We start from the raw sequence: 72,089 nt of genomic DNA, 5'->3' as shown, positions 1-72,089 counted from the left end.
TTTTTATACTCCCCTCCCCGCTTGAAAAGCGGCAGGGTATACAGTGATTAGTATTTCTGTTCGTCCGTCTGTACGTCTGTCCGTCCGTCTGTTACGCTTTGGGGTACCCATCTCTTGTCTGCAACTCCTCTCATACCACTGAAGGAATTTTAATTAAACTTTCACAGAATCTTTATTACATATTGCCATTGTGTCCTCCTATTTTATTTTTTGATCTGACATATATTTTGGATTTTCCAGAGCAAAACATGGACACTGCCATTTTAATCATATGGGAGGCGGAGGGTATCATTTAGTGAGCTCATTGCTCACAATACCTCTAGTTGAAATAAAATTCAAGACATTTTATGTTGAAACGCCGAGAATCAAACCTAGTTAAGTTTATTAGAAAATTAAACAATTAAAAGCAGAAGAAATATTTTATCATTATTTCTTGATTTTTTTTTTTAAGAATGTGAAAACAAAACTCAGTAAAAGGAGTAACACCTAGATTCCTGGAAAAAATAACCATCAAAATATTTTTTAAAAATATCATTAGTTAACCTTTTTTGAATTATTTATATATTACGGGGATTATTTTCAGTCATGATATATCGGTATATAATCTAATGTAATTTAAAAGAATCAATTAACACACTTTTCTTGAAAACAATTAGTCATCTTGTCATTATATGTGATGTGAAATGTTAAAAATTATATATTTTAAAAAAAGTAAATCTGTAATTCACGATTGTAAGTTACCATAACGTATTAATTTTGGTTCATTACTGGATACAGGGAAACCTTTACTTTAAACATTTAAGGTACCAGAATCGTGAATAAAACAACACAAATAGCATTCGATTGCTTAAAAATGTATGCATATATTTCATACCAATTATTTGAATGAAAGAACAAGAAAGGTCTTTGAATAAAGAAAATGTAACAGTATTGAAGTTATATAACAATATACTTCACAGTTACAAACACAACCTTTGTATTCAGGACGTACGGAGTCTTTCTCACTTTTTCGGATATTTGACTGCCGTGGTCTACACAAATCTACTGGAATCCCAATAGAGGACATACAAAATGTAGTCAGGGGACATATAAAGCATGGTTACATCGTACGTATACAAGAAATTAAAATAAAAATAAGAGATTGTCTCAGAAAAAATCTGGCTTCTATGTTTATTTTACATATCAAACTAAGATCTGCATTATTGATGATCGACTTCAACACAAAAGAAATCAACGTCCCTTACTTATGCACCGATATACCTTTATCACCTGCATACGGACTTTATATCTCTCAGTTACAAAGAATCTGACATATCTGTTTCATACTTGGATATTTTTACTTGACAAGACGTTAATGGTTATTTAACAACCAAGCTATATGATAAACATGATGAGATTAATTTTTCTATCGTCAACTTCCCTTACTTATGCACCAATCTTGCATACGATACGCAAGAGCATGCTCTACGTATAAATACTTTCTAAAATGATATAAATTAATGATAAACAATTTGATGCAAAAAGAATATCAACAGTCTTGTTTAAAGTCATCATTTGGTAAGTTCTACGAGCGATGTAAAGATCATGTCGGAAAATACAATTTATCATTGAGCCGGGTGCTGACTTACTTTTTCATACTGTTTTAGTCCATTATTTTTACACTAAATTGACTGCAAATTTTCGTATTATTTCCCATTTATGACAATTAAGGAGCACGTAGCGGGTATAACTGGTCATCAGGGGATGCTCACTCCTCCATGGAACCTGATCCTACCTCTGATGTTTCGGAGATCCATGTTTTCTCTGCTCCTATTTTGTATTGTTTTATTGACTTTGATTTTGAATACTGTTCGTTATCTACAAAACTTTCTTTATTCGATACAGAAAGAGCATGGCACCTCATCCCATATTTATTGTTTTGAGGGTCCGTGTTTGCTCTGCTCCTATTGCACCTGTATTGTTTCATGGACATTTAATCTTGAGTGCTGTTCGTTGTCATCATATGCTTCCATTACAGTATAAAAAACATCTTTGATGTTTACCATATTATTGTAAAAGCTTAAAAGCTTCTCCTGATATTGCATAGAAACAAAAATGTTACAAATAAAAATAAATACAGACGGAGAAAAAGACGAGTGGAAAGACCAAAAGCAGGCTCGTTTGTCATCACCTTCTGTGTTTTCTGTCAATATCAATTACCATGAGTCATAACCACTCATAGACCTTAACTCAAGTTCATAATTGTATAACATAGAATGTATATAATAATATTATTCAAGCTTCTCTTTGATGATTGAAAAATTATTTACATTACTAAAAACTACAACCAAAACAATTAAATGTTTTAATTTGATTTATTAAATTTGTATGTATTTTAAAGTACTTCCTACATATATTTTAGCATTACTGCATAAAAATATTTTACTACAACAGGATCAGAATTTCAAAAAAAAAAAAAGCTTGAAGCTTTTTTTCGATGAGAGGTTACGTTTCCTTGGCATATCACAGGTTGGTAAGAAACAGGTCTCTTTGGCAAATGCTGTCCTTGAAGAAAATAACATCCTACCCTTAACTCCGAGCCTTTACATATTAGTGCACCTACATAAGGATATGGAAATAACGAACAGTATTCAATCTCAACGTCCATTAAACAAATATACAAAACAAGAGCAGAGCAAACACGGACCTCCGAAACATCAGAGGTGGGATCAGGTGCCATGGAGGAGTGAGCATCCCCTGCCGACTGGTCACACCCGCCGTGTGCTCATTGTCATAATCAGGATATAACAGAAAAAATCCGTGGTCAATTCAGTGTATAAATAATGGACTAACATTGGTATGAAAAACGTCAGTCAGCATTGCATTCAATGATAAATTGTATTTGCTGACAAGGTCATTGTATCGACCATAAAATTTACGAAATGATGACTTTAAACGAGACTGTTGATATTCTTGTTTCATCAACTTGCTTGTCAATAATTTACCTCGTTTAAGAAATTGTTCATACGTAGAGCATGCTCTTGCGTATCTAATCAACTGAGATAAAAATACTCCGTATGCAGGTGATGAAGGTATATTGCTGCATAAGTAAGGGAAGTTGACGATAGAAAAGTTAAAGTCATCACGTTTATCATATAGCTTGGTTGTTAGATTACCATTTGTGTCTTTTTCAAGTAAAATATCCAAGTATGAAGCAGATGTGTTGGACTCTGTGGTATCTTTTATCTCAAGCTCACCAGGATATATCGTGTCGACGTAGGAATGGAAATTATCATTATTAATTGACAATACGTCGTCGATATATCTAAATGTCGAGTTGAAGGCCACAGCAAGTGTTTTTTTCTTTTCACGCAAAAGATTTTGCATAAATTCTGCTTCATATGAATATAAAAATAAGTCTGCTAATAACGGAGCGCAATTTGTACCCATGGGAATTCCAATAGATTGTTGGAATACCTGGTCTCCAAAAACCACATAGATATTGTCAATCAGAAACTCAAGCATCTTCTTGATGTCAACTTCAGAGTACTTATGTGTACAATCAGAATCTGTTTTAACAAAATAATTTTTCAAATGACCAATGACGAGGTAAGTAAACTTACGAGATCCATTTTTGTTGAAGAAGCAGCTGTCAATGATATCAAAAAGCCTGGATTTTAATTTGTCGTGCGGAATTGTTGTGTATAAAGTTGAAAAGTCGTAAGTTTTTATGCTGTTGATTTTTGTAAAGTCTTGTGATTTCAAATTGTCCAAAAGTTCTTTAGAATTTTTAAGTATCCACATCTGATTTACACCACTTCTTGAATATATAGTTGTACAGTACTCTCGAAGTTTTTCCTTCACTACTGTCAATATTTTAGTGAGAAGTAACGAAAGAGGCTTGGTTGAACATTTACTGGAACCTGCAATGTATCTTTGTTTGTAAGGATTCTTATGAAGTTTCGGAATCCAATATATATAAGGTAGTTCAAATTCATTTTGGCTCTGTGGAATATTAAAAGTATTCAAAACTGACAAGTGATTTTGAAGGATTTCTTCCTTAGAAAGAGTAGTATATGTATAAGTAGGATTACCACTCGTAGAATTAAATCCAAGTTCTTCTAAAATGCAATTAATATAATGAGCCTTACAAACGAAGACAATGTTGTTACTTGCTTTGTCGGCAGGAACCAGTACGTACTGATCGTGTAATCTATCTAATTCTTTTTTCACTTCTGGTTTATTGAACACAGAAGGATAGATGGTTTTCATTTTGCCCCTCAATCTTTTAATACGTGACTTTAACATGGATCTGATACATTTAATCCATTCTGACAAGGTGTCAATGTCTTCTTTTTCATATCTAGCCCATCGTCTGGCGTAATTTTCCACAGAATCCATAATATTTATGAAATTCTGACGCCAGTTGAAGGATCGGGGTTCCCTATATTTAGGACCTTTTAAAATAAGTGATCTAAGGTCCTCATTACGAACTATATTTACGTCACCTGTAATAACGTGTCCAGCAGGACTATAGTTATAGGGCGAAGAAGAACATGAACACGGAAGGGGATTATTTTTCAGATAGTCGATATCCAGGCCATGTAAAGTATTTTTGTAATTGAAAAGTTTGGAAGCAATGGTCGATGTATATTTGTAGGAAATACAAGGCGTAGTCTTTAACTTGAAATATGGTGGAATATAAGACTGGACCCTTTTGTGATTAAGAATATTACTAATATTTACCGCGTCAATTCCTTTATGTAACACCATGCCTATGACCACTAAAGAAGTTTTCTTATCTTTTATCAATTCTGTACTTCCGTAGATGATGTAGGTTTAAACCGTCAACTGTAAAAGGTAAGTGCTTCTCGCACAAGACCAATAGCCGATGGAACCATGTTATGTTCTCAGATTAGTCAAGGTTCAGCATGGTTTTTTTGGCTCTGACGGAACAAACGTTTGCATGACGTAAACGTCAATAAACATGCATTGCAAAAGGATTGAAATAACCGTATCAAAAATTACCTTTTGTTAGGGATACTCGTATGCCACGCTGAATCCGAGCTTCTCTAGCCGACTGCGAGGGTTGGACCAGCTACTGACTGTCTCATAACTGTTGTGTGGCCCTGTGTTGGTGTCGAATCTTATTTTCGAGAATTTGTCCTTTTCATACTGTACATGGGGATTCGAATAAATTGACAAACGTTTTCTTAATGATTTTCTCTCATTCGAGATACATTCCTAACCGCATGATCTGCATTTTATTGTCCTTTTAAATTCAACATCAAAAAAATTTCTCTCACAAGTATAAAGAAATGAAGAGTACAAATTCAAGAGATAAACAAAAAGTATTTGATGCATTTTATGAACATCTATTCTCTGTTAATTATACACTACTTTCAAAGGCAGAAAAAATCATATCAAAATTTAAGAAGTTTGAGTTATTCATAAAACACACTTAACGAGAACCCTAAAACTGAAATACTGTATGAGTCGAAAATCATTAAATAGACTTTAGAAACCTTAAAGAAATTCACTTTTACATGCGTCAGGATATCTAATTTTGTGTTATATGCGGATGTGTTGCCATGTAAGTAAAAATGTAAATGTTTGCTAGAAAAAAGGGAAGGGCACATTGTTTATTTAAAATAAAACGGAGAAATCAAATGTTGCAATGAAGTAATTTATGCATTTGAATTTCTTAATCTTTTATCATCTGATTTCAAAAATACCCTCAAAAATTAAAAGGCAACTCATTCCGTTTAAATAAAATAGAATTCCTGAAAATATTGAAACATGTCTTGTACAAAAATTGTTATCAACATATAACATATAAAGTTTGTATCATATTTTGAAAGAAAGGGAGTTTATAGCCCCAACTTCAAAAGAGAAAGTTGGGAAATTTTATTAAATGTGTGAATCTCAGAAAAAAATCTATTTTGTAATTTAAGCATTATGCACAAAATATACAAAATAATTTACACGTATTTTCAATATCGATTACTGATGAATCATACTGCTACCAACTCCTTCCTACATAAAGTCAAGCTGTCAGAAAAAAGTTGGGTACATTCTGTAATATTGAATCTAATTCATTTATATTGTATGATTGTGTTTATGTGATTGAATTTTGAAATGAATCTGTAAAATGGTTTAATGTTATTGATAAAGATTTTAAAAAAAAAATGTTTTACTTCGTTATGTACGAGGGTTGTTCGGAAATTATTGAGACATTGTGTATATTTTGATTTCTAATGAACGCCTTTCGTTGAAAATTTGCATATACGTTTGACATACACTAAAAATTAATATGAGCAAGAAATATTTTACAAATATTAAATAGTTTCTATACAATGGTGTATAAATATGTATATAGTAGGGGTACCCGGAGCAGTCGCGGAATCAGATATTGAAAATATGTAACACCAAAATTCTAACTCTTCGTGGATCCATAATGACAGCGAAAATAATTCAGTTTGAGTGTATAATTTTACAGCTTTGTTTCAAATTCATGTTGTGCAACTTTGATAGATTTTTGATCAGGAATACGGAGATCATAAAAAAATTAAGCGCTGTAGAGAAATCAGCTTAGAACGAAAAAATAGATTTTGACGTCAAGGGCGGAGCAGCCAGCATACCCTTAATTTTGTGTAGCGCAGTGTAGAACTCTTTTCAAGACTAAACGACCTGCTAAAACAATAAAAACGAGACAAATAATGTGTTTGATTTTTTTTCACTGATATGCATTTTTTTACAATTAATTTAACCAAAGTAAAATTTGAAGATCTGGACTACCATGAGTTATTACGTACAGTATTGATAACGTTACGGTATTAAACCCGCGTTGCATACTAAGTCATCCTTTCCCACAAATGAACATTTTTCACTGGGGTATGGGGTAGAAACAGCATGCATTTTTACGGAATAGTTTAAGAAAAGAGACTGTTTGATTTTTGTAATGTTATATGTAATAACAAAGAAGGAAGAGTACTAAACGCTTCGCAATCGTTTCACAAGCGAAACAATCTGCGGCTAACATAACGTTAATTGACATAGAGATGCTGCTCCGGGTCGATAGACATATGCATATTTATTAATTCACCGAAAATTATCTAATTGTCATAGTAATTTGAAATTTTGCATAAGTGTTTTATTCGTTCTTTATAAGATGTTGATGAATTTTCATGAAATTATCTCCGTCCTTTGTAAAGTGAATGTAATTGTCTCAATAATTTCCGAACAGCCCTCGTAGAAGGAAGTTGCTGAGAAATTATTCTTTTATTAGATGAAAAAAAATCATTTACTATTCAAGATCACAAGACAAAAGACCATTATTTATTGATGCAATAAGATAATTAAGTGTTATGGAAACATTGAAGAATATTGTGAAAAAGTTTTTTAATGTATGGACAACATACTCATTAAACAGGCCCTGTATGATAATGTGTACAACAAGTGATGAAAAATCATTTTTTTTAAATATCTATACACTCAGTTTGGTACATGTGTTTTGCTAATGGATAAATTGTATGAATAACTGTCATATGTTTACATCAATGTACCCGGTATAATAATTATTCAAGTTTAGAAAGTGCGCTGTGTGAGTGTGTGTTATTGTGGTGGTGAGTGGGTGGAAATTGTATGATATATGTGTGTATTTATGTAAAATAATGGAAAAAAGCTTCAAAATGAAACATAAAAAACAAACTTTTGCCCATTTCCTAATGACATTTTTTATTGTTTTATAAATGTTCCACAAAAGGTGTTAATGAATATGATTGAACGTGTTGGAGAGGAATGTTCGTCATTAAGTGTAATGAATGTTTGTGAAGGAGCCCGCAGATATCTTTGCCTTCCACTGAACCAAATTTTGCCCATATCCTGTTTCTTCAGTGAAATGCGGCCAACCATCGTAAAAGATATCCTGGCTTTGTACAATCTTAATGAAATGCAAAACAGTGCGAATGATTATCTTAGGGTCAAAATGAAAACAGATGCCCGAGAGACTTTTATGATTAACAATTAATTTCCGTCGTTAACATTTAATGTGTAATACACTGTTTCTATAAAAGCATAAGATATGTGTATTCAAAAATGTAAGTGACCTGGTTGAATATTGCAAAATATTCAATAAATCTTAGTGTCTCTTATCTGTGTTTGATTTATGTTACAGAGAATTATTTTTTCTTATTATACTACATTTCGTTTATTCTTTGTTTATTTGGCTATCATTGTAGCTATTTTTTTTTAAATTAAAAGAAATCACAGTTGAGTGTTACTAAAGTGTTATTTTCGAATCTTTAATGTATTCAATGAATAGTAAAGCAAATTTGATGAAATATCTATCAGAATTTGATCTTGTCAATTTCAGAGAATTGAGTCTTGACTAATGGTCTTTAATGTATTATGGATTTTAGAACTGGATTAAAATGAATAGTTATAGTAACTAATTAAAGGGTCTTTATCATGCATCATGATTTTTTGATATAACAAAGTTTATATGCTATTGAAACCCTCCATCAAATTATTTTTGTTAGAAAATTAATAATTTTGGTGTTTCAGTGATTCAAAGTTTAAATTTCTCAATATGCATATTTTGATCGCCGATGTTGAGCGCCATTGCTCTGACGTCATAGGTGTCAGTCCTGGTCAAGCGAAGTACTTATTGTTTTTACAAAACGGCTCAATGGCTTCGTATGTAAACCCTACTAGAATTTCATAAATGATAATTTGTTAATTGATAGATAATTAGATATAATTTGTGGCGTTTGGATGAAAAATCAGCACATGAAAGGTTTTATGAAGTTTTCTTTACCTTCCAGGGACTTGGTCGGTGCGTGGATTTGTTTCCATTCAGAGCATTCGTTAATGTACAATCACAATTTTTTCTCTGTATTATATAAAATTCTATTTAATGGAAATAGTATTTTCAAAAAATTAATTTATCAATAGCCATTTTAAAAGTCCGGCACACACATCATGTACTAAGTGTTGTGAAGTTCGTAATGGCGCTCGACGCCATTAATTGACGATCGAAGTGCCCTTTCTATCAAATGATGTTCATTGCTGGAACAGATAGAAGATACACAAGATCTGTTTATGTATGATTCATTAAAATAAAAAAAAGAAAGAAAATGTCTTTAACGACCATTTTTTATAATTATTTAAAAAGTCAAACGTTAATAATTCGATCTATTCAGTCGAATCCAGGAGTTGTCATTAATGGCTTCGTCTTCAATGCCCTGACCTCCTTTGACGGTATGTTTTTTGTTTATTTTTTTGTTGTAGAAGTTAATACATATAACATCCATAATACATATAGCATCCAAAGCCAAAGTTTTATTTTCAATATCAAAATTTCTTCCAACCTAGTGGTGTATTCTTTTTATTTCATGCAAGTATCTATACGGTAGATGTTTTCTTACGATACGCTTTACGAGGTCTAATTGCCCATTGACACCTATGACGTTTCAGTACCACGTGACCCCTATCTAATTAGTGGAGATTTTCAATCTGAAGACCTTACATTATGGACGTATTATGGCTTAAATACGACAGTTTAAAACATTATTTTATAATTAAACGATAATTATATGTTCCAAGAATATATTAGTGTTTAATTTTAAAGAAATTTTGATGCGTGATAAAAAAACCTTTAAGGGATATGATAAGGTAAAAATTTCTTTTTCCTACAATGTGTATCAGGCAGAGTGCTTGAGGTACTGTTACTCAATAATATTGTTATATACGTAGTTTGGTGTAAAGAGAAGAAGAAAAAAGATGAACAAGAAATAAATCTCTATTCCTTGCTTTAAAAAAAAGTCTCTAAAATTTTTTGTTAAGTATCAAGATATTTGTTCTACCGTAATTAAAAGATCAAAATACGGGATATTGGACAATATGTGTTATTTTTTAAGCTTCAGTTTATTCAATATAATACATGTATTTTTGCATTTAAAATCAACTTGATTCGACCTTACATTTTCATTTTATTGGATTTTCTAAATTAACAGCTAAATGTACCGATTATAGTCGTGTGCAAATAGAATTTATAGATATATATATTAAAATGTACACAAAGAGAAATATCCATATTCTTGGTCACAATTAAAAATGTATGTGATTTTATTGCTCCAAAAAAATTTGATTCATTATGAGTTTAAAGTATGAAATATAAAGAAAACGAGCAGTAACATGTATAAATTTCAGAAAAAAAAATTGAAACGAAACAAATTAGGAGCAAAGGAATTGGGAGATGTTTTAAAACATCAGAGGTCAGATCAAGTGTTAGGTAGGAGAAAGTATCTCCTGCCCTTCGATTGTACTTGCCACGTGTTCCTTGTCAGCGTATACAAAAGTCAATATTTTATTTACTAGTATTTATAAATGGTTTATGCTGACAAGGTCAATTTATGAACCATAGATAGAACTAAATATGCAATTTTTGTGTTTAAACAGGATTGTTTATATTTTAGTTTCATCAACCTATTTGTAAATAGTGGAAATATAAAACCATAGTTATCCTGCAGACGGTGCATCTCAAGAAATGAAATATTTCGAGTTAACGAACAGTTACTGATCTCAAAAGTCCATTTAAGGTTACAAAAAAGGAGCAAACACAGACCCCCAAAACGTCATAGGTAGGATCAAGTACCATGGAGAAGTGAAAATCCCCTGCTTCACCAGTCACAACCACTGTGTACTACTTGTCATGATCGGGATGTTTTTCTGCAACATTAAAAAAGTATTCATCAAACTCATCTGTTTTTTTTCATTTGGAATCATAAAAAGCAAACCCCACTTCCAAAACATCAGAGATGAGAGCAGGTGCCAGTTAGGAATGAGCATTTACTGGCGACCGGTCACACCCACCCAATTAAGTGCTCCTTGACATGATCAATAAAAAACCCGAAAAATAAATTTTATTTGCTACATGTATCAAGATCAATGTAACAATCATAAAACTAACGAAATGATGACTTTAAACGAGGTTACTGGTATTCTCACTTGATTGACTTGTCTGTCAATAATTTATAAATTGAACATACTTGCATAAAGTGAACATGCTCTTACATATCGAATCAACGGAGAGATATAAATCTCGTATGCATATGACGAAGCGTATTGCTTATCAGTTGAGAAGTAAAAAGTTTAAGTTACCACGTTTGTCATGATGCTTTGTTTTTAGATAGCCATATAAAGTCTTTTTCAAGTGAAATATTCAAAAAGTGAAACAAATATTTGAAATCAAATTCAAATCTTCTATCTCAAGTTCCTTTGGGTATATCGTTGAAGAATGGAAATAACCATCGTATATTGACAATACTTGGTCGATTTATCTAATATTGAGTTGAAAACTACAGTGTTTTTTTTTCTTTTCACATATAAGATTGCAGAAAATTCACTTTCATATGAATACAAAATACGTCAGAATTGATACCCATGAAAATTCAAATATATGTTTGTAAGACCTGGACTCCAAATGGATACTACATTGGCTGCAACGTCATTGTTGACAAACCTATTGTGTAGAATAGTTCGTGTATCGTGCGTGATCGTTTTTTGTAACATGCGAGATCGTGCGTGTATCAGACTCATTCGTTTGCGGTTTTAATCGTGCGTGATCGTATGTTTAGAAACGTGTAAATTTCGTTTTGCAAGTTTTTATCGAAATGTTATTTGTTGAACAAGCATTTCGATTGCCTTTTCTTATCTAAATCCAAATAAAATGAATGAGGCGCAATTTCATATTAATTGAACGAACTAATTATCTCTAGTAATTAAGCAATATAGTGAGTCGTACAATATAACGCTTTCGTCAAATAGAGTGACCTATTGTTATCGATAACCCGTACTTAGATGAGTATTTTTTTCTCTGATGATCATTCTTGTTCACTGCTTATTGTGGTGGAGATTTTTTTCATGTCAAAACATCAAAAAATCAATACGAATAAACGAACATTTCTCAGTACTTACATAAATATTAAGTTGGCGAATGCACATACACACGACGCGATTTTCGGGGTTTTGTTTATCAGTAATTATCGCTGGAGCTTACTTTTAATAATTATTTAAATACATGTATTTGCAAATAGGAAGTTGACAAATAATTGTTAACTACATTTTTAGTGATTCACGAACATTGAAACATAGGAAAAATATGGATATATATTGTAATTAAAGTAACTTTATACTGCCAATTTTTTTCCATCACATATCCCTTTTTGCACATTATGGAATCCAATGCAATCAAATTTTACTGTCCACCTACATGTTATAGTAAATCTTTTGGTAGAATGAAAAAAAAATCCGTTTTCTTAAGTCGGAGAATTGCGAAAATACATGCAGTAAATTACATTTTTATTCGCGTGAACTCAATTTTTGCATACTTGAGTCTGCTCGCTCGCAAAAATTTCATTCTCGCGTATATTTGTATTAATAATGTTTATATTAAACAGAACCCACAGCTCGTGAGAAGTTTGTCTAAATACTACAAAGATATAATGCATTAATCATTAATCATTAGCATATAAAATGTAAAAGATATTTTTATTTCAGGTGTCTCCTCCTTCAATGCATATGCTTACAAAATTACCTTATTCTGCACATCTTCACGACATGACTGTAATCACTTAGTCTAAAAGATTTCATCTGATTGGATGAGTATACTTTCAGACAACAATTGTGGACAAATAAGAAAAAGCTCATAGGTCACCTGAAAATTTCGAAACAACTTTCAAACAATTAAATTTGGTTCCTGAAAAGGCAAACTAAATCAAATCAAAGAATTGTAATTGTAAGCAAACTTCTCGAAGCAAACGTGTAGCAAAATTACATACTAGAGTGATGAGCATACTCTGTAGACCGCTCAAACTGTCGTGTTCTCTTTGCCATATGTTTCAAATTCAGCCTGAAAAAATTGCATAACAAATTTTTTGAAAGACGTCAACCTATTCTTGACATAATTCAAATTCAATAGATAATCAAAACTATTGTAACATCATAGAATATGCAAAATGTTTACAACCGGTATACATGTAGATGATAATTTAATAACTTCGTATTATTAACTTACTTATTATACCTTATATATATTGGATTCCGAAACTTCATAAGAATCCTTACAAACAAAGATACATTGCAGGTTCCAGTAAATGTTCAACCAAGCCTCTTTCGTTACTTCTCACTAAAATATTGACAGTAGTGAAGGAAAAACTTCAAGAGTACTGTACAACTATATATTCAAGAAGTGGTGTAAATCAGATGTGGATACTTAAAAATTCTAAAGAACTTTTGGACAATTTGAAATCACAAGACTTTACAAAAATCAACAGCATAAAAACTTACGACTTTTCAACTTTATACACAACAATTCCACACGACAAATTAAAATCCAGGCTTTTTGATATCATTGACAGCTGCTTCTTCAACAAAAATGGAACTCGTAAATTAACTTACATCGTCATTGGTCATTTGCAAAATTATTTTATAAACAAATTCTGATTGCACACATAAGTACTCTGAAGTTGACATCAGGAAGAGTTTCTGATTGACAGCATCTTTGTGGTTTTTGGAGACCAGGTATTCCAACAATCTATTGGAATTCCCATGGATACAAATTGCACTCCGTTATTAGCAGACTTATTTTTCTATTCATATGACGCAGATTTTATGCAAAATCTTTTGCGTGAAAAGAAAAAAACACTTGCTGTGGCCTTCAACTCGACATTTAGATATATCGACGACGTATTGTCAATTAATAATGATAATTTCCATTCCTACGTCGACACGATATATCCTGGTGAGCTTGAGATAAAAGATACCACAGAGTCCAACACATCTGCTTCATACTTGGATATTTTACTTGAAAAAGACACAAATGGTAATCTAACAACCAAGCTATATGATAAACGTGATGACTTTAACTTTTCTATCGTCAACTTCCCTTACTTATGCAGCAATATACCTTCATCACCTGCATACGGAGTATTTATATCTCAGTTGATTCGATACGCAAGAGCATGCTCTACGTATGAACAATTTCTTAAACGAGGTAAATTATTGACAAGCAAGTTGATGAAGCAAAAATATCAGCAGTCTCGTTTAAAGTCATCATTTCGTAAATTCTATGGTCGATACAATGACCTTGTCAGCAAATACAATTTATCATTGAATGAAATGCTGACTGACGTTTTTCATACCAATTGTTAGTCCATTATTTATACACTGAATTGACGGCGGATTTTTTCCGTTATTTCCTGATTGTGACAATGAGCACACGGCGGGTGTGACCGGTCAGCAGGGGATGCTCACTCCTCCATGGCACCTGATCCCACCTCTGATGTTTCGGAGGTCCGTGTTTGCTCTGCTCTTATTTTGTAAATTTGTTTAATGGACGTTGAGATTGAATACTGTTCGTTATTTCCATATCCTTATTGTGTTTAGCACTTACATGTACTAATTCTTTCTATTTTCCACTCATTTTCAAAATTTCGAATTTCTTCTCCTGTTCACACTCTTTCCTGATTAAGCTTGGAAATTTCTCTAAGATTATATATATTGTTGTGATATTAGATTTATGAAATTTCTTCTCAGATTTGCGAATCTACTAAGTCTGTTTTTATTATCATTTTTTTCTTATAAGATTAGTATTTGGGTTTATATTTGAAAGAAATATATACGGAGAATAATACGATACTTCTATTTAGGATTAAACAGCAGATGTTTTTTCTATCGATTCGGGTGTTTATTGTTTTGTCCTATCTGTCTGTTTGTCTGCTTGTCTGTTGAGCTGTTTGTCTGTTTGTCTGTAGAATGATATGGAAATAATGAACAGTATTCAATCTCAACGTCCATTCAACAATAAACAAAATAAGAGCAGAGCAAACACGGACCTCCGAAACATCAATGATGGGTTCAGGTGCCATGGAGGAGTGAGCATCCCCTGCCGACCGGTCACAACCGCCCTTATTCGTTGTCACGATTAGGAAATAACGGAAAAAATCCGTCGTCAATTCATTGTATAAAAAATGGACTAACAATTGGTATGAAAAACGTCAGTCACTATTTGACTCATTGATAAATTGTATTTGCTTACAAGATTATTGTATGGACCATAGGATTTACGACATGATGAATTTAATCGAGACTGTTGATATTCTTGTTTCATCAACTTACTTGTCAATAATTTACCTTGCTTAAAATTGTTCATTACGTAGACGTAGAGCTGTCTATTGTCAACTTTAATTTTCGCCATAACTTTTCAACCGTGAGGAATAGAGACTTCATATTTGGTCTGAATACTCCACTAATTAATCACTTTCAACTAACTTCAAGGTCAACGACCATCTTACTCTCAACCGCCTTTGAGTTAATACAAACGGTAAAAAAAGCAACAAAAATAAAAAGAAGTTTTATCTAAATGAATAAAAATGAATATTTAGTACCTTTGAAAACTTCTTTTGCCAAAGAACATAGTTCACTGGTGTAAGGGAGTTTTGATAATCAGTGTTACATGTCTCTAAGTTCTTTACACAGACGCAGAAAAAGCAGGAGAAGGAACCAGACTATTTTCAGTTGTGGTACCAGATTAATTCTGATTTTGACAAAATTGGACCGTGGTATTAGGATAGAAACTTACAGTCAGTGTCTTATCATTTATATTGATAGATTTAAAATGATTTTTCATCAGAATTTTAAATCTGCTATTCTTTTTTTTTTATCTGTTAATGTAATATAGACGTATGATCCATGTACGAAATTCATAATGATTCTACTCTGTAAATGAGCCCGGCTCTCTGTACTTCTAAGTACTTTGATTTATTATAGAGTTTTAGAATTGATTTTCATTTTAAATTATTTTGAAGATATGACAATGCACAAACCAAAAAGAACATACACATGCTTGATTTAAATACAAATACACGTAAATGATTTCGAAAATTACCTATACCTGTAAAATTTAAAGAAATAATAGAATGATATAAAAGCCCAATTTCAAGGGAAGTTAACTGAGAATATGAAATGTCACAACAACATGAATAATAAGCAATAAGAAATCAGAACATGCACATGTACATGCAAGTCTAAATATTTACATTTGCTATTTTTTTCTAGTAATGATTGATTTGAATATCATTTTCGTGTATACTCACGCATAGAAATATACACTGAGAAACTTGTGCTAACGTGACGTTATACCAAAGCTACATAGACGTTAGAAGAATGGAACAATTCAAATATTGAGTATATTTTGATGCTTTAAGGTAAGTCACTCCTCAAGTTTGTTATATCAAGGATTTTTTGAGAAGTATATTTTTGATAAGTACTCATAAAGTGTAACTCAAAATTGCAAAGAAAATTGGGGGTCAGTGTGCATCCTTCTGATCTACGGTACATTTAAGTTGACCTTTTTGCACTTAAATTCCATCTCTTTGGTTAATTACTTTAACCCTTATTATATTTGATTAGATGTAAGCAAGGCAAAAAATATAATCTTATTTTTTGTAAAATAGTTTGAATAATATTTAACATTAAAAAAATCTTGCAAATTAATGCGCGTAAATTATTGACCTTTTTGCACTGAAAAATAACATATTTGGGGTATTAAAAAACTTCATAGGCAATAAAAAATTTCCTTATATCAAACTTATTACGACTTGAGTGCTGATCAGTCACAAGTATCAAGTAGTTTAAAATAATGAAAGAAAAAGGTGGGGTCAGTGATGCTAATTTGCAAATATTTGTCAAAATATGTGATTTTCAGACTAAAAATGGTGTAAATTTGACCTTGACTTCATTCATATATTTTCATTTTTTGGGAAAGTTTGTTGAGGAAATGTATAAAACTTAGTCTAAAAATATAAATTAAGACCTATATTAAATATTCTTAGCAATATCAAAACGGGTAATATTCTCCAAGTAAAAGTATGTGAGGCTAAATTTCCATTACATTAAATTTTATAAATGTGCAGATTTGCAGGATTTTCTACTAAATATCCTTCCACCAAAAGAAATAGTCCCTCATAAATCTTGCTTCTTTGTTGATTTTCGAGCAGTTTTTTCATTGAATGTTAAAAAAGTTACATTGTTGAATATAAATATGTCATAAAAATTGAATTTTGATCAGTAGTTTTGAAGTAAAAGCTTCTGCGTGAACTTTTCTAAAAAGCTGAGGAGTGAATAACCTTTATACACGAGAAATGTATATATAAGGAAGGTTTATCAGTTTAGTGAGAATTATTGGGATATGCATCACACAGATTTGCACGTATGCATATTTTTTCAAGAAGCGCTAATGGTCCACAAATGGTAGTTTCCTTATCGCAGCACCGAGTGTTAACCTCACACTCCGGGATCCGGTTTTCCTACCGCACCATCCACAGTGTCGACATTTGGAAATGACGCACTTGGCCATCCGTAACAATCTCTTCAGTAAGTCTCAAACCTCTAGCGCTCGTCAACTGGCCCTTCATTAGTAATTCAAGCCCCTTACGCACTGAAATGAATTTATATTTACGAAAACCTAACCTAAAATACAACTGAAACTGGAAAATATCAGAAAACTAACTTCATACATTGCTCGAGCATTATTACAAAGGCCAAACCTGCAAAAACACATTGCAATAATCCTCCTGCCAAGTTTGATGGCCACCCTTTTACATTCGGTGCTATATCTCACCGAAAATATTCGCCACTTAAATAAATCATGCAGGGGAAACAGCAAATGGTGCACGTCTCCGGCTGGTCACGCTACCAGACACCACCAAAACCGGCAACTTTATATATGTTTATTAGTAACAAAACTGTCTTAAAAGCATTCAACCCCATTAGAACAAAATTAGAATAATATATAAATGTATACAGAAAATAAAACAATTTCTTCACAGTATTTGTCTGTCGCATATCTTATTCTTGTCCAGAAAAAATAAGATAAAAAAAGAAGAAGGTAATGAGAGTTTGGTTTTAGTCAGCCGGGAAAATTCCATGTGCTGGAGCATTAGTTTATGTAACCTGGCAGTGTCAAATACAAATACATCTATGTATTAAGTATTAATTTAGCATTTAAAAATGTAAAAGATATTTTTATTTCAGGTTTATACCTCTTCAATGCATATGCCTACAAAATTACCTTATTCTGCACATCTTCACGACATGACTGTAAGCACTAAAAGGTTTCATCTGATTGGATAAGTATACTTTCAGACAACAATTGTGGCCAAATAACAAGTGACCCACAGGCCTTATAGGTCACCTGAGTATTGTGTAACAACTTTCAAACAATTAAATTTGGTTCGAGTTTAATCCGGAGGCCATGAAATTCACAATTTACAATTTTGAAAGAGGCACCATTGCTTATCATAATTTTTAACTTAGCATGCTTACTCTATTTACTTAATACCCAGAGGTAGATCAGAGTAACAAAGAAAAGAAATGCACTTTCATTTTACAGGGTTCTCCATCATTTGAGATTTTACTGTGTTGCAGAGTTTACGCGAGGCACCAATATTTCCCGGTATTTTCGCGAACAAATTCGTGACTGAATCAAAATTCATCATAATTACAAAAGATTATAAGCACACATTTATTTAAATATCGCCAATTCGTTATATAAATAGTACGGTCGAAAGTACTGATAAACGGAAAAAAAAGTTCGGAAAAGCAGAGGAAATTCTGACTGATATTCGAACTACTTTACATTTTTGAAAGTAGATTTGTCGCGTTTATTTATCAGGTTTCTTGATCGAGTTACAGCATTACAAAAAAGGATCCTCAGAACAGTGAACATGCTGAATTTCAAAAATTTTTGGCAATTTATTTACATCAATAGATTGCCTCGGAACGATGTTATGTTTGACTTACAGTGCTTACATAATTCTAGAGCCGTGGCTCTACAGGAAAGACATATTTAAATATTTTTCATAAGCAATACAAGGTATTTTATTGCAGCTACCAATTAACCGATACATTGAGTTGTGAAAACAATTTATTTGTCTTTGTTCCGTCATGCGTAAAAGTCCGGCGAGGGTCTACGAGATAATTGATTGACTACTCAAGGTGAAGCCTTAATTAGTAATTATTGAATTGAAAAACGGTAGAATTGTTTGATTAAAGTTTCAGTTAGACAGAATTTGTGTGTTTAGATTTTCTAATTATCACAACTCTTACTGTGTCGGCAGAATTTTTACTGTGTCGCATGCATGAAATTTGAATTGTTACTGTGTCGGAGAAAATTTTACTGTGTCGGGAGCAACACAGTAAAACAGCTCATGTAGAATCCTGACTTTATAACCAGTTGTGCACCTCACCCCAAAGGAACTACTAACCAAGGGCCATATATTTTCAAAATTTTGTAAATTTTATCATAAAATGGTTGATTAATACCAAAGAGCCGATTTCAAAGCATTAATTTATTTTCAGGCTATGTACCCCCCCCCCCCTCTTTGACCCTGGGGGAATTAAAAACCACTTTGCTAGATGCACATTTCTTTATCATAAATATACATTATATACTTGGATCATTGGTTTAAAACACAGAAGCAAAGAAAAATATTTACAAAGAATAAATGTATTTTTACTATATAATCAATAGAACCTCGACTTTACTTAAGAACCACTGACCCTGGGGCCATAAAATTCACAATTTTGGAAGAGGCACTCTTGCTTATCATAACAATGTGCTTAGTTAGGTAATCTAATACCCAGGAGCAGAGAAGAAGATTTTCAACGAAATTATGCATTTTTACTGTTTAATCTATAGAGCCCCGCCTCAACACCAGAACCCCTGACCATGGGGCCATGAAATTCACAAATCTGAAAGAGGTACTCTTGCTCATCATAACTATGTGCTTAGTGTATTTAATACCCAGGACCAGAGAAGAAGATTTTCAAAGAAATAATAAATTTTCACTATATAATCTATAGAGCCCCCCCCCCTAGAACCCCTGACCCTGGGGCCATGAATTTCACAATTTTGGTAGAGGACTCAATGTTCATTACATTCATGCCAATATTTTGCCTGCTTGATGTCCAGGAGTAAAGAAGAAGAGTTTAAAAGATTTCATTACTTTTAGTGGTTTTGGCCCCACCCTTCAGGCCCCCGGGAGGGGGGAGGGACCATGACCATTCACAATTTTGTTCCCCTCTACCCATAGATGCTGTATACCAAATTTGGTTGAAATTGGTTCAGTGGTTTCAGAGAAGAAACTGAAAATGTTCAAATGTTAACACACGACACACGACGGACAACGACGGACGAAAACGGATAGCAATAGGTCACCTGAGTTACTCAGGTGACCTAAAAAGAAAATTAGAAAAAAATAGAAAAAATGAAAGTAAAAACAAACTGCTTCCAAACTTCGTCTGGGGAACATTATTTAGCAAGTTGTTAAACTAAAATAAAAATTCTGATTATTTATTGATTCATTATTCCTACTTAATTAACTTACAGTATTCACAAAATCAAAATTAACAGGAAATCCTGATCAGTACAAACAGTATTCAAATGTCGGGCCTTACTCAAAGATATTAAAAAAAATCCTTATTTTATACTTTTTTTTACGACTTACGACGTCATGCATCAAATATAAATAACAAATACTAGTTCTCCTTTTTTCTGTCGTTATCGTGTTCTGTATGTCAAAACATAAAAATATTTAGTTTTCAAGTGTGCAAACAAGTGCATTGAACAGAAAGAATGTCAAATGACGTGATAGAATATTTTTGTATTTTCATTAACTCACTTCTGCCCTTTCTACTTTCTTAACGCCGTAACAAAGATAAATCTCAAAAAGAAAACAAGAGGCCCACGGGCCTTATAGGTCACCTGAGCATTATGCAACAACTTTCCAATTATTGAATTTGATTAATGTTTTAAGCCAGATGGTTTATGACATTCACAATTTTGAAAGAGGCACCATTGATCATCATAACAATACACTTAGCAGTTGCTTAGCTTGGTTACTGAATACGCAGGGTAGGGGAGCAAAAATGCATTCCAACTAATCAGTAGTGCCCCTAACACTGTGACCTAAACCCCTGACCCTTAAGGTCCACACATTGCACAAATTTTAAAAAGGCACCCTTAATATCAATAAATAAATGGTTTATAAATACAAAAGAGCAGATTTCAAACAATAAATTCATTTTCAGTATATAAGTAGAGCCCCCACAACACCCCTGACCCTGGGGCCTTGAAATTCACAAGTCTGCAAGATTATGGCCCTTGCTGATTATAACTATAAAGGTAGTTCATCTGCTTTATACCCAGAGACAGAGAAGAAAATTTTGAAATATTTAATGTAATTTCACTATATAATCAATAGAGCCCCGCCCCCCCTAACACCAGAACCCCTGACCCTAGGGCCATAAAATTCATAGTTTTAAAAGAGGCATTTGTGCTCATCATAACTATGTACTTAGTTAGTTTATTTAATACCCAGGAGCAGAGAAGAAGATTTTCAAAGAATTCATGTATTTTCAATATATAATCAATAGAGTCCCCCCCCCCCCAACACCAGAACCCCAGACCCTGGGGCCATAAAATCCACAATTTTGGTTGAGGCACTCTTGCTTATTATAACTATGCACTTAGTACGTTTATTTAATACCTAGGGGCAGAGAAGAAGATTTTCAAAGAATTAATGCATTTTCACTATGTAATCAATTGAGCCCCCCCCCTCCCTAACACAAGAACCCTTGACACTGGGGCTATAAAATTAACAATTATGGTTGAAGCACTCTTGCTCATCATAACTATGCAATTAGTTAGTTTATTTTATACCTTGGAGCAGAGTAGTAGATTTTCAAAGAATTCATGTATTTTTACTATATAATCTATAGAGCCCCACCCTAACACCAGAACCCCAGACCCTGGGGATATAAAATTCACAATTTTGGTTGAGGCACTCTTGCTTATTATAACTATGCACTTAGTTAGTTTATTTAATACCTAGGGGCAGAGAAGAAGATTTTCAAAGAATTAATGCATTTTCACTATATAATCAATAGAGCCCCCCCTCCCTAACACAAGAACCCTTGACACTGGGGCCATAAAATTCACAATTATGGTTGAAGCACTCTTGCTCATCATAACTATGCACTTAGTTAGTTTATTTAATACTTAGGGGCAGAGAAGAAGATTTTCAAAGAATTAATGTATTTTCACTATATAATCTATAGAGCCCCACACTAACACCAGAACCCCAGACCCTGGGGCCATAGAATTCACAATTTTGGTTGAGGCACTCTTGCTTATTATAACTATGCACTTAGTTAGTTTATTTAATACCTAGGGGCAGAGAAAAAGATTTTCAAAGAATTAATGCATTTTCACTATATAATCAATTGAGCCCTTCCCCCTCCCTAACACAAGAACCCTTGACACTGGGGCCATAAAATTTACAATTATGGTTGAAGCACTCTTGCTCATCATAACTATGCAATTTGTTAGTTTATTTTATACCTTGGACCAGAGAAGAAGATTTTCAAAGAATTCATGTATTTTTACTATATAATCTATAGAGCCCCACCCTAACACCAGAACCCCAGACCCTGGGGCCATAAAATTAACAATTTTGGTTGAGGCACTCTTGCTTATCATAACTATGCACTTAGTTAGTTTATTTAATACCTAGGGGCAGAGAAGAAGATTTTCAAAGAATTAATGCATTTTCACTATATAATCAATAGAGCCCCTCCACCCTTCCTAACACAAGAACCCTTGACACTGGGGCCATAAAATTCACAATTATGGTTGAAGCACTCTTGCTCATCATAACTATGCAAATAGTTAGTTTATTTTATACTTAGGAGAAGAGTAGAAGATTTTCAAAGAATTCATGTATTTTCACTATATAATCAATAGAGACCCCCCCCCCAACAACAGAACCCTTGACCCTGGGGCCATAGAATTCACAATTATGGTAAAGGCTCTCTTGCTCATCATAACTATGTACTTAGTTAGTATATTTAATACCCAGGGGCAGAGAAGAAGATTTTCAAAGAAATCATGTGTTTTCACTTTATATAATCAATAGAGTCCCGCCCTAACATAAGAACCCCTAACCCTGGGGCCATAAAATTCACAATTTTGGTAGAGGCATTCTTGCTCATCATAACTATGTACTTAGTTGGTTTATTTAACACCCAGGAGTAGAGAAGAAGATTTTAAAAGAAATAATGCATTTTCACTATATACTTATTTAGCCCCGCCCTAGCACTAGAACCCCTGACCCCAGGGCCATGAATTTCACAATTTTGATAGAGGACTAAATGTTGATTACAATCATGCAAACACTTTGACTGCTTGATGTACAGGAGTTAAGAAGAAAATTTTCAAAGATTGCACTAATTTTAGTGGTTTTGGCCCCACCCCCCAGGCCCCAGGGGGGCAGGGACAATGAAATTCACAATTTTTGTTCCCCTTCACCAATAGATGCTATATGCTAAAATTGGTTGAAATTGGTTCAGTGGTTTCAGAGAAGAAGCTGAAAATGTTCAAATGTTAACGCACGACGAACGACGCACGACGCACGACGACGGACGAAAACGGATAGCAATAGGTCACCTGAGTTTACTCAGGTGACCTAAAAAAATGTTTTTCCTCCGTTTTTCCAAAATATTCTGTGTTGAGATGTATTCCACTAATTTATGAAAGGACGATACGTGATTTTCTAACATGATGAAAAACGTAAAAAGACCCCACTCCCCTATAAAGCGTTGAAAGATATGGTATATTTATCAACAATAGTTCATTATATCTTTGAATTCTAAACGTCTGTTCTTCATTTTCCCTATGGTTGAAATAGTTATTTTAGGACACCTATAAAACATATTTTTCATTGTTTATCATATTATAAGTTCAAGATTGAAAAATGCGATCGTTGGTTCTCTCCATTATTGTCTGAGGTTAAACAGAGTAACCATATCCTTGTATTCACATGGAATAACTTCGTCACTGTAGCTTGACTGAGGGAAAACATCGTTAACGTTGAAGTTAAACAGCTCTGCAGCTTCCTCGCAACGCTTTTTGACTCTTCTGTCTCTGAATAACTGGGTGATATCAATTCCAAGACGGTCTATTTTTGTCAGAAGAATAACCTGGGGAATATCTACAAAACGATAAAAATTGTACAATATGTACAGCATGTATATGGCAAGTTACACCAACTCTATAATGAATAACAATTCCAAATGAATGCGAGACAAATCTAAACTAAAATGTGAGAGCTGAACTTGAGTAATACATGTATGCCTAAATATTAAGACCTTTTATCTCTTTTTTGCCTTTAGAGTGTTCTTATATTGTACTAGCATAATACTTATAAAAAATAAGCATACGTTGTTCGTTATTTGTAGACCACATACATACATTGTGTATAATAGCATTTCTATATAATGCTGGACAGCTTACCCCAACAAAAGTCGCCCCTTTTCAGTTTTACTCCCATTAAGACAACTAACCCCATATAAGAAAACTCTCCGCTTATTCAGAACCTCAGAGTTTGAGACAATTCGTCGTCATTAAACCAAGGCAACTAGTCCCAGTTCAAAGAAAGCAACATATATGTATTTTAAATATATTGATGCACTGTTAAGAAATGTTTCACATTAAAAATGTTCTTGATATCATTTACACTTCAGATTTGTATTTTCCGTTCGAAAATTAACAATTAACTGTAAGATGATTAATTTTCTTTAAAATAATATATACGAGGGTCGTTAGAAAAGTTCGCGAACACATTGAATTACGGAAAATCTATTGTGTACTGTGAAGTATGACCTATGTCTGAATAAATTCCTACACTTTGTTTATTGGTATGTAAAAAATCAGGTCCATATAATAAAATCTTGAAAACTTACAACGATTTTACTATGAGGTTACGGGATTCACGGAGCAATCACTTGACGTAAGGCGACGTAACAAAATGATTTCAACACGTTAACCTTTGTTGCAGTTCTATAAATCTTTAGATTTTTTAAAATCTTTTTTCTACTTTAAAATTGAATATCTATACCAAGACATGTTACTTTTCTTCTACAATGTCTTTTCTACTGATTCGGATATAAGTGAGATCTTAAAAAAGTTATTGCAGTTAATTAGTTAATTGATCACGTGTGGAAACTATGCAAAACCATAAAGGCGCAACGCAACGTCCATGCGATACGGGGGTACTAAAGTATCACTGGAGTTAATCTTTCAAAATGTCAATCCTTCCATCCTTATGAAGCTACAACCATTTGAAAACTTCTCCTTTGTAGGTTTAGGAAATTCCCGGCAGCATCTTGAACATTTTTATCTTTTTTTTAGACATTTTCTAGTCTGCATACATCATTTTTACGTAGTGCAGTGCTCCATGACGCTCAATAACGTTCCGATTTTTGGCTGTGTTTTTACGCAATGACCATATACAAACGGCTATAAAACAGTCATATACTTTCCAATTTAGTTCAAAATTTCTCCCAGTGACGTTTCATGAATACTTTAGCCGCAGGTAAAATATCATAAATCTCTTTGCGCTAAAATTGTGCAATTTTTAATTTTAATAAAGAGTCTTTGTGGTGTAAAAGGGCCAAAATGTAGCATGCTCCGTGAGGCAAGTTTTATCAAAATAAAAAAGCTGTATATTTTTTAATAATCACCGTAGAGCAAAAATTTCTTGTATATTTATTGGAAAAAAGGTAAAGATTCTATCTGGAAAGTTTGACCGGTTTCGTGGAAATAGCACGCTCACAATTGAACTTGTCCGCGAACTTTTCTAACACCCCTCGTAGTTTATATAATAATAACTTATGCAACTTCTCTGCACAAGTACTCTTTTGATTGATATATATTCACACAAGTTCACACATTTATTTACAATTTCATCACAAATAAACTAAATTTACGTAATTTTTGTATCAAGCACACTTTGGTTTTTTTTAATGAGGTAGGAGATAAGGAATCCCATTTTAAACAAATAAAATACACGTAATTTTCGGGGAATCGGGACAACTCGCCCCAAAACAAGTCGCCCCCAACTCTATTAAACTCGCCCCATTCGAAACAGCTCCACCCCCATTGCAGAGACAACTCGACCCATTATATTTACTTATGAGTTGCAAGGAGAAAACAACTTTTCAATAATCAGAAAATAAAAAGACAATTCGTATATTTTATATGCAGATTTAAATTTAAATTTAGTCCGAGATTGTAATAGCAAGGTTATTATTTTTTTTCATGCAATTAACAGTTAGTAAAAATTTTGGATAAAAATTCAATATATGCATGAAAGATCTGTCTGGAATTATATCCATACTTTCTTTATTTTATTCTTTTTGAAAAAAATCTTGAATAAATATATCTTGTTGTAGTCAAAAATTAAAAAAAATATATACATGTATACATGAATAAATGAAATACATATATCTATGTAAATAAAGCACATCGTATTCAGTTTTATAACATTTTAATTAATAACGATATGAACATTTAATCGACGCCATTCGGAAACTTTTCACAATAATTACTACCAAAATGAAAATAAAACAAATCTTTTTTTATAAAACATCTAAAGCTCACAAATAATTTATGTATATTTTAAAATGATGATTTATTAGAATAAAAAAAAATCTCAGAGAATTACACGGGAACTCGGTTAATACGGTCTCATCCCAGAACCAGGGTTCTCCATGAGCTGTTTTACTGTTTTGCTCCCCACACAGTAAAATTTTCTCCGACAGTAACGATTCAAATTTCAAGCATGCGACACAGTAAAAATATTGCCGACACAGTAAGGGTCGTGATAATTAGAAAATCTAAACTCACAAATTCTCTCTAACTGAAACGTTAATCACACAATTCTACCGTCTTTCAGTTCAAAATAATATAACACTTAATTACTAGGGCTTCACCTTGAGTAATCAATCATCTCTTATACCCTCGCCGGACTTTACGCATGACGGAACAAAGACAAATAGGCCTAAACTGTTTTCACAATTCGATGTACCGGTTAATTGGTAGTTGCAATAAAATACATTGTACTATTTATGAAAAATATTTAAATATGTCTTTCCTATAGAGTCACGGCTCTAGAATTCTGTAAGCACTGTAAGTCAAACATAACATTTTACCGAAGTCATTAATTGATGTAAAGAAATTGCCAAAAATTTTGAAATTTCAGCATTTTGAAAGAACTCTTTAAAATATTTTACTGTTTTGAAGTTCCTTTATTCGTAATGCAGTAACTCGATCAAGAAAGCTGGTAAACAAACACGGCAAATCTACTTTCAAAAATGTTACGTAGTTCGACTTTTGGTCAGAATTTCCTATGCTTTTCAGAACGTTTTTTCCCTTTAATCAGTATGTACAATTTAACGAATTAGCGATTTTTAAATAAACGTATGGTTGTAATATTTTGTAATTATAATACATTTGATTCAGTTGCGAATTTGTTCGCGAAAATACCGCGAAATATAAGTGCTTTGCGTAAACTCTGCAACACAGTAAAATCTCAAACGATGGAAAACCCTGCCTGAACCGTTCTCCACGTCGGTATTCAAACCCGCGACGTTAGAATTCACTCCTCACTTCGCAACTCTAAAGCAGACATTCTAACCACTGTGCCACGCAGGTGACTTGATACCCGTGGAAATTCCAACAGAGTGTTGGAGGACCTTATCTTTAAACACATTCAATAATCAGAAATTCATAATTTGAAACAACATGTCTTCATCCAGTAAGTTCATTATTCTTATATTTCACACTTGCGAGGAAGCATTCCGTATTTCCATGTAAAACGTAAACATTGTAAACGTAGTCTTAATATTATACCAGTAACGAGCAACGCATGTATGTTATGTCTAAAGTAGCTTTACAATGAGTTTCATCATGTAAAACTTATTTTAATCATGTAACAATTTTTTGAAATTACTTTTTGTCCGATGTAAAGATTTTTCAGAACCTAGTAAGCATGCCGTTTCATTAAATAATTTTAATTTCGCATTCTCGAACTTGTCAAAAAATTTTCCTGTCAAAAAGCTAAAAAAAATGCAATGTTAAATAAAAAACCGTAAAAATTTAAGAGAGAGAGAGAGAGAGAGAGAGAGAGAGAGAGAGAGAGAGAGAGAGAGAGAGAGAGAGAGAGAGAGAGAGAGAGAGAGAGAGTATTTATGTTGCCTTGTATGAATGTTTTTTTTATTTCTTCCAGTTGCTCCTTAACGTCCGTCATCATAAAATCAGCTTCGTCAGCGGCAAGAACATACACAATGCAGTGCATCTTGTCTTCTTCTTGTGGGTTCTCTTGATACATTTCATTATCAGGGTGAATTCCTTCCATTGGATTTATCTAATTATAGAATTATTGTACCGTTTAAAACATCTGTAAAATCAATTTGTGCGATCATTGTTTTATTACATCACAAATTGAAAACAAGGAATTTTACGGACATTTTTTACAAGATGATCATGGACACATCGCTCACCTGAGCTAAAAGTGTGATCTTCCATTGTGGAACCTCTTGAACAAATATAAATATATTTTACCCGAGGATGCTTCAGAATTAATATGACTAATTATATAGATTTGATGATCTTGGTAAAAGATGCATTTTATGTTCTTTCATGTAATACATTTGTAACTGCTTATACACTCTCCCAATTAATCGAGGTCATGCTTTAAACATTTTTAAACATACACTACCTTACTACCTAACGATGTTTCCATATAAATAACTAATCATTGACTTTCATATTCTTTTTAGGACATTTCCTACATGTCTTCAAAGTAAACATTATTTTCTGTGTAGATATTTGAGAAGTAGATATCTTAAGATGTTTTCCTCACATTTCTATATAAATAATAAAAAAAAAAGATCGTAATCATTGTGGCCATTTTCATACCAAGGTGTCATTATTTAAACAATCTTACTTTATATAATGTTAAAAAAAGTGAACACAATTTCCAATTCCTTAGTCTATTGTTTAATAATACCCATCCATTTTTCATCCATTCGTCGTTATCTCCCCTTCAAAGAAAGTGCTACGCTTTATTTGAGCAAAGCTTATTTTCCTTTACGCAAAGGATAATCTTTGCCAATTTTGGTTGAAAATGTTCTAGTAGTTTTTTGGAAGATGAAAATACGACAATGGCGACAATGATAACAGAAAATGGACAATCTTTGATCAGAAAACATCACTTGAGCCTTCGACTTTGGGGCTTAAAAATAAATAATTGTTTATTATTATAACCTAATTCCGTAATGGTTTGAAATTCTGAGTAACTGTTCAGTTTTACAACAGAGCATTTAGGAAAATATTATCTTGAAAGTCCCCAGGCTTAAAAGTAAAAATGTCAAATTTTGGTAATATTATTTGAAATTCAGAAGAAGAGTTTTCTTTCAATATTTATAATGAAATTGCATATGTGCATATGTGCATTGGAAAAATGTGAAATATAAAAAAAATATTCGTAAATAAATAAACTTAAATAAAGAGCGCTTTATATATATATATATATATATATATATATATATATATATATATATATATATATATATATATATATATATATATATATATATATATATATATATATATATATACAGTACCCGCATCGTTATTCTTTACAGGATACACGATACGATAGGATACACGCACGATACGATAGGATACACGCACGATACGATAGGATACACGCACGATAGGACAGGATACACGCACGATAGGATAAACGCAAAACACGATAAACGCAAAACACGATACACACAAAACACGATAAACGCAAAACACGATAGACCTGATAAACGATCTACACGATAGGATAAACGCAAAACCTGATAGGATCTTTTCAAAATGCGGAAAGTTTTTTGACAAGACGAAAAGATTATTTTGAATTAAATTTAAAGATTAAAGATTATTTAAATTAAATTATATTTTAATTTAAATACTCGCAGAGCTTCAAATCTAAACTATAAAGTACATTTAATTATTATAAAAAGAACCTGAGATCTCTGTATTAATTTTACAAGTGTTTATTTATATATATATATATATATATAAAAAATTGACAGTGATTAAATGGATTTTTATGAAATGAAGACTGTATTATTTTTTAAATTTCTTCTCAAGTGTGTGAATTTTGAAACTCTATAGACAGATTTTTTATTTATGAAAAATATACATTTTTGTTTTCTATCTAATAAATTTATCTACAAGTACCAAATTATTTCACGGAAGAAATTTACGCAATAAATTAAATATTTGTATTTAATGTCTAAAGCTTACAATCTGCGATGTATCCAAAAATCGCAATTAAATATTAATATCTTAGAAAGTAATACAAGTAGAAGACTGGCCGAAAGAAAGGTTTAAAGAAAACGGCTTTAACAAAATTAATAATTTTAACATGATAGATCTATCAAGAACGAAACAGTTCAAGAAAATTAAATTTTCTGAACAGAAATCTAAATAATTATTAAAATAATGGCGATCTGCATTAATACATGTAAACTGTGTCATGAGAATATGAATCTGCTACAACTGCACATGTAAGTTTCCGCTAAGCTCTGACTTATGTACATGTAGACATTTTACATTACAGATACTGAAAACCTCGTATTTATTAACGAACATTGAATGGTTAAATACTTTCTTCTTTACAATACAAAACAGAAAAATTAATTAACAAATATTAAAAGAGTGAAATGCGTCTTTTCCGACTAAATAATTATAAATCATTGCTATTAAACTCTGTGTGTACTGTTTCTTATTATAACGAAAGATAGGTTTAGTTCGGCAAATGAATTATTAAACCTTAAAAATCATTTTACACCGACCCGGTAATCTCATATTAGGCATATTCGAAGGGCAGTATTTTGAAAGTCCGCAACCAATTTAAAATTAGATAAACAAGATCTAACAAAATAGCCAAATATAATATTGAATTCTTAAATAAAGTTATATACGTATGGAATAAAATCGATTAATACTGTAAATTGATTCGGTGTATTTATTAGTCCTGCATGGTCAAGGCGGATCAGGCGACTCCTTTTGTTTTATTTTTATAGTAAGATACCGTTAAAAAATATTGCTAGCTAATTTTCATAGTTTAGAATATTAGAACTATTGCATCCGTTTCTACGGTCAATGAAATTGTTTCCTAGAATTAATTTTGTCCGTTTTACGAAGAAAACCCGATGACCCGAAAGTGCACGTAACATAAGTGCAGTATATTTTTTTTTATGTTTTTTAAAGACTTATTTATATAAACATAATGGAAACATTGTACGGAATGAAAAAGAATCAACGGAGTGAGTTTAGGGACTTCATTTCATTAAATTGATTTGTTTGAATTTTTATTTAACATTTTAATTTTTTAATCCATAAATCGTACAATTATTTAATGTATTATGAATTAAATCTTTGATAAAATTGTTCAAACAAGTTAGGAACAAAATTCCGAAAATAAGTAGATGCGTTTCATTAGAACCAGGTAGTATTCGAGGTTACTAATTGACCCCAGGTGAGAAATCAGTACAGGTATGTTGACGGTGATCACACACACACGGGCCGAGGTGTCAGTTAGGGGTAGAAGGGGGAGGGGGTGGTTGACCGCACAGGAAGACAGTGTGCTAATTAGAGAGCTACACATACGTGTCAGTTTTCTTGTAAGGAAAGGTCTTCGATTTATTTTGATTTTTGGCATCCTGATGGATTATATTGCGAGTTTATTTCCACGCCGAAAAGGTAAGCTGTTAAAAAACTTCATGTTTTCCCCTGTACATGTATATATAATTTTTATGTTAACTAATGCCAGATAAAATTAATGAAAATCTTCTATTTTATAGTAACAGCCATGGTGTGATAAATTGGGTAGAATATTTTCATTGATTATATTTTATAATTTTGATTTCTTGTATTAATTTCGACATATGTCAAGGAATTTTTAATTAGCTTTAAAAAATAAATTTAAAATTTGAACGTATACGGCCAAAATCGTTGTTAAAATCATTTGGATCATTGTCTTATGTTATATTATATTTGTAACATCAAGCTTTAAGACTTTAAATAATTGTGCATACATGCAGGTCAGACGCGTAAACATATTTCTAACGTTATCAGACGATAAACAAGAAAAAACAGAATATTGCATGAAAAAAAGATACATTTCAATATTATGCTTATTATTTATTTATTTGCTTTTTGTCTACGCGAACATCGTAGCTTACCAAAAATCTTTATCCGGTAACTCCGATTAATTTGAGAAAATCATATTAATAGTATTTAATTTTGACAAAATAAATCATACAATTCGATAAATTATTTTTTAAAGAAATAGACCAGTTGATCGATATACTTATAATTTCATTTCCGAAAAATAGAGTTACTGTTTAATTTTGACAATTACTCTCTGCTTTACCATGATATAATTATTTTATTTATTTAATTAATTATTAATTAATAAATCAATTTATTCATTCATGAAATACGCGATTATTTAATTTTCCTTCTACGCTTTAATATTTCTTATATTGATGAAAAAGAAAGGGATAAATCTTTATTTTCTCTTTTTCGGTAGAATTAATCTTATTTTTATTAACAAAACGAAAAAGACACTCGGAATAGCTCAGTAGTTTCTTTACATAGTAAAGATATAAAGCGAGGGTTTCCGAATATACACGATAAACGCAAAACACGATACACGATAGAACCTGATAAACGATCTACACGATAAACGCAAAACACGATAAACGGAAAACACGATAGAAAACGCAAAACCTGATAAACGGAAAACACGATACGATAGGATACACGCACGATACGATAGGATACACGCACGATACGATAGGATACACGCACGATAGAACACGATAGAATTGTAAAGAATAACGATGCGGGTACTGTATATATAGAAAGCACAAAGAAATTCACTTTTACATGGATACCCACTTCCGCCCCAGCCCGGGGTTGAACTCTCGACCTACGGAATCTGTCTCCTAGCAGTGCAAGAACAGCGCGTTAGACCGCTCGGCTATCTAGGCAAGTTAAAAAACTTGCTTTCGATGCCGATGGAATTCTCACAATGCTGCCCTACACTACACGGTCATTGAGAATAGAAGTGAGATACAGTTATTTGGACATTAGTTTTTAGAGGATTGTTACCAATACATGTTGTGATTAAATTAATTCATTTATAAAGCACAATTTACAACAACTCTTAAACTAATATAACTGCCCTAAGTGAAGAAATATTAATATAGAAAGCACAAAGAAATTCACTTTTACATGGATACCCACTTCCGCCCCAGCCCGGGGTTGAACTCTCGACCTACGGAATCTGTCTCCTAGCAGTGCAAGAACAGCGCGTTAGACCGCTCGGCTATCTAGGCAAGTTAAAAAACTTGCTTTCGATGCCAATGGAATTCTCACAACGCTGCCCTACACTACACGGTCATTGAGAATAGAAGTGAGATACAGTTATTTGGACATTAGTTTTTAGAGGATTGTTACCAATACATGTTGTGATTAAATTAATTCATTTATAAAGCACAATTTACAACAACTCTTAAACTAATATAACTGCCCTAAGTGAAGAAATATTAATATAGAAAGCACAAAGAAATTCACTTTTACATGGATACCCACTTCCGCCCCAGCCCGGGGTTGAACTCTCGACCTACGGAATCTGTCTCCTAGCAGTGCAAGAACAGCGCGTTAGACCGCTCGGCTATCTAGGCAAGTTAAAAAACTTGCTTTCGATGCCGATGGAATTCTCACAATGCTGCCCTACACTACACGGTCATTGAGAATAGAAGTGAGATACAGTTATTTGGACATTAGTTTTTAGAGGATTGTTACCAATACATGTTGTGATTAAATTAATTCATTTATAAAGCACAATTTACAACAACTCTTAAACTAATATAACTGCCCTAAGTGAAGAAATATTAACATAGAAAGCACAAAGAAATTCACTTTTACATGGATTCCCACTTCCGCCCCAGCCCGGGGTTGAACTCTCGACCTACGGAATCTGTCTCCTAGCAGTGCAAGAATATAGAGAATTGAGAATTCCATCGGCATCGAAAGCAAGTTTTTTAACTTGCCTAGATAGCCGAGCGGTCTAACGCGCTGTTCTTGCACTGCTAGGAGACAGATTCCGTAGGTCGAGAGTTCAACCCCGGGCTGGGGCGGAAGTGGGTATCCATGAAAAAGTGAATTTCTTTGTGCTTTCTATATTAATATTCCTTCACTTAGGGCAGTTATATTAGTTTAAGAGTTGTTGTAAATTGTGCTTTATAAATGAATTAATTTAATCACAACATGTATTGGTAACAATCCTCTAAAAACTAATGTCCAAATAACTGTATCTCACTTCTATTCTCAATGACCGTGTAGTGTAGGGCAGCGTTGTGAGAATTCCATCGGCATCGAAAGCAAGTTTTTGAAACTTGCCTAGATAGCCGAGCGGTCTAACGCGCTGTTCTTGCACTGCTAGGAGACAGATTCCGTAGGTCGAGAGTTCAACCCCGGGCTGGGGCGGAAGTGGGTATCCATGTAAAAGTGAATTTCTTTGTGCTTTCTATATTAATATTTCTTCACTTAGGGCAGTTATATTAGTTTAAGAGTTGTTGTAAATTGTGCTTTATATATATATATATATATATATATATATATATATATATATATATATATATATATATATATATATATATAATAATTAAGGAAGATAATACAAACATAAGTACAAGGAATATCAAATAATGCTTCTGTGGATTGAAGATCAGGGTTCTCCATGAGCTGTTTTACTGTGTTGCTCCCGACACAGTAAACTTTTCTCAGTAACAATTCCAATTTTATACTTGCAACACAGTAAAAATTTTACCAACACAGTAAGTTCTATGATAATTAGAAAATCTAAACACACAAATTCTCTCTAAATGAGACTTTAATTAATCAATTATATCGTCTTTCAATTATAAAAGTTAGAGCACTAACACTACGGCTTCACCTTGCATAATCAGTTATCTCCTAGACCCTAAGCGGACTTTACGCATGACGGAATAAAGAAAAATAATTTGTTTTCACACTTCCATGTTAGGGTTAATTGATAGTTGCAATAAAATACATTGTATTATTTAAAAAAAAGAAACTGAAAATAGAAATACAGAGCCAAGGTTCTAGAATTATTTAAGCACTGTAAGTCAGACATAACGTCATCGTATCGAACTCATTTATAATATAATGTAAATAAATGAAATTTTATAACATGTTCAGGAACTCTTAAAATATTTTACTGTTCTGAATTTTCTTTTCTTTTCTTTTTTTTTTGTTATGTGATAACTCGATGAAGAAAGCCTGATAAATAATCACGACAAATTTTATTTTAAAAAAATGTTAAGTAGTACGACTGTATCGGTCAGAATTTCCTATGTTTTTCATAAGGTGTTTTTACTTTTATCAATATGTACGACCATACCATTTGTGTAACTAATTAGCGATTTTTTGATGTGTGTGCATGTAATCTTTTGTAATTTTCATAAATAGTTATTTAGTTGCGAAATTGATCGCGAAAATACCGCGAATTTTTTGTTCTACGCGTTAAGCTTGCAACACAGTAATATTTCAAATGATGGAGAACCATGGAAGATTTTAGTAACTGGAACATAAAAACGATTAAAAACCTATTTTAACCTCATGGATTTTCTTAAAATTAATTTTTGTCTAGTAAAGGGAAAGGGGGTTAATCTTTGAGGAGAGGAAAAGATCATAATTAAGTCCACTTTCTGCTCATGCATACTGATGCAAAAACATGAACATTATATATAAATAATAAATTTACTTAGTTTTCCGCTGATACATATCTGTTATGCTGATACATATCTGTTATGCATTTAAGCCCATCGAATCTGAGGCTGATATGGGTCGGATACTTAATATATTAGAAAGAAGCATATAGGTGTTTTACATTAAATGAAATCGTTTTCAATGTAAATGCGTGTTAATTGTCTTCTATTCACATAAAGAAATATTCAAAACCAACAGAAGTATCTGTTTGCATACCTCATATCCAGCAATAATATTGCCTTGGCAAATTCTTTTTATATCCTCAGTCTTAACTCCTCTTTCTTCGCCAGAAAGTCCTCGACAGTCAAATAATTTTACAGGTAATTTTCTCTTCTCTAAGTCAACTTCTACATCAAGGGTATATGATTCGAGCTATAAAGGTACACGCGGTTCTTATTTTTTCTTACATTTTCAAGAGAAGAATCTAACCATTTATATATGCATCCTTGTTGCATTTTGAAGTATAAAAAAATCTTTTAACTTATGTTTTTTAGAAAGTGAATAAGGATATAGTCAGTGGTAGTTTCTGTATTTAAAACAAGTTTAATGACTAAGTATTTGAAACATTTTTACGCAATTTTCTTTTCTTTTGCAAATTCAGATTTTGCATATACAATACAATGAATACATGTATTATCTAAAAAGTGATAAGTATATATTATGCATATTTTAAAATTTTCCAAACATTACAATTTAATGATTAATTTTTTCTTTAATTCACAATTAAGTTTCTATATTTCGTGTTAACGTGATACATTAACGAGGGCTGCTCAATAAATAATGTCTTGAACTGTATGACATACAATACAGATATCATATAACATTAAACTTGACTTTCTTTCATATTTATATCTTTAATAAATTCATAACAGTTTATGTGACCACTTTTCATCACAAAGTTTGATTGTGAGAAGCTGGGAAACAAGGGCTATTCGAGACACTGCATTATAAACGAATGGTAAAGAATCAGAGAACTAGAGTGAAGATAAAAGCTTCATCAAAGCTGCTGTAAAACCTGTTAAGATACCCCAAAATATATTTACTGATATATGTGATATTTACAGCAACCTATGCCTCCGCCATGGCCGGTCCCAAACCCGGATGAGAAAGGAGGAGGGTTGGGCGTAGGACCAGCAACCCGACCTCGTAAAAACTTTACTGCTACAGAAACGAGATCAAGGGAATATAATTCAACTGGCCAATGGAACGAAGCAGACCAAGCAACTGGACTTATGAAGGCTGGGGATCAAATCCGAGAGGACGTCTCTAGCCAGACTGTTGAGCTCCTGACGCCTAAACGATGCATGAGAGTTGCTTTTTGGAACGTGAGCACTCTGTTTCAAGCAGGAAGATTAGCACAAGCAGTACATGAGATGAACAGCTATGACCTCTGCATGCTGGGAGTTTCAGAAGCAAGATGGACAGGGGCAGGAAAGCAGCGAATGAGCTCAGGCGAAACCATCATCTGGTCAGGCAGACAGGATGGAAACCACCAGGAAGGTGTTGCCCTCATCATCAGTAAGAAGCACACCAACAGCCTGTTACAATGGAAGCCAATTAATGAACGACTGCTCCATGTAAGAATGGACTCCAAGTACACCAAGCTGTCAGTTATCGTTGCATATGTACCAACGGAAGTAGCAGACGAGGAAGACAAGGATGAGTTCTACAGTGCTTTACAGACTGCAGTGGAGGACATCCCAAGACATGATGTTCTTCTGTTGTTGGGAAACTTCAATGCACAGGTAGGCAGTAGCAACGAGAACAGGGAGAGAATCATGGGACAACATGATACAGGACAGTTAAATGACAACGGTGAGAGACTAATTGGGTTTTGTGAAGAGAACACCCTCGTCTTAGGCGGTACTCTTTTTGCACACAAGACCATCCACAAGCTCACTTGGACATCACCAGACGGGAGAACGCAGAACCAGATCGACCACATTGGGATAAACAGCAAGTGGAAGCGCTTCCTTCAGGATGTAAGAGTTATGCGAAATGCAGATGTTGGTAGTGGTCACAACCTACTTGTGGCAAAGCTGACACTTAAGCTGAGGTAGACCAAGATTGGCAGCAGCAGGAACCGGCGTTTTGATGTTGGCATGCTGACAGACCCAGCGCTTAAGCAGCAGTACAACTTGGCACTAAAGAATCGTTTCAGTATCCTCAAAGACAAAACAGCACTCACCATCGATAGTTTCAACAACGCAGTAACAGAAGCTGCAAAAGAGACCATTGGATACAGAAAGAGCAAAAAGAAAGAATGGATGTCCACAGACACATGGAAAGCCATTGAGGAGAGAAAACAGTTGAAGAAGAGAGTCCTGGACACCAAATCCCCAAGATTGAAAGAGAGAGCAGAAATGCAGTACAGAGAGAAAGACAGACAAGTCAAGATCTCGGCAAGAAGAGACAAGCGGCAGTACACAGAAAAACTAGCAGATGAAGCGGAAGCAAACACTGAAAAGAAGGACATGAAGACTGTCTACATGATTACTAAGAAACTAAGAGGAGACAGAGGACAGAATCAGGACCTCCCACTGAAGGCAAGCGATGGCACATTAATCACTGAAGAGCAAACCAAGCTAGCGAGATGGAGGGATCATTTCCAGCAGACCCTGAATCAGCCTGACCCACCAGCTCTTGCAGAAATCAGCGAGGCAGAAGAGAACCTGGACATCAATCTGGGATCCATCTCACTACAGGAGGTGAAGGACGCCATCTGCAAGTTGAGGAATGGCAAGGCACCAGGAGAGGATGGAGTCTGCGCTGAGATGTTGAAGGCAGAGGAACAGGACACCACACGACATCTTCAAAGTATTCTCCAAGACATCTGGGACAACGAGGAAATTCCAGACAACTGGAGAAAAGGAGTCATTTTAAAACTTCCAAAGAAAGGGGACCTGTCAGACTGCAACAATTGGAGAGGAATCACTTTGCTGTCCCTCACGAGCAAGATCTTTAGCCGCATCATCCTCCAGCGCACCACCACAGCAGTGGACACCATCTTACGACAGGAGCAGGCTGGATTTAGAAAAGGACGATCTTGCATTGACCACATCTTCTTTTTCCGCCAGATACTTGAGCAGTCGCACGAATGGAACAGCCCACTTTACCTGGTGTTTGTTGACTTTGAGAAGGCCTTTTATAGCCTTCACAGAGCATCCCTCTGGAGGATCCTACGACACTATGGCATCCCGCAGAAACTGGTAAACATCATCCAGTCCCTCTACAAAAACATCGAGTGCTAAGTAATACATGACAACAAACTGACAGATCCCTTCAGAGTGGATACTGGCGTGAAGCAAGGCTGCATACTGTCTCCAATGCTCTTCTCCCTTGCAGTGGATTGGCTCATGCGCAACGTCACCGAAGGAAGACAGCAGGGCATTCAGTGGACTCTGACCACAGTCCTAGAGTACCTAGAATATGCTGATGACCTGGGGCTTCTATCTAGTAGACATCAGGACATACAGCAAAAGACGGAGACCCTCAGCGAAATAGCCAACACCATAGGACTCAGAGTTAACACCAAGAAAACGCAGGTCATGAGGAAAAATGCCAGAAACACAGACCCAATCACAGTCAACGGGAGGCAGCTGGAGAACGTAGAGGAATTCACCTACTTGGGCAGCAAAATGACAACAGACGGTGATTGCGAGCAAGAGATTAAGACCAGACTCAGCAAAGCCAACCAAGGTTTTGCCATGCTCAAACCTGTTTTGGAATCTACAAGCCTCAGCATCCAGACAAAAATCAGATTATTCCGGAGCAATGTCCTCAGTGTGCTGCTATATGGATCTGAGTGCTGGAAGACCACTGTCACCATTGAGAAGAAACTTGAAGTGTTCCAGACCAAGTGCCTACGTTGCATCATGAAGATCATCTGGCCCAACACTATTTCCAATGAAAATCTCCGAAACATGGCAAATATGGAGTCTCTGGCAGAGATGATCCAAAGGCGACGCTGGAGATGGTTGGGACATGTCTGCCGCATGCCTACCAGCTCCATTACCAGGACAGCTCTTGGTTGGACACCACAGGGGAAGAGGAACAGAGGGCGCCCAAAGGAGACTTGGCGATGCACCATTGAGAGAGACCCGAGGAACAGAGGACTCACCCTGCAGACAGCCCCCAGAGCAGCAGCCGAGAGAGCCAATTGGAGAGCCCTTGCTATCGCCTCAAGTGCCAGAAGGCGCAGAGAGGACTGGGTAAGTGAGTAATGCCTGTTTTAATGATAAATGAAAAAGTGGATTTCAATGATAAAAAATTATGTAATGGGCATCAAAATGGGTACCGTCCTTGCCAAAAACAAATTATAACAACTTTTGTACTGTTTGCCAAATTTCAACAAATAATACTTGATGATGTAGGATTGAATTTAAGACACACAGCAAATTTATAGACACCATATTGGGGTTAGTTTACATTTTTTTTAAAGAAACGTTTGACGGTAAAAAAAAAAAGCTTAGAACTCAAAGGTCACTGTATATTATGAAAAATGAGTGAAAACGACAGCGTGTACAAATGTCTTACCATTTAGAAAAATATCACTAATTAGATTTATCTACTTTTTTAAAATTTCAAACAGATAAGTGAACTTGAATCTTTTGCTTAAAATCCTCAAAACAAAATTAACCATAAGATGCACTTCACAAAAACAGAGAATGTCTGGCGAAAGCAAGGAATTGCAAGATCACAAAGACAGATACATATGCAATTTCTAAAATATTAGAGGTATTGATGTTTGAACCCGTATTCGGGTTGACAGTTTAATTTCTTGAAGAATCTAGGAAGCAAATTGTGTCAAAAAATGTCAAAAGGTTTACTAGAGGTAGGACCCAATATCACGAATTCACTACATTAAATTTCTTTCTGGCAACGTCCAAACCCGCATGCCCTGAATAGTAAATGAATTTCGGTATAAAAAGATAGTTAATATTTTTCACATTAAAAATATTCGCCAGATCTTTGATCTTTTGACTTGTTTCTATTTTCAAACGTGCAAAAAGCACATTTGATAAGGAAGAAACAAGTTTAAAAAATCATCAGATCTTCCATTTTCCAGTATACTAAGAATCATATCCAAAAATGAGTTCTACAAACAATCAGAAATTGGATTAAAAATTATACGGGCATATGTTTTAATCAAAAAAGATCAATAAGTAAAAAAATCAAGACTTAATCATTAAAAAGCGTCACTCGCTTCTTTCTGATCACAAAGCAATTTATTTATTGAACAGCCCTCGAAATCAATTTAAAAATAAAAAAAAGTTAACTGTTAAGACATCGTCGAAAAATCTAAAATTAACTTCATCTTTGTCGATTTCAAATAAATTTACTGCATTTGAATACAAATACGAGTTTGATAAAAAATGAGATTTAGCGCAATAACCACTAATGGAAACTACAACAAATTGTTGGATGCAGCAGATACACAAAGTATTTTCTTACTTTGTTTTTGCATTATACAAAGTTTTTAGAAAATATTTAATCACATAAATAATGTATCTCAAGTAAGCACCCAATAACTAGCATAAACTTAAAGTTGGAAGATAAAATATTCAAACTTAGTAAATTAAATTTATAATTACATAAAGTAACATCAGACCTAAATAGATTAATTTAAGCTTCCATTAAACCTGTAGCTTTCATAGAGACCTACCCTTATTGTTATACTTCCGGGCTGCATTGAACCTACTACCGCTAGGTTTACAATTCTTGAATTACGTTCCAAAGATGTTGCACATGCATTTATGAAGGAAGGTTTTCCACTCCCAGTTTGTCCAAGAAGTAAAATATTAAGTGTTTTATCATTTTGTGGCCATATCTCCGATATGGTTCGTTTGAAGTCGTCTTTTATCTGCAAATATACGTATGAAAAGATGCAAAATATCTGAATTACGATCAACCTCGAACATCAAGACTATTCACGGCAGCTCAGTCGGTAGAGCACTTGCTCCGTGGTCGGGAGGTCGTGACTTCGAATCTCGGCCGCTTGACCTAAGTCGATAAAAAAATAGGTAGCAACTGTTCCCCCACCATGCGCTTGGCACTTTGAAGTGAAAGTTTCCAGTGTCAGCGGCAGGCTTTAGCACGACTGAAATCCCTTACGGCTAAATGGTCCTGAGTAAAGGTCAAAATTTGAAGCCCTTCACCAGCATACGGTGACGTCTCCATATGAGTGAAAAATTCTCGAGTGGGACGTTTAACAATTTACAATCAATCAGTCAATCAAACATCCAGTTAACAAAACGAATCGTTTTCAATGAAAAAATGTAACACATTGAAAACAGATTTCAAATTGTGGTAAGGTAATGACTGGACTTTCATAGGCTTGTCTCTTGCTCAATTCTTGCTTAATATCTTCTAGGAATATTAGATTGCATTTTAGTATTCATTTTCTATGCCATATTCAAAATAATGGGATTATCCCTTATAAGACAATTATCAATGAATCTTATGGATTATATGGTAATATCTAGGGATGTCGAAACATTTATTTTCCTTAGTCGAACATTCGATTAAATTATTCGAACGATAGTCGACTATCCGGAAATATTTTTTAAAAAAATTTATCGATAGTGTATTTATAAATCAAAAACAAATTTTCGTAAATTTATGTAAAAAGTAACGTCAAATGCCTATACATGCAGCATGTAACACACCGACTTTCACAGGAACTTAAAGTACATGTAGGAATAAGATAGTGAAATGAAATAGATTTACACCAGTAAATAATTTTCCAAAATGTATGAATTCTCGTAAAATCACGTACTGTAGATCACTGAATTTTTGCGACGACTTATTTTCGCGAGATTGTCATTTCCTCTTGATTAGCAAGACAAAATTTTCACAAATTGTGGTTGTTGCTCCATATTATCTTAAAAATACTATTATACACGAGAATGTAATTTTTGTCTCACGTTATTACGCGAAAATAAAGTTCTCACGAATAAAAAAGTGAATTATAGTGTTCTTGAATTAGCCTGTACATTCTTTCATTCTAGTACGCTTAGAGAATTGTCATCACTGTGTTTTTAAAGATAATCACAAATAAATTGGAAAATGGTAGGGGTTAATATACACGTATTCACACATTAGGAGATATTGTACAATACTGTTTGTTCAATTATCGATTAGCCCGGCTATCAAAATGTCCTAACTATGTAGGATTATTGTTTTAATAATTATCAAAGTTTCAAAACTTCACGGTGCTGGTGTGTTCCTACAGCATTTGAACATTATTACAGGTAATAGATAAATTTAGAATTGGTAGAAGTCCAATCAATTTTCAAAGTCCAGTATAGCGCTGCATAATTTACTACAACATTGACTAAAAAGGTCGGTAATTGAGAAATAAATACCTCGGTGTTTAATAACTGTACTGTCAATATGTACAATTGGGAAAATTTTTGTACACTGTGACTATGTTTAAGCTTTTATTCGTATAAGGGTGGATACTATAATGGTTTGAGGAATAAAGCTTTATCACCTGGAGCTCTTTTTCTACATCCCTAGTAATATTTAATAAATAATAATAATTAAATATTTAATAAATAATCAAGTCATTACATAATTTGTTCATATTTGCTGTAAAAACTTTATACATGAAATATAACGTAATTTTTTTTGCGATATATATACTAGTGACTGCATTTGAACAAAACCGTTTTTACTTGCTCTTTTCGACAATGTTTATATATCATTTAATATATCATTTTAAATCAGTTAAGTATTCACTTATGTAAGTAATATGTATCTTAATTCGTCATTTACATTATCGAAGGGATGGTAAAAAACATCGTATACATTAAATTAACATTCATGCTAAAAACGTACCTCCAAGGGTTCTGTCAATCTTAGGTGAATTTTTCGCCAAGGTCTTTCCAGCAAATAATCTGAAATACTCTTAATTTTTAATTTGAAATCAAAATAAATTTGCTTTGTAATAGCTGCAATGATTTGTCACAGTTTAGGCAAAGTAAAAGTAAAGATAGTTTTAAATAATATATAATGCACATACTTTGATTTTCCCTCTCCTCTCCAGACTCTTCAGAATCACCCATCGAGAATAGTCCTGAAAGATAACGGAGATTAAATATTGTCATTACTTTTCATTTCAATCATACACATGTATCGATTCTAGTCATGGAATAAATTGACATTAGAATTCCTTAAAAAAATTAACTATGTAATTATGATTGCTCATTTACAAAAACATTCATAAAATGTATAAATTTAACAGAATAATTGTATGTTGTATCCCCTATACAACTATAGTTTCTTAAAATTTTTAATTGCTCACTCACAAATGTAAATGTAACTAATAAGCGTCCTTAAAAACATTTATCGGCAGGTAAATAGGAGTTGGCATGTGATCAAATCTTCTGTTAAACCCTCCGATTTCAAATCATGTCCCAATAAAAGATATAAGATGATGCCTCATTTGGTAAATGAAATTTTGAAACAATCATGCTTTCTACAAACCTATCAGGTATACGAGGGGTGATCATAAAGTTTGCAAACTAATTGAATAACTCTCAGAAAGGAAACAATATTTCGTGTAAATGTAGATTATATTATTAATGTTCTGCTCATGCGCAAAACACGTGACATCGTCGGTCACGTGACCCCTCTTAAGCGTTCTGTCACAAAAGCTGAAAAAAATTCTGAGTTTTATATTTCTCTCCATGTAAGTTAATTTTTGTAACAGGAACAGTTCATTTATCAGATATGGTGAAATATTTACAACAGAATGGTTGGACAAAAATAATCTTTCAAAATATAAGCATGGCGACCATCAAAACCGACATGTTCTGTCCCGGAAGAGACTTGTATTCAAGGTGGGTAGCTAGAGTATGGTTACCTCTTTTATCATATCTGTTTTCAAATCTAAAGTAACCGATATCTCAGGTATTCAATAGTTATTTTATATGTCCGTAATCAAATTCTGTAAATAGCATATGATTAATAAAGGTTTGATCCGTGTCTCTGACGTCCTTATGTGAAAATGACGTCACTATGTAGGTCCCTTGTGACGAAAATTGTTGTCTCAGTCGTACTCGTTCAATGAACGACTGTAAAATTTATGGTATATCTTAAAGATCCCTTTGAAGTAGCGTATAATGATTTGTACACTTCCTATAAATGCAATCAATGAAAGAAATCAAATGGTTAGAAATAAAACTTGTAACGTTGCCTAGTAAAAGCAAGTTTGACAAGAGATGTGTTTTAATGAAGCATTTTGCTGTCAAAGGCCCCCAATTTACACTTGAAAAAAAAGTTGAATATCTTAACAATAAAATAACTAATAATGCAATTCGCTTGTGACATATTTTCTTGATTCCTCTAATTTTTTAAGAGTTAATAGGGATTTTTCCTGAGTAAAACACAGTATTGCATAGTTAACTGTTGCTAGGGTACCTTCACAAGCGAATTGCATATCTGTGTTCAGATAATACATGTAGCATTTGAGTAATAGAGACTGTATTAGATGAGGATGGTCTGTGATGAAACAGTTTAACTGTAAAAAAAATCTTTAAAAAGTTGAATGTCAGGGAAAGACATATTTGGCTCTTCAGATTTGCTTATCCTCTGAAAGCAGAGTTTAGTAGTAAAAGAAATTAAGGTAATTCCATCCTCCTTTGATGTAATAGGTTTTTACAAAAAAATGTAATTAATTTAAATTAATACATTATAGAACAATATCTCTTGAAAAAAGTGTTTTACAATATGTGTAATGATAAATATTGTTCAGTAAAAGAATTAAAGAAATGCTTATTTTCTGTATTTAATCAATTATTCATATTTAAAAAAAATATTGGCAACGGCAATAACACCTTCTAAAGTCTCTGCAATCAGGCATCTGCTTTATTGTACATGTACCTCTTATATAAAATGGTTTCCCTGATATTTGCAATTCAAAAGTATCTTGTAAGTAGGAAGTAATTGGAACATTCAGCATAAAAATAATGCATTTTAATCAGTGTTTAAATATTTTTTCAAAAAACTGTGAATAAAGAATATGCGAATTCTTTAATGTCGTCATACACTTCTGTTTATTCATGTTTCGCAGATATAATAACATGGTGACCTATACATTTTTTGCATTAATTGGAAAACTTAAATGCAATGTATATGTATTAATCATATTATGCAGATAATTGTACTTATAAGACTTTGGTATGTTTATTTTCGTGAAATACTAAACATTTAGGAGACATCATGTCGGATGTTAGCTTTATAAAAGAAAGAGGATTGTTACTAAAGCTACTGTTTGTTTTAAAAAAGTTTAAACACTATTGGGCAGGTCTTCCAAAATATATCACTTTCTCTTACGGGGATGGCAAACTTTCCGCAATTGAGGCGATATTAATATATTTACGTTCACGTGTTACCAATCAAGGTCCATTTTTTTTAATCACAAACAGGTTTTCCAATGAAGCGAAATTGTTTTGACAAACCTTTGCACAAATGTTTGAGCTTGTGTGTCCGGGATAGTAAGAGGTACAAAGGGCACAACTTTTGGATAGGAGCTGCAATTTCAGCAGCTGAAAGGATTTATCTGATGCGCAAATTAGATCCATGGGAAGGTGGAATTCAAATGCATTTTAAAAATATGTTAGATCTGTAAGATAAAAATTGCTTGCCATAACTCACAAATAGATTTTGTTACTGTGTTTGTTTTACAATCGAATGCTAATGTTAGAGGGTATTGTACCTGCTTGGGCCGGAATTTTCAATATCAATAATCATTCATTTTGATTAGACTAAGAAATCAGAGAATGTGCCATCTGGTGTATATTGTTCGAAAATGTTTTGAGCATGTTTGATCCCATTACCTGCTTGGGCCGGGATGTTAACATAAATCCCGACAATAAAAGGATTTTACTTATTTTATTGAAACTTCAAGTATAATATTAGAAAGACAGGTGAGACATTGTTACTTGCTTGGGTTGTTAATATAAAATGAGAACTGATTTGCGTCTTTCATGTTAAAAATTGTTTTATTTTATACATGTAGTTTAAGCTTCAAATACATGTGTAATTACTGGCATCTGATCGTCTTTGCTATCATGTCTCATCTGTAAACCTTCTTAATTATACTACTTGTCCATGATATGTATTCTGTGGCCTTGGGTGGGTAGTTGCGACGATTTTACAAATCCTCTCAACTGATGGGTTCTCGAACAAACCTGCTGCCACTAGTCGATTTTTGTGTAAATACACTAATCCTATAGTTGTTGGATACATGCTTAATAAATATTCATTATGTTATACAGTTTTGTGGATATCGATGCCAGGATATTTCGTTTCTTGTATTATTTTAACTTTTGGATTTCATGTGTAATATGTTTGCCGATTACTTATGTTCCTTTACATTGACAAATCCCTCAATAGAGAAACTGTAAATGCATTCGCAAATTAAAATTGTAGCATAAATTTTGTTATAATGAACTGTATTCACAATTTTACAATTTTTAATTCATTTTCTGTAAGGAAAGTGTAATCTACATGTCAATATTTTGAATTCGATTTTCTTATACTGGAACTATTTTAAACAGTTTGTACAAGTTTGAAATTTGATTTGATCAGATTATTATCATATTTTGATCAATAAACTTTTTTCAACACACATTTGAGTTTGTCTGATTTTGATATGTATGTAGGGAAAGAAGAGATATGAAGTATATTAAATGAAAATAAATACAGTTTTTGTACTTCGAACCATTAAAATTGTGAGGGTGGAATCACCTTAAAACCTTAACAAAGGAAATAATACAACGAAAAGAATTCATAAAAATAATTTTTAAGTATAAGAAAAAGGATTTAATGAATTGACATTGTATTATATGGTGTGAAATATATATAGATAGTATTCTTAAATAGAAATTCCCAACGCAATGTTTTGAATTTACTTTGCCGTTAAGTGTGCTCCGTAAGTACACACCTTGTTGATTCTAAAGAAGTAAATTCTCTGTTAAATTAGATGAAATGAAGCTTTGCACATCAGCAAAACAAAAATCTTTATATATTTGAATGTGCTTATTCGATATTTCTAGTGAGAAATATAACGAAAATTGATATCGTCCACGAACTTTTTGAACAACCTGCTTACATATGTTTGTTTCATTCAAAAAAGTTTACCGATTCTCCTTCCGACAAATCTAGGCCTTTTTACGATTTTAATATTTTACATGCCAGGAAAACGTCAGAACTGGTGCCATTACGAAAACTGGAAATTTCGCCTTTTCGAAACAGAGTTCATTTTTATACTTGCAAACCGATCTAAATGCCGAAATCAGAAATTATCAATACCACAATGCCTCTAGTACTCACCAATATCGATGAAAAGAAAATACCACTCCACATTTTGTTCCGGTAATTGCAATTTTATAACTGAACAATAAAAACGATATATATAGGTACTAAAAGTATTGTACTATTGAGAACATGTGACTTTGAAATTTAATTCGATTTGCAAGTATCTAAAATAAAGTCGAGAATGCCGCCACCACTTGGAGACGGCGAATTCCAAGTTTACGTATGGCGTCGGTTTTGACGTTTTCCTGGCATGTAAAATATCAAAATCGTCTAAAAGGCAGGAAAAATTCAAATATTCCGGACTTACCTATTCTGAAAGAAACATTTTTGCAAAACATTGTTTTAATAGGATTGATTTTATTCCAGCCAAAGAACTTCATGTATATTTTCCTTACCAGACTGTGTTAAAAGAAAATAATGCCAAAAAGTTTGACAGATTAAAAAAATATGTGTAACTTTGGAACTTTTTTCGTACTTTGTATGCCATAAAACCCTAAAACGGCAATCGGAACAGCTATCACTGCTTCAGCTGAAAAGAGAAAAATGTATTTACTTGGATTTATTCTGTTGTTTTGCATTTTTGAAAATACATATTGCAAGTCGAGGAATGAGACGTACTTTTAACAATTGATATCTGTAAATATAACCATACAGTCACATAATAATATTATAAATAAATCACAACATCGAATAAATCAATACCGATTTCATATTCCATTTTCAGAAGCTTAACAAGGTATAGTTTAGTTACATAAATGCAAATCGTCAGTATTATATATTAAATGATCAGGAATTCTGGTCTCTGATTGGTCTAGACGCCTTTGCCTAAGATGTACTTCAGAGTGTGTTCAACTCTTATGAGGTTTATTCGGGGTTTACCTCTTGAATAATCATAGATTTCCTTACAGTTTTTTCGACCGATCGGATTGCGTCTATCGAAGCATGTGCCGATGTGAATGTAATCATTTCAGACGCCATTACGAAGGAGATTAAACACTTTTGTAAGAAAATGGTTGAGTATTTAAGATTGTTTTTAAATTTTTACTACTATTTGTTAAACTGTTGAAGTAAAAAATATTGTTTTACTTTACCTAATATTATGAATTTTTATATTTGATGGAGACAAATATGAAAGTGTAAAAAGTGTTGTAAAGTTCCTAATCCTTCAGCAACGGTCAACCAACATCTGACAAGATCCGTACAGTCACGAGTAGATCTCATTAAAAGTCAATAAATGTATAAAATATCAGCTAGAATAAAAGATACCATAGAGTCAGACACATCTATTTCATTTTTGGATATTTTACATGAAAAAGACGTTGATCGTTAACTAACAACCAAGTCTATAATAAACGTGAGGACGTTATCTTTCTATCCTCAAATCTCCTTAATTATGCAGCAATATACCTTCATCACCTGCATACGGAGTATATACGAGGGTTGTCCCAAAAATTCCGTAGACAAGCATTGTTTTGTAGGAACCCTACGTCATACATGAATGAAACTTCGTATATAGATTAAACAAACACTATCTGATAAATTTATGGACAAATATGAAGTTACTACACAAATTATTCCAATTTTAAAGACGCATCTCATTGTCTGGTGTAGGAAGGCGACGCAATACCCAAAAGATGCAATTAAAATTTGGTATATTATATTTAAAATCATACGGAAAAATAATTACTTCCCCATATTTTTCTAATGGAAATGAAAATTCTTAATATTGTTTTATTAACTATATTTCCTTAAATTTTGGTGTGTATGCTTTGATAAATATGAGTTTTATAACGTTTTATATACCAGGGGTTAAAATCCGAATTTTTTAAAAATGGCGGCGGCGTTGGCGCAGGCGGCGCACTGGACTATGATCAACTGTTTTGATCCTGATTTCACTCTTACAGAAATGTACCAGTCATAAATGTTTGGTAGACTAGGAAACTTTTTCTCCTCCTTAGTATTTAAAATGACTAAAACGGTTTCTCAATGTATATGTCAAAAACAGTAATTAAAATAAACAACAGGGCTTAGAAATGGGCAAGAGTTCCATTGTGCAAATCCATTAGAGAAAATAGACGAAAAGCCCGTAGAAATATAGCGTTTTCAAATTATTATTATTTCATACCTGTACATGCATATACTTTTATTACATATTTTAATGTTTAATCATATCGTAGTAATTAAGATATTTCACATTTATAACTATAACCGTTTCGTTTGATTTAAGAATTTGATTCTGGTCGTTGAAATATTTTCTCAAAAATTTTGAACCGTAGACATTTGTATTTTTTGACGTTGCAGATTGCTCCGGGTGTTAGAGAATGACATCACTTTAAATGTTATTACTCGAAAAGTTTTGAAGTAAACATGATAAAATTTATCTGCCAAGAACACGCTTTATCCACCCTGAAAATTTTATAAAGATACATTAATTTCTTTAAAAGATATGAGCTCAGTCTACGAAATTTTGGGACAACCCTCGTATATCTCGGTTGATTCGATATGCAAGAGGATGCTCTTTGTACGAACAATTTCTAAAACGATGTAAATTATTGGAAAGAAGTTTTTGAAACAAGAATATCAGGAGTCTTGTTTAAAGTCATTATTTCGTAAGTTCCGTGGTCGATACAACGACTTTGTCAGTAATTTCTATTTATCATTGCGTCAAATTCTGGCTGGCGTTGGCGTTTCTTATACTAACTGTAAGTTTATCATTTATAAACTGAATTGACAACGGATTTTTTCGTTGCTTTCCGATCATATTGCAGGGAGTTACGGCGATTATTTTCTAAGAAGTATATATTATATATTGTTTTGCGGACTTTGTTCTTTTTATCTATCCTTCTGTGTTCAATAAACCAGAAGTGAAAAAAGAATTAGATAGATTACACGATCAGTACGTACTGGTTCCTGCCGACAAAGCAGGTAACAACATTGTCTTCGTTTGTAAGGCTCATTATATTAATTGCATTTTAGAAGAACTTGGATTTAATTCTACGAGTTGTAATCCTACTTATACATATACTACTCTTTCTAAGGAAGAAATTCTTCAAAATCACCTGTCAGTTTTGAATACTTTTAATATTCCACAGAACCAAATTGAATTTGAACTACCTTATATATATTGGATTCCGAAACTTCATAAGAATCCTTACAAACAAAGATACATTGCAGGTTCCAGTATATGTTCAACCAAGCCTCTTTCGTTACTTCTCACTAAAATATTGACAGTAGTGAAGGAAAAACTTCAAGAGTACTGTACAACTATATATTCAAGAAGTGGTGTAAATCAGATGTGGACACTTAAAAATTCTAAAGAACTTTTGGACAATTTGAAATCACAAGACTTTACAAAAATCAACAGCATAAAAACTTACGACTTTTCAACTTTATACACAACAATTCCGCACGACAAATTAAAATCCAGGCTTTTTGATATCATTGACAGCTTCTTCTTCAACAAAAATGGAACTCGTAAGTTTACTTACCTCGTCATTGGTCATTTGAAAAATTATTTTGTTTAAACAGATTCTGATTGTACACATAAGTACTCTGAAGTTGACATCAAGAAGATGCTTGAGTTTCTGATTGACAATATCTATGTGGTTTTTGGAGACCAGGTATTCCAACAATCTATTGGAATTCCCATGGGTACAAATTGCGCTCCGTTACTAGCAGACTTATTTTTATATTCATATGAAGCAGAATTTATGCAAAATCTTTTGCATGATAAGAAAAAAAACACTTGCTGTGGCCTTCAACTCGACATTTAGATATATCGACGACGTATTGTCAATTAATAATGATAATTTCCATTCCTACGTCGACACGATATATCCTGGTGAGCTTGAGATAAAAGATACCACAGAGTCCAACACATCTGCTTCATACTTGGATATTCTACTTGAAAAAGACACAAATGGTAATCTAACAACCAAGCTATATGATAAACGTGATGACTTTAACTTTTCTATCGTCAACTTCCCTTACTTATGCAGCAATATACCTTCATCACCTGCATACGGAGTATTTATATCTCAGTTGATTCGATACGCAAGAGCATGCTCTACGTATGAACAATTTCTTAAACGAGGTAAATTATTGACAAGCAAGTTGATGAAACAAGAATATCAACAGTCTCGTTTAAAGTCATCATTTCGTAAATTCTATGGTCGATACAATGACCTTGTCAGCAAATACAATTTATCATTGAATGAAATGCTGACTGACGTTTTTCATACCAATTGTTAGTCCATTATTTTATACACTGAATTGACTACGGATTTTTTCCGTTATTTCCTGATTATGACAATGAGCACACGGCGGGTGTGACCGGTCAGCAGGGGATGCTCACTCCTCCATGGCACCTGATCCCACCTCTGATGTTTTGGAGGTCCGTGTTTGCTCTGCTCTTGTTTTGTATATTTGTTTAATGGACGTTGAGATTGAATACTGTTCGTTATTTCCATATCCTTATTCTTGAATACTGTTTGTTATCTCCAATTGGCGTTGTAATTGTTTTAGCGGAAGCCAAAAAGAATACGCAGCGAAATGTAATATAATTACAGTGATTTTTTTGTTCGTAACAGAAAGTATGTTTTGCACGTCTAAGAGATGGTCCCGTAGACAATGTTTTTCTATTTATAGCCCATTATTGAGTTTGTTTAAATATCCATTTTTGATTTATGTTGAATTTTATTCACGCTAATTTCTACAATGGCTGCAAACCAAACGTGTAAAATCGCTCGTATATCGTGCAAGATCATAACTCAATCTTTTGCGGGTTATTCGTGCCCGTTATGAAAAGCGTAGATTTCATTTTGTAATATTTTATCAAAATACATTTTTGTTAAATATGCATTTCCTTGTAAGTTTTATTTTTAATAATTCATAAAAAATAAACGAAGGGCGACGCAGCTAAGTTTAAGCGGCACTGTAACGCACAAAATGTACGTAATTTTCCCTCTCCAGATGTAGTGGGACAGGAAAGACATACTTTTTGGATTTTAAACCCTATTCATACCATAGACATATTTTTATCCATGCTGAAATTTTCTCTTTTTTGACGAAGTAATGGTCACGGCGGGTTTGAAAGGTCGGCAGGGGATGCTCACATCTCGGTGGCACCTAATACCTTTTTCGATGTTTTGGAGTCCGAATTAACTCTGTTCCTATTTTGTATTGTATAAAAGACATTTGATCTTGAATACAATTCATTATCTCCATGTGTTTCATTTTATTGCTTAAATTTATAATTGTATTTTGCACAACTGGGAAAAAGGCGACTGGGAAAGAAAGCAATAGTATTAACATGGTTGTCTTACAGAAAGTCTCCAATAATTTTGCTAATGAAAAAATTTTATAGTGTAATCACGTTTTTTTATGTTCATTCTATCTAACAATGCATAGGGTTGTAGCTCGGGTGACCGGTCAATATTCTAACTGAATAATTATTCATGGCACAAGATCCCACCACTGATTGTTTAAAGATTGGTCGATATTTGCTCTTCTTTTGATAAAAATTGTATAGAAGTACTTATGAGTTTGGATACTGCAAGTTATTTCAATAATTCGTTATTCATTCCAGGCATCTTATCCTACTTGTATCTTTTCATTTTCCAATGGTCCGTGGTTCATTACTTTCAAATTTATGCCAAAGTTTTATCTTTTTTGGTTAATGTACCAAATTTACTAATAATACGTAGACAAAAGCAAATTAAAAAAAAATGAACTTATTGAATGTTCTGAAACAAACCATGATTCCTTAGGGTTCTTTGGTTCATTTCAACAATTGCATTCCTCAGACCTGAAAAATGATGTGTTCTTTATTTAAATAAAACATTTTAACTAGTTCTGATGGTAAAATTAATAAAGTACAAAATGATTGCTACGTAACCTAGCAAGTTATGAATAAGTTCTCTGTAGTGAACCGAAAATGCTTAGCACAATGAGTACAATCTAGTATGCGCACTAGCGCATCATGGAAAATATTCTAGCAGAGCTAATGCTATTCGTAATGCACTGTTCACAGAATAATCGTTGTTTTTTACTTATATTTGCATTCTTTTATTTTTTTCAGTAATATCAGAGGAAATCCTGACTTACATAAGGACGCAGCTTCTTGTGTTCAGTAATGAAAAACATACGACTTTAAAATCAGTAAACCTGATCAATGCTCCTATTCTCTAATAAATCACAAACAGTGTACAACCCCCATCAAGTGAAAATGAAAACTCATTTTCGTCAAAGGCTCAAATGCACAACTGCTCTGTATTTTCCTCTCAAACACAGTTATCTGGATAAAAACGGCGCCGTCATCACATTTTTACGCCGTTGTAAAATCATCTATCAACGGTATTAAAACCGTCTGACAAAAAATCAATTATTTAACACTATGATGAAAAATGAGAATGCTTTTAGAATGATTATTACTCCAGAAAGCTTTTTTATGCTCTTTTTTTAGTCTTTCTGATTTCAGCTATTAAAAAATATATTAAATAGAAATATTTATATTTTTTAATAGCTGAAATCATTCTTGAAATAGATATACTAATTAAAGAAATTTTTTCTCTATCTGAATGTTATAACCAAAGTTTGAGGAGTTGTCGTTCTTTGGACAAATATGCATGATGTGAAAAAATAGAAATATGACAGTTCTCTATATTTTTAAAAAAGTTTTATTATACGGTTAGATACATTGGCCAAAAATGAATTTTTAAAGATAAAAATCAGCAATTTTAAATATTCAGAATTTCTTTTTTTAAAAGAATATTATTGAAAACTTATATTTATTCCTCTTGCGAAACATTTCATATATTCTTCTAAACACGATTATATAAGTGTACTATAGCTTGTTCTACACAAGTGAGATAGAGCAATTACAGTAGATTATAGTAGAAGCAGTTGATTCTATAGTGCTATGAACGCAGTTGATGACTACAAGTTCTCAGCGGAAGAGAGCAATGGATATGCAAATATATAGTAATAAAAAAAATAAAAAGTGATAGTACAATTTAATATGTAAATTTAGTTGCATAGTTGTTTAAACACCTCTAAAGAAAATCTACGATTATATAATGAACGGTTTGTTGTACTTCAAATTGAACAAGTATAAGGTGACTATTTATTATTTCATTTGCCAAAATATTAATACACATGTATAATTGAAATTATGTTTTGCTATTTCAAATAAGTTTTGGGATTTTATTTTGATATATAATTTATATATACTGAAAGGAACGCAGGGTAGTAAAATATTTGTAATCATTTAGATGATATCTTTCGTTAATATGCACCAAAATGAATGTTCTTAATTACTCAACCGTAAAATGTATGACATCATGTAAGAAATACGCTAACAACACCAAAAACACGTGCAAAGTAAGGATGACGAGTCTGTCAACAAATCTTCATGTACCATTTGATTCACCTCAGGTATACACGTTGATTTTCAGTATTTATAGACAATGTGGATTTCTTGCAATCTTGGTAGATTTACAAAAGTTCAATAGGGTCTGGTTTCGCCTATAGAAAGTCTTACCCATTGTTAGAGAGTGCCAGGGATGATTTCAAATCAACCCTGATGATGGCGTTAGTGCGATACAGAGTCAGTTAATGATCGGGTTATTCGTTCTGCCACCTGGTTACCACAAACCACTAAAAATTCAGTAGACTATCATTATCATTACATTTACCCGAAAACCAAAAGAAATCAATTGCACAATTTGATTTTTTGAGCCGGTCAATTTAAATTTGTTTTCCTCTCACTGGCTCATGCGCGTCGTTTTATAATTTTTTTAGCTTGGTAACTGATGCCAAATATTGCAAGGGTTTGAAAGAAAAACTTCCTGATGAATTCTATGCAACGGAAAATCAAGGATATGACAAAGCAGTTGCGGGTTTGAGACTTTGAAGAAAATGGGTCACTTTATGGGGTTATAGTGAGATGAATTCCTGAATGATTAGCCAAAATGAAAGTTGAGTTTGCCTACATTATCTTGAAGGATGATTTGAAAAGTAAGATACGATTACTGAAAAAATAAAAAATACATGTAATTCCCGTGTTTTTCCTTTCAGTATATTTGTTAACAAGCATGGACATATTTCTTAGTAAAATAAAATATTACTTTATTAAATATAATTGTAATGAAGAAGAAAGAAGGGTGCGTCGTATAATGTCTGTTTTGATAACCGTTTTTATCTTCAATCTATGAATGGTGTTTAATGGTTATTTTATTGAAAAGAATCCTCCTGACATGAAATAAACAGTGTGATGTATTTCAATTGACTATTTTCTTCCTATAAAATGTTATAAAATAAAAAGCATGCAGCCTTAACTTTGGACAATAACAGAAAATAACATCTATCAACATTTTATCAGACAATGTTTCTGATTCATAGAACAATAAAAATTGTTGTGGAGCTTACTATCTGCATAAATTATTACATATTAAATACTCATTGTTTTTATAAAGAAAAATCAAATATATTTGTTTTAAGACGTAATTAGTATTTTTTGCTTCAGTTCAAATTTTGAGATAAATGAATGGTGCAGTTTTCGACAGAATTGTTCTCTTTGAAAAGAATTTTATTTCTTTTGAAGATTACATCGGCTGCTACAATAGCTCATGGGAAGAAATATCGGAGAACACCTTACATTTCGTTGTTTTGAGGCAATTAGAAACCAAGAGATTCACATGAGCAATGAAAAGTAAAAATTTTGATACATTGCAATCAAATGTTTTAATACATTGGTATCAAATATCCCAAAACGGAATGTTTTCCCCAAACCTCGAAGATTTTACATCACAAAAATATGCGATTCAAGAGAACATTTTATAATGATACAGTGATACCATAGAAGACAAATGTTCCAAATTGCAAGACAATTGATACAGGATTCACAAAAAACAAATTAAAAAACAACTGAAAGAATGCATGTAACAAATTGGTTGGCTTTGTGACATGTACTATATTGGCAAGGTACACGAATTTTCAAGGAAATATGTGGCGTCAATAAAAGACGATTATAGTATGACATATATTTGCCCTTGAATACAATATAAATTATTTTAACATGCAACATAACATGCATGTTACAATGTAATTATGTTGAAATACAAGTTACCAATCTTATAAGAAAATATAATTTAAATGTGTGTAAATACTTACTATCACCCTTTTTTGACATCATCGATCCAAGATGCAACATAATTATGTAGACATGTGACTTATTTATGTCCAAATGCAAACTACATGTACTTATGTAGATACGCTACTTATTTATGACAACATGCAAGGTAATTATATAGACATACAACTGAATGATGTCGACATGCAAGATGTATAATTATGTTGATCTGCAAGTCATTATCTTGCATATTGACTTAATATCGTTTTATGTAAAAATATAACTTTCATGATCACATAAATAGGTCACATATTCATTTAACTACGAGAGACGTTCAATAAATACTGTCTCGATGGCATGCAACATAGTAATATGACATAAAGCTTGACTCTCTCTAATCATTGAATCCTTAATGATTTCATAACAATGTAACTATGTGACCACTTTTCAGCGCATTGTTTCATTGTGAGAAGCTTGAAAACAAGGGCTTTTTGAGAAAATGCATTAAAATGAATGGCCAAGAATCAGTAAACTAAAACAAAATTGAACGCTTCATTAAAGTGTCTGTAAAACTTGTTAATATTCCAAAAATATATATTAACTGATATATGTGAAAGTTACAGCAACCAATGTCTGTTTTATAGACAGGTGAACGTTTAGATTTCAAAACACAAAAATTAAATAATGGGCATAAAAAATGGATACTGTCCTTGGCAACAACGACTTCCACAACTGAAGTAAATTTGCCAAATTTCAACAAATTATCACTGATTATGTTTTTTTGACTTTAAAACACATAGGAAAATTGAGATAAATAATTTTGGGGATAATTCATACTGTTTTAAATAAACATTTTACGGTTAAAAAAATTCAATACTTAAAGGTCACCCTATATTTTGAAAAATGAGTGAAAACGACAGCGTGTAGGAATATCCGAGCAATTCTTTTAAAAAATCAAAAATTGTACTTATTCACGTTTGTGTGAAATTCTGACAGATAATGAAACTTGAAAATACATTTTGCTTTAATTTATCCCTTAAAACAAATTAACGATAAGATGCACTTGATAAAACTACAAAGGCATAAGAAGAGCAAAAACTTCAAGGAGAATAAAACAGTTTTATATGCTTTTTTTTTCTGAAATATTAGCGGTCTTGTTCTTCAAATTTATATTCGGGGAGGAAGTTCAAATATCTGGAGGAGTCTAGAAAACAATATTTTGGCCCCCAAAAATTGAAAGATTTATGAGAGGAAGGAAAAAAGAATGAGGAATAAACTACATTAAATGTCTTCATGATGGCGACCAAACCCACAGGCCATGAAGATTAGAGGAGTTTGGGGATAAACAGAAAGTAAATGTTTTGTCAAATCAACATTGTCAGATCTTTTAACCTTTGACTAGTTTCATTTCCTACACTTAGAAAAACATCTATCAAAAAGAAAAAAAACAAGTACAGAAATCATAGAATCTGCCATATTTCAGTATTCGAAGGGTCAAACTCAAAAATGTGTTCGAAAAGCAGTTAGAAATTGAATGAAAATATTACGGATATGCGTTTTAACTGAAAGAGAATATTTTACTTAAACCATCAAGACTAAGTCATAGAAAGGCATGTTTTGTTTTTTCTGAGCCCCAAGGACATTATTTATTGAACGCCCCTCGTAAGTAGCATGTCAATATAAGCTGTAAGTATTTTGCATGGGAGCATAAATATAGTGCATGCCTTATTACTAATTATTTCACATAAAAACACAAGTATCTTGCACGTTAACATAAATATGTTGCATTTCTACATAACAATCTTGCACTTAACATATTTAGTTAACCGCATCTTGTCATAATTGTGTCTTGTTATCTACGATGTAAGATACAGGCGTCAGTGCTTGATTTATAATATTTAATCAAATTCTCTTAAAAGATTTATTCTTGCATGCCAATATCATATCCTTTCTTGCAGACATAATTTTTTGCATGTTGACATTATTTTCTGGCATGTTGATATAATTTTTTTTGCACGTAGGTGTCAAACATATGCCATCGTATTACTCTTGGTAAAAATAAAATTATAATCCTTAATTTGTCACCATTAAATTAACTTAAATTAAATACATGGCTGGATTTGTAAAAAAGCTTGCTCTAAAAAAAGGCCTATCATCTTTCTAATGTTTATAATTTTCTTATTTTTTAAAGCTTATATTTCTTCGTTGGTTTTAAAACAAAGAATTGTTTTCTAGCAAAGATATCGATAAACTGTCATTGTTGTAAGATATATGTGCAACAACATAAAACGTACATACATAACATACCATTTTGAGATATTGCTACAATTATCAGAAATTCTTACCTTCATTTTCTCTCATCAAATTGACAACATTGGTCTGTAATCCTGTAGTAAACGAATACGTAAAACAAAATCATTTAATGCAGTCTGTTGGTTAAGATTTGCGCTAGGCAAAAGTAGAACCATCACTTTTTAGCACCTAACACGCAATTATGATAAGGCTGTCCGAAGACTTAAAATGTCTTAAAAATATACATTTTATCTTGAGCTTGATTTTAATTTCATTATGTAGTCCTTGTTTGAAATTGCAGTCAACTTGAGATAACAGTTAAATCAGGTATTATAGTAAAGCATCTCTGTGATGTCAGACGACTGTGTTGATCACGTGACGGACATTTTTTATATTCTTAAATGTTGCACAAAAATCGCTTCGGCACAAGTGCAAAACAAAATTATTGTGCAAAGATCAATTCATCGTGATCCCTGGTAAATCCCTGGTAAATAAAACGTGGTGGGGGCAAGTTTCATTGTTAATCCTTAAGAAATTTTTTTACGATAAATTAAAATTACCAACGAAAGAAGGGTATTTTCCACTCTTGATTGCGATTTATACAACAACAGATAAACTACATACGACCCCCAGCAAAATTCAGTTAGAAGACATATTTCACTTTTAGATCAACGCAGAGTATCTTCAATTTATCCCTTTCTTTCACTTGTACTAGTCCAATATAAAAACGATTCATAAATTCTAACTCTGCCTACGGCCGGATGTGTAAGGGGAGCCTTTCAAACATAATTTATTGCTATTGCTTGAATATGTGCATATCGGATAAGCAAAAGGAATAGAGATATATCAAACGTTAAAAATAATAACAGCACACACGAGCTTAAAAAACAACCCTTACTCTTAAATTAAACACAAGTCCCCATAATGAATCTACATGCCGTTTATTAATTATGACAGTTTCCCGTCACGTCAGCTCAAGCATGCAGTGACTTGACGTCAAATTATATTATGAAGTCATAACTAGGTAGTTCAGAGAAGTATCTACAGTTTGAATAGTTTGATATTTTACAGGCAGCCTTATTCTAGTTGCGCAGTTGCTAATGGTCTCTTTAAATTACACATATACATGGATATACCGTGGTTTTATCATTATTCGTAGAACATAAAATTCGTGCATTTCCTTATTGAATAAATTCCCCAAATCAAAAGTTTATTGAGGTGGGTTGCCTCTATTTTAATAAGTGATAAACCATTTAACAGCCTACAGTGTATCTGATTCGAGTCACATGTAACATATGACACTCCACCCCTTCCTGAATGTTTTTAACTTCTCAAACCTATTTTATCATTTTGATTTTTTTAAATGCCAACTATTAAATGATTTTTTGGCATTTTTGGGTAAGCATAATTTAATATTCTTTATGTAGAATAAATTCGAGATAGGTATACTTATTGTTGGATTCATACGTACAAGTACATACGATAAAGATGGCATGTAAAGGGATTTTAAGAAACACGCCATTTCCTTTAAACCATTTCCAAACAATCCAAAATCCACGAAACATTATCTAAACCTTTTTTAATACATTTATATTTGTTTTATGATGTAAATGCTGATCCCCATGACACATAATCAAACAAATAAGAAAGATATTGTTTGCACGAAAAAGTAATATTTTTTTCCTCCTATACATCTGTCCTTTTTTTATTTTAAGGGGTACGTTTCATTATTCTTCGGGATTTGATTTTAATCTGTTTTTGGTGAAATTTTTAAATTGAATCTAGTAACAAATATCTACGCCCGTACAAAAATACTATAGTTAACTGCATTGCTTACCATAGTAAATGAAATTGTCAATACTAAACCAATTTTCAAAGTTTTCAAAGTTATCACTATTGTGTACAATAAGTTATCATTAAAGTAAATCAATACAGTTTTTCTATATTATATCAAAGTTTACATAATGTTCACCATGGTAAATCAAAGTTTTTATAGTTATCACTATGAATCAAAATGTCAAAGTGTTCAATGTAGTAAATGAAAGTGATAAAGTGTTTACCAAACTAAATCAAACTTCAAAAATCAAAGAGTCAAAGTATTCACTATAGCGAACTTTTTTTTATTGAAATATGTACATACTTGCTAAATCAGCTGTAGATGGGCCACCTCCCATATTACTGAAATAAAAAAAAAATCATTTCATTTTATATTAAAAAAAACAAGATAATCAACTGCAGAAGAAAATGACACCTGAGCAATACACATTAAAGAAAAAAAACTTTATTAATGTAGGGTATGGAGATAACAAACAGAATTCAATATCAAAGTCCAAAAAATAATATAAAACAGGATCAGAGCAAACACGAACCCCCAAAACATCAGTGGTGGGATCAGGTGCCATGGAGGAGTGAGCATTCCATGCTGGCGGGTCACACCCGCCGTGGTCTCTTTGTCATGAACGGGAAATAACGGAAAAAGCCATCGTCAATTCAGTGCATAAATAATTGACTTATATTAAGTTTGATAAACGTCAGTCAGCATTTGACTCCCTGATAAACTGTACCTGCTGACGAGGTCATTGAATCGATCAAAGAACTTACGAAATGATGACTTTATACGAGATTGCTGATATTCTTGTTTGTCAATGATTTACCTTGTTTTATAAATTGTTCATACTTAAAGCATGCTTTTGTGTAACGAATCAAATGAGATATATTTACTCTGTATGCAGGTAATGAAGGAATAATGCTGATATGCTGCATAAGAAAGGGATATTGACGATATAAAGTCTTATTTTGTTATTAGATTTTATTCAGGATTTTTATAAATAACAACAATACAAAAACAGTACAAAAATAATAATACAGAAACATGATTATTATATATATGCTATTTATGTTCGTAAATAATTCTATGCCCATTTCTTGAGTAATGAAAGTAGGACAAGCGAGATAACTCTAATAATTTTGTGTGTTCTTGATTTTGCAACAGTCTCAGTATCAGTTTGAATACAAACATTGTCGGTGCTATATTTGTATTTTTATGGAAATACAATTTTAATTCTGAACAAGCAAGTTGGCTTACGGCGTGTCCAGTGCACAGTTAATACACTTGGTGGATTTCTCGTGGGGTGATCTTTTGGATTTCCAAGGGATTCAGCGCATTTGTAAGTGTTCAAAGACGAAATTTGAAATTCGGTCTTTGCACACGTGGTCGGCCTACGTGCCAGTTTTTCTTCATTCATAACCTGTGTTGTCGCAACGATCGTTGTTTTATACTGTGTTCTTCCTTCATCAAGATGTCTGTATTAATATTTGATGATTCACACGTTCGACGCTTATATCATTATGCGAGGAATCAGAGACAACATTCAAACAATATATTTAATGTTCAAAATGTAGAGATCTCGGTCATTGGGATAAGTGTGGGCATAATAAGTCGAAGTATGGACATTAAAGTGCTAGAAGAGGATATTCAAAGAAACCTACCACAGAAGATAATTTTACATATTGCGGGAAACGATATCGACCAGCCACAGGCTGACGAGGACTTGGTTAGGGAGATTGTTTCAAAAATAATCGCGACATGTGACTTGTTTTTAAACCGATATCATTTAAATAAGATATATGTGTGTGTCAGTTGTAACCAAGCTATTCCACTAGACACTGCCGAGTTGTTTTATATAACAAGTTAATAGTCTTGGCAAATCAACTGTTAAAAGAAGTTAAAAACAGAAGGAAGGTTTTGTACTGGAAGTTGAAGGGCTTGAAGAACTCTGTGGTGAATAACTTTCGTGATGGTGTACATATGAACCATATTGGCAATGTGAAATATTACAGGACAATCATTGGTGCTGTGATACATGGCACAATTGATAGCTTGATAAATATTTTGTATTTCATTTAACCATATAACAATTTTAGTTAATTTGCATCAAAAATTTTTAAAACAAGCATTTCATGCATATGAACTTTAGCCTTAATATCCCAGTAACTGGTATGAATCATTTTAAAAAGAAAAACAATAAGCTTGTTATTCATATATGACACGATTTCATACTTTATAGCTTTAGCAGTTATCTGTTTAATTTATATATTAGATGCATTGTAGAGAGCCAGTCCAAATATTGGATATACAGAAACCCTTTTGATCAGGCATTTATTTCTACTTAGAACAGTAAGTCTGGAAACGTTTCTATTGCATAAGTTGCAGAATAGTCTGTGTGATATTTTGCCACATTTTCAAGTATTAGTGGTACTTTTGCCACATTACTGAACAATTAGTGGTATTTTTATGTATTACTGAATCATGATAATTTTATCAAGTTACAAATGCAATAAATTTATAGCTATGCTTCACAATTAGTGATAATTTTATCATGTCTGTGCTGAATCAGTGCTGAATCTTTATAATTTTATCAGGTTATAAATGTGATAATTCCATTGCAATTTTTCACTTGGGCAATCAGTGATAATTTTATCACGTCTAAGACTTGATGATTAGTGCTCAATCTTGATAATTTTATCAAGTTACAAATGCTATCGCTATGCTTCACTAAGGCAATTAGTGATGATGCAATGGTTTCTCGAGAGATATATGTCACTAGTCCCCTGTAATCATACAGATTAATTTAAGATGTAAACAATATGTATTAAGAATTACCATAGAGGTTCAGTTGGTAATTTTACCCTATTGCTTGTTAAAGGAGGATAACATTTGTATGAGTAAATAAACAAAAAAAATTGCCACATTAATCAAAAGCTGATAATTTTATCAGTCATAGATAGGTTGAATTCTTAACATGATTTGTATAAATTAGGCATACACGCTAACATCCATTTACAGAGATGAGTACTGGTTAGATGCCAGCAAGGAAACGAAAAAGAGATGCAAGTAGTACAAGGAATGAACATGATGAGTTTGTAGCTGCCTTAGTCCCAAAAGTAACGAAAGGTGTGATGACAGCTCTACAGCTATGGGGGTTGTTCCAAAGCTTGTTAATTCACAACAAGAGGAAATCGTCAGTGACACTCCAACAAGCAACAATCATTCAAGCCAATCAGGAGATGGCAATTGACCAAGTAACTCAGGTACAAATGAACAAACAGCATCTAAAGAGTTATCACCTAACGCAGAAGTTAAGAATCCCAGTATCACTAGGCCATTGGGTCTCAGTGTAGATTCTAAGATAAAAAGCAAACTCTGGGGAAATGAATTAGTTGATTTTGGAAATTAGTTAGGGATGAAAAATAAGAATAATTATATAATATTTGAAATTCGTGAAAACTTGAAAGGGGAATATGAAATTAAGCCCAAAAAGCAAACTAATGATATTAGAGCAATAACCCAATGGGTCCAAGCTTTCTTGGTTTTTTAAGGTATTTATACTGAAAAGTCCTCAAAGGAAGCCCAAGCATTAATGAAATATGGGGATATGGTACAAGAACTAGGGAAGCAGGTAGGGGATGAGGCAGCAATATATTATAATAAGAACTTTAGGGAGTGGCGAGCAACTAACCCGTGTTCTTTCCCCTGGGACAAGTTAAATTCAGAAATCCATAGTGAGTCCTTGGCTATCAGTTTGGGTAAATCCAAAGTGGGTCTAAATTCGGTGTTTTGTTGGAAATAAAAGGTTTACTTCAACCTCACCTCAAACATCCCAGTCCTTTCGAGGCTCCACAACACCAAAATATCCCTGCTATAGCTCAACAATAGGTTTTTTTGTAATAAAGATCGCTGCTTTTACATACATGCCTGTCAAAAGCGTGGAGGAACACACACACACAAAAGCAGTGCAACTCTGGGAAAGCTCAATCACCTTCAAATTAAATTGACCCTTCACGAACACGTAGGGTAGGAAAAACTACAGGTATTTTCAAATCTGCTAATGAAAAATAGTGTTGTTACCCCAATTAAAGCAGAAAGCAGACATGCTAGTCTTTTGGTAGAAGGGTTGTGATAGAAACAAGTAGAACTATATAGTGGAAGGTTTTAAAGTTGGGATTAAAATTCCTTTTGAAGTTCATAGAATTTTTAGAGAGAGTGATTATTCAAAATCAGCTAAGGATAATTTTGAAATTTTGAAAGAAAAGATTCAGATTGAGATAGACAACCATAGGGTAGCAGGTCCATTTAAGTAAATACCATTTCAGAATTTTCAGAGTTCACCATTAGGTCTAGTTTTGAAAAAATCAGGGGAGACTATAGTTGATTATAGAGTTACACATCACCTCTCTTATCCTGAGGGTAGTTTGGTCAATGATGGTATTCAGAATAAATTCAAATCTGTTCAATATCAGGAAGTAGAAGATGAAGTAGGTTTTATGCGCACATATGGGAAAATTGCAGGTTGTTTAAATTGAATTTTCAGAATGCATATGAAATTGTTCTAAGACATTGTTCAGGTTGGGAATTGTTGGGTTTAACTATAGACCATGAATACTATTTTGACAAAACTCTCCTAATGGGACTTAGTTTTCTTGTCAGTTATTTGAAGAATTCAGTACTGCAGTGCATTCGCGGTTATGTTAAGGCAGCACATGGACCAGGATTAAGACTTTTTTTTATAATTATGTAACACTGATAAATCGGAAAAGTCAAGCATAAAACTTTTGTTAAAAATATGCATTCTACAGACTTGAACGGGACTTAAAATAAACTACATGAAGCACTTCACCACGACGTCACCACGTGACGTCTATAATTAGAAAATATGCTTTAATGAAACAGTGAAAAGTTCAACACTACCCCGGGGATAATTAATTTCAATTTGTAATAATAATTATGTTAAAACATCTCTGTACCATGAAAAGTGCTGCTAGAATTCTACTGTCCTATCACAGAAATAATTATTCAACACTTTCTGAAGAAACCTTCCCAAAATATTTACATTTTGTTCATAACATTGAAAAAAGGCGTTTAATCCATTATGATAGCAGCACTTTTCAAAAACAAGAGAATAAGAACTTTAGATAGAAACAAAAATTAAGTTTCAAAGTGTGCGGGGTAGTGTTGAACTTTTGCATCTTATTTGTTACGAACGACAGAGGAAGGGCTGATCGGCAAGTAAACACCCTCCCTGCTTTAATTCTACGAAAAAATTGTTGAAGTACATTACCATACCTTATTCATAAGCTTTATTCCCACATGAATCACACATGATATTTATTCTAAATGCTTTTAAACTCCGATTTCTTGTGTTTGTTTACATGAGTTTTCGTTACGTTTTACTTTCACTCAGCTACTGCATGATCAACAGTTATGACGTCACAGTTTTGGTATTTAATCCCTGTGATAACTAAAGAGACCCAGAAACGACAAAATTCTGTTTGTATAATGCCTCTGCATATTTTGATTAATTTTTACGACCTCAAATAAATCTTAGATATCGATTATAAGAAATTGATATATCTAAACTTCACGTCATATAGCTTACTATGACGTCATATCATATAGGCAAGTTGAATATTTGGTTGTAACCTTAACCTACCTGCGTTGGGTATGTGAAAAAAGCTAGGTTTAAGTGGGAGACTAGTTCAACTGCTAGATGATTTTTTAGGTGTTGGCCCAGAAGATTCTATTTTGATAGAAAAACGTTTACCACAAGACAAGTTAACTAAAGGGCGCCCATTTCTTAGGCGGCTAATTGATCTGTCAACTGGGTCAACTCAACCGTTTCATCATAAGAGATTAGATAAGGAAGTTCAAGCGGATTTAAATGCTTGAGGTTTGCTTTTGGAGCATTAAATGATAAATCACTGTTTTTTTTATCAGAGCAATGGGACAACTCTTACTCATTACAGTTGTACACGGATGCAAGTAACATTGGTTTCGATGGTTATTTAACAAATCAGTATTTTAGTGGTATATGGCCTAAAGCCTGGAATACCTACCATATTACAATAAAAGAGTTAATTCCCATTGTACTTGCAGTTCAGCTTTGGGCAGATCAGATAGCAATTCGATGTATGGTATTTTTCACGGATAATGATGCTGTTGTGCACATCATCAACAAGCAAATCTCTAAAGAAAAGACAATCATGGTTCTAGTTCGTTGTTTATTAGTGCAATGTTTAAAACACAATATTTTATTTCAAGGCACATACCGGGTTTACATAATGTTTTAGCTGATCATCTTTCTCGCCAGCAGATTCCACAGTTCCTACAAAAATTTTCCCACAACAACCCTGTATGTCATTACAACGAGGACAATTTCAAAGTTTAGAATCAATAGCTTCGGACCTAATACATCAGCCATTAGCATCATCAACTCATAATAGTTATCAAAAGGCAATTGAATGTTACCATCGTTTTGTGTCATCATTTGCTTTGGTGTACCAGCAGAAGCAGAAGATATCATCTTGTTTATAGCTTATTGTTACTTACAAGGCTTAGCTTGTAATACTGTGGCAATGTATGTTTCAGTATTAAGTTTTCAACATACGATAAGGAATATGGAAGACCCAACACAGATTTTTTTTAGTGAAAAAAAATTCTACAAGGTTAGAAGATTAAAACAAGCTTAGTGGACCCTAGGTTACCTATAACACGAAGCATTCTTAAACAGATGATAGCTTCTTTACCACATACAGCAAGTTCATATTATGTACAGGTACTTATTAAAAGTATCTATTCAGTGGCGTTTCACTGTTTTCTTTGGATTGGAGAATTTACAGCTTCAAAATACAGAAATTGTCATTCATTGACAGTACAATCTGTGTATGTTTTAGAAAATACTTCAGACTGCCCAATAGGGTATGAGTTTACTATGAAAACTTTCAAACATAGTAAAGGTCAATCTTATACTTTGCATATGGAAAGTAACAGAAAAGATAACACAATACATGTACATCCCGTTCAGGCCCCATGGACATATTTTCAAGTAAGAAAACTAACTTTTGGTCCTCTTTTTACTTTTATTGATGGGTCACCGGTGTCACGGAAATATTTAACAGATAAGTTATATTTGTCACTAACTTGGTGTGGATTAGACTGTAAACGATATAAAGGTCACATCTTTAGAACTGGAGCAGCCACAACGGCTTTTTCCAATGGAGTTCTAGAGTAAAAAATTAAAGTTATGGGACGATGGTCATCAGACGCTTTCAAAAAGTACATTCGAATCCCTTTTGCAAATTTTAACTGCTACCGAGGTGAGGTTGAAGTAGTGACCATGGTGACAAGTGCATCCGGTCAGATGATAAATTCAAGACATTTCAAAGCTACTTTGAATTGGGTTCCTATAAAATAGTGAGTAATTTGTTAATCTGTTTGGTTTATTTCAATTTATTGTCTTAATTTGTCACAAAATTATACCCAATCATGGTGACAGGAGCATCTGATTGTAAAATAAATACTATTAAGGCAGTAATAGAAAAATATGAGTGTAATTAGGGTTTTGACAATTATATTGTCAAAATATGATGATCATTTTGACACAGTATGTGTTTTAGGTAAGAGAACATTGGCTTAGAAAAAGCATTTTCAACCATTGTGACAGGAGCATCTGGTTTTATCAAGAAGTATAAAGGTTTGATGTGATTATGCATCTAGCAAATTAAAGATGGTGTACATATTAAGATGGTTTTGTTTTACTAAAGTTTAAATAGTTCTTTGTACGTCGGGAATGTGTTATTTTTTTATTGTTTGTATCAAGGATTGCTGTATGAATTTTTAGGGATACATGTATAGTAGTAAGATTTAGACTCGCATAAAGGTTGTTTGGGGATTACTGCTGATGACAATCATTTTTGCCTTTCATTGGCAGTAAGTGGCATTTTTACCCTACCCCACCTTCGATGTAAACATTTTATACGGTAATGTTTTGATCTATTTGGAAATTGCATGTAGTGATATTGGTATCACTGCAAGGTTTATAAATGTAAATCTATCAAACTACTTTTTCATTTTTAGGTCACCTGAGTAAACTCAGGTGACCTTTTGCTATCTGTTTTCGTCCGTCGTCGTCCGTCGTTCGTCGTCCGTCGTGTGTTAACATTTGAACATTATCAGCTTCTTCTCTGCAACCACTGAACCAATTTCAACCAAATTTGGCATAAAGCATGTATGGGTAAAGGGGAACAACAATTGTGAATTTCATGGTCCCTGCCCCCCTGGGGCCTGAGGGGTGGGGCCAAAACCACTAAAATTAATGCAATCTTTTAAAATCTTCTTCTTTACTCCTGGACGTCAAGCATTCACACTGTGTGCATGATTGTAATCAGCATTGAGTCCTTTAACAAAATTGTGAAATTCATGGCCCTGGGGTCAGGGGTTCTAGTGCTAGGGCGGGGCTAAGTAAGTATATAGTGAAAATGCATTATTTCTTTGTAAATCTTCTTCTCTACTCCTGGGTATTAAATAAACCAACTAAGTACATAGTTATGATGAACAAGAGTGCCTCTACCAAAATTGTGAATTTTATGGCCCCAGGGTCAGGGGTTCTGGTTTTAGGGCGGGGCTCTATTGATTATATATAGTGAAAATACATGATTTCTTTGAAAATCTTTTTCTCTGCCCCTGGATATTAAATATACTAACTAAGTGCATAGTTATGATAAGCATGAGTGCCTCTACCAAAATTGTGAATTTTATGGCCCCAGGGTCAGGGGTTCTGGTGTTAGGGCGGGGCTTTATTGATTATATAATTATAGTGAAAATACATGATTTCTTTGAAAATCTTCTTCTCTGCCCCTGGGTATTTAATATCAAATATACTAACTAAGTGCATAGTTATGATGAGCCTGAGTGCCTCTAACAAAATTTTGTATTTTATGGCCCCAGGATCAAGGGTTCTGGAGTGGGGGGGGGGGGGCTATTGATTATATATTGAAAATACATGAATTCTTTGAAAATCTTCTACTGTGGAATCATTTTTATTCGTGGGGGTCAATGTTCGTGGGTAGGCAAAATTTTGTTGGTTCGTGGGGACGTTATTTCGTGGGTAAGTCGTATTTACAGAATATTCAATAAATAAATATGCTTACAAAATAAATGTTCGTGGGGATGTGAATTCGTGGATAAGGGTGACACACGAAAGCCACGAACATTGGCCCCCCACGAACAATGATGATTCCACAGTATTCTGCTCTTAGGTATTAAATTAACCAACTAAATGTATAGTTATGATGAGCAAGAGTGTTTTTACCAAAATTGTGAATTTTATGGTCCCAGGGTCAGGGTTTCTGGTGTTAGGACAGGGCTCTATTGATTATATATTGAAAATACATGAATTCTTTGAAAATCTTCTACTCTGCTCCTAGGAATTAATTAAACTAAGTTCATAGTTATGATAAGCAAGAATGCCTTTTATAGCCCCAGGGTCAGGGGTTCTGGTGTTAGGGGGGCAGGGCTCAATTGATTATATAATGAAAATACATTAAATCTTTGATTTTTTTTTTCTTTGTCTCTGGGTATAAAGCAGATGAACTACCTTTATAGTTATGATGAGCAAGGGCCCTAATTTTTCAGAATTGTGAATTTCAAAGCCCCAGGGTCAGGGATGGGGTGGGGGCTCTACTTATATACTGAAAATGAATTTATTGTTTTAAATCTGCTCTTTTGTATTTATAAAACATTTATTTATTGTTTGATATTTAGGGTGCCTTTTTGAAATTCGTGCAATGTGTGGACCTAGGGTCAGGTGTTTATGTCACAGTGTTAGGGGCACTACTGGTTAGTTGGAATGCATTTCTGTTCCCCTACCCTGCATTTGGGTATTCAGTAACCAAGCTAAGCAACTGCTAAGTGTATTGTTATGATGATCAATGGTGCCTCTTTCAAAATTGTGAATGTCATATAGCATCTGGCTTAAAACATGAATCAAATTCAATAACTGGAAAATTGTTGCATAATGCTCAGGTGACCTATAAGGCCCGTGGGCCTCTTGTTGTAATAGTTTTTACAAAATTGTTATTTAATAATAAAAGACCTTTTTCAACTTCAAACGGTGTTGTATTGTTATCAGATAGTGTAATATTACATCAAACAGAGCAACCTTTAGTGCGAGTATCAGGAAGATGGGCATAAATATGATGTTGAATAGATCAATTGTTTACATATTTATATCAACGTATTACAAAATTAATAAGCAAATTGGATGTTTTTCGATTATAACAATTTTTATAGTGCATATACATATAATGGACTAAGTGTTGTAGAGTATAAAAATACAAAAAAATATACTAAAACATAGTTGAACTAGTAGTTATGGTTCACCGGGGCCCTAAAGCCAAAAAAAGTTCAAACACTCCCCAGTGGACGATGGTACTTGAGAATGTTCTCTCGAAGTAGCTGATGGATTGAAAAAAATGTACATCATATTCATAAATTCTGTTAATTTTGAAAAAAATGCGTTGTTTATCACATTTCTTAAGACGTAATACAGAAGAATATTGAATAAAAGCATTTTTAACATTTTTAAAATCAAATCTATTTCAGTTTCTTTCAGAGATTCAATTCTACAATACATTTTGTATTTATATATTTTATACGCAATAAAAGATGTTAATGAATTCAAAGGTTCAATCTTATGG

At 33.0% G+C, this 72,089-nt stretch overlaps 1 protein-coding gene across 1 annotated transcript; it reads right to left on the bottom strand.

The window, feature by feature from the left end:
• Positions 1-23,877: 23,877 nt before the first annotated feature.
• On the bottom strand, positions 23,878-61,729 carry LOC134264324 (interferon-induced protein 44-like). The gene is made up of 10 exons (XM_062746619.1): positions 61,696-61,729; positions 59,609-59,650; positions 53,889-53,939; positions 48,609-48,662; positions 43,833-43,886; positions 43,649-43,707; positions 41,472-41,669; positions 36,023-36,178; positions 28,139-28,307; positions 23,878-24,092 (listed from the first exon to the last, which is right to left on the bottom strand). The coding sequence occupies exons 1-10, from the start codon at positions 61,727-61,729 to the stop codon at positions 23,878-23,880; spliced, it is 1,032 nt and encodes a 343-aa protein (XP_062602603.1).
• Positions 61,730-72,089: the final 10,360 nt, after the last annotated feature.

Source organism: Saccostrea cucullata, unplaced genomic scaffold (genome assembly GCF_032062105.1).
Source record: "Saccostrea cucullata isolate Sc308-1 unplaced genomic scaffold, CSIRO_AGI_Scuc_v1 ctg605, whole genome shotgun sequence".
NCBI lineage: Eukaryota > Metazoa > Mollusca > Bivalvia > Ostreida > Ostreidae > Saccostrea > Saccostrea cuccullata.
This window is presented reverse-complemented; position numbering and strand designations above follow the sequence as displayed.

Bases quoted from the DNA above. Each gene is read 5' to 3' on its own strand.
- LOC134264324 (XM_062746619.1), bottom strand. From the start codon at position 61,729: ATGGGAGGTGGCCCATCTACAGCTGATTTAGCAA. The intron at 28,308-36,022 runs GTATGCAAACAG...TTCTATAATTAG, and splicing joins ATATTATTGCTGGATATGAG to ATAAATCCAATGGAAGGAAT. The intron at 24,093-28,138 runs GCAACATAAATA...ATCGTTTTGTAG, and splicing joins AAAAAAAACATTCATACAAG to ATATTCCCCAGGTTATTCTT.